Consider the following 72,089-nt stretch of genomic DNA (forward strand, 5'->3'; position numbering starts at 1 on the left):
ATTTGGACATTTCCACTTAGGGGTGTACTCACTTTTATTGCCAACAGTTTAGACATTAATGGCTGTGTGTTGAGTTATTTTGAGGGGACAGCAAATTTGCACTGTTATACCGTCTGTACACTCACTACTTTACATTATAGCAAAGTGTCATTTCTTCAGTGTTGTCACATGAAAAGATATAATAAAATATTTACAAAAATGTGAGGGGTGTACTCACTTTTGTGATATACTGTATATACATATATTGTAAACAAGCTACACACATGCTCAACCCTCTGCAGCCCATTGGCTATTTATTAACCCTATTTAGTAATAAATATTGCTAAAAAATAGGGCTAATAAATAGCCAATGGGCTGCAGCGGGTTGAGCATGTGTGTAGCTTGTTTACAACATATATATATATATATATATATATATATATATATATATATATATATATATATATATATATATATATATATATATAGTTATTTATTACTGTTACCCGTGACGTGTGCAAGGAGGGGGGCTGTGAGTGACGGTGTTGTAAAAGTAATAATACTACAAGGGAGCTTATAATAAATAATGCGCAAAGTCCATTATTGTGCTGCAGATCCCTTTGCACATGCAAACGTTTTTTCTAAGCTCCCTTGCTTGTGACGTCACCTAGCGCCACGTCATTGCTGGAGTAGAAGTGCCTCCAGCGGCTCCTGAGCGCTTGCCAAACGCGGCCTCTGGTACACAAACACACAGTATCCCCAGTACATTATACACAGATATATAATATTATGGAGTAGTTCGCTCTGAGATACTCACACACCATATCCCCCACCAATACATTATACAAAGATATATAATATTAAGGATTAGTTCCCTCTGAGACACACACACCATATCCCCACTACATTATACACAGATTTATCATATTATGGAGTAGTTCCCTGTGATACATACACACTGGATCCCAAGTAGATTATACACAGATATATATATGGAGTAGTTCCCTCTGAGACACACATACAGTCATACACCATATCCCCGGTACATTATAGACAGATATAGTTCCCTCTGAGACACACACACACCATATCCCCAGTACATAATACACAAATATTTAATATTATGGAGTAGTTCCCTCTGGCACACACACACCATATCCCCGGTAGATTATACACAAATATATATTATATAGACAGTGCATTATATAAAGATATATATCGCTACACATAGCCTCTTTCCCAGCACATTACATACAGACATAAGCTATTACAGCTATTATTCACAAAATGATAAGGACACTGTATATAGCCAGTCACCTCCGTAAAATCCACCATTTTTATGTGAGACGGTAAAAGCTAGTTCCACTTCTTCTGTAAGACCCATGATGTCACAGCAGTCACATGACCACAGAAATCAAATGGTAATTAGAGCTACCTTTTAGTCTTCCGCCGCGCTATTTCCTTCCGTAATTTTTGTGACTTCAAAGGTTCTTTAGCTGGATGGGAACTAGCTGCGATCACTCTAAAGTGCAACGTGGCGGGAAGGTATCTCTTAGTAACAACTTCTTTGTATTGTGTTATATATCTGTATATACTGTATGGAGGTTGAACTGTGTGTGTAATGGAGAGAATGCGGTATGCGTTACTGAGGGAACCTTTATTTTATATGCAGGTGCTCTGTGTGTGAGAGAGGCAGAAGAAGCTGCTGCCTCTATAATATTAAGTATCTGTATATAAGGTACTGCTAGATGTTGTGCGCGGGTATTAGGCACCGGGAATTTCTCTGTTATATTAAATATCTGTTTATATATATCTTTATATTAGGCGCTGGGGAGGAATGTGTGTGCTTGTGTGTCAGGGCCCATGGAATCCTCTCTATAATATTATATCTGTATATGTTACTGTGTGTGTCTCAGAGGGAACTTCTCTATATTGTTATATTTTTGCACATAAGGTATGTTTGCCTTTGTATTTTAGTGATAACCTGAATGTAAGTAAACTTCTCACCAGACAATCAGTATATATAGCTATATAGTCTCAGAGCTTACAGTGTGTGGTGAGCATTGGGGTACAAATGTAACCACCAGAATACTTTGCTATTAATGGGGTTAGGACCTGGCCTCACCCTGTCATTCATTCATTACTGTGATAAATGTCTGGGTGTAGCAGGTTTGTGTGAGGGCTAGGGTTGCCAACTCTTTTTGAAGTAAACAAGGGAGATTTTTTTTTATCGACAAATTTATACAGATAATTTTTTGTAGACAAAATGTCATGCTTACAAAAAGTAAAATAAAAACAAACTGAATTCGTTAATAAAACATTCTTTATTCAATATTTTATGTTTTGCTACATAATGTTCCACATTTATAAGTTCAACTATCTAAAATGGCATTAGCCAGAAAAAAAAATCAAGGGACAGTATACACTCATTTTCATATAACTGCATGTAATAGACACTACTATAAAGAATAAGATGCACAGATACTGATATAAAAATCCAGTATAAAACTGTTTAAAAACTTACTTAGAAGCTTTCAGTTTAGCTCTGTTGAAAAGGTAGCTGGAAAGCCCACTGCAAGTGGCAAATAAGACACTCCCCCCCCCTTCTTTTGCATATGAAAAGACCCTTTACACAAACAGGAGCAAGCTGGAGAAGGTAGCTGACGGTATTCAAATAAAACTTTGGGGCTTGGTTAGGAGTCTGAAAATCAAAGCAATGTTATTTAAAAATAAGCAAAATTATACATTTAAAAAAAAACAAAAAAAACTTTATGGGCTTTATAAATAGATCATCTACAAAACATTTATGCAAAGAAAAAATTAGTGTATAATGGCCCTTTAAACAACAATCATTAACGTTTTATATAGTTTAAAGGGACATTGTACACTAGATTTTTATTTGAATACATGTTTTGTACATAATCCATTTTTAAAGCCCATCTGGTAGTATTTTTATTAAAATGTATAGTTTTGTTTATTTTTTAAGAACATTGTGCTGATTTATTTTAGACCCCTAACCAAGCTCCACAGTGACAGACGTATACACATGTTTACAGACTCCTGCAGGCTCCCCTTTATGTTATGCTTTTTCATATGCAGGGGAGGTGGGGAGTGTCTGCTCTTTTTGTTTACCCAGCCCCTTTCAGTGGGTGTCCCAGACTACCTCATCAACAGTGCTAAACTGGGAGCTTCTAAGTAATATTTAAAAGGTTTTATACTGGATTTTTAGATCAGCATCTGTGCATATTCTTCTTTGTAGCAGTGTATATTATATGCAGTTATATGAAAATTGGTAGAGAGAAGACTGCACTTCAGAGGTTCAAAAAAATGTTTTTTTATTGTTTTTGGTTAAAAAAGCACATACACACATGTAGCATATCAGCTTCCAGACGCGTTTCGCGTCTCCTAGTAGCGCTTACTCATAGACTGTATACGAGTAAAATGCATCAGACAGCTGATATGCTCCATGTGTTTATGTGCTTTTTTAACCAGATACAATTAAGCATTTTTGTTTTATTTTTGAACCTCTGAAGTGCAGTCTTATCTTCTCTCTACGTGTATTGAGATAGCAGAGTGGTTTGCTGTTTTTTTGGGGGGGGCTAGCACCCTGCTGAACATACAGACTATTCTAAAACTATAGGATGTTACGTCCATCCATGTACATCCATGTTTGCCCAGCGTCTGAGACGGAACCACGGGCTTGAGCAGCTTTCTTCTACCTATTTGAAAATTGGTATATGCTGTCCCTTTAATACATATCACATGTTGCCAGGACAGGTTTACATTGAAAAATGTGTTGGATATGCTACTATTAGTGTTCTAACAATTTAAATAGGCCATAGTAGCCCAAAAAAACAAAAAATAGGTGCAGGTGCAACAAGTTAAACACATTCCAGTTCACTACAGTAAACATCAATGTTTTCTACAAATATTTTAATATCTGATTATGAATATCTGCTTAGAAACATTTTAAAAGGTTTAAAGGGAATACATGTGGCACAGATTTGCCCCTTCTAGAGTTCCAACAATTAAATAGGCCATAGTAGTAAAAAAAAAAAAAAAAATTTGAAAGGTTTAAAGGGACAGTCAACGCCAAAATTGTTATTGTTTAAAAAGATAGATAACACTTTTACTACCCATTCCCCAGCTTTGCACAACCAACATTGTTATATTAATATAATTTATAACATATAAACCTCTAAATGTCTGCCTTATCACATGTTTTATATTAGCTTTTCACAACAGGAGAGTGCTAGTTCATGTGAGCCATATAGATAACATTGTGATTACACCTGGAGTTATGCACAACACAGCATTAATTGGCTAAAAGTCAAGTCAATAGATAATAAACAGTCATGTGATCAGGGGGCTGTCAAAAGAGGCTTAAATACAAGATAATCACAGAGGTAAAAAGTGTATTTATATAACCATGTTGGCTGTGCAAAACTGGGGAATGGGTAAGAAAGGGATTATCTATCTTTCTAAACAATACCATTTTTGGAGTTGACTGTCCCTTTAAAGGGAATAACAGATTTGCTACTTTTAGACTTCAAACAATTTTAAATAGGCCATAGTAGGCCAAAAACCAGGTGCAGCAAGTTACAAACATGTCAGCTCTCAACAGTATTATCTGAATCTCTGCAGTCTAGTAAAAAAAAGGACTTAGTAGCCAGAAAGTAAGTAATCAAAAATTGGTTTAAAGATATATGAAACACAATTTTTTTTCTTTCATGATTCAGATAGAGCATGCAATTTTATAATTTACTCCTTTTATCAATTTTTCTTTATTCTATTGTATCTTTATTTAAATAAGCAGGAATGTAAGCTTAGGAGCCGACCCATTTTTTTGGTTCAGCACCTTGGTAAAGCTTGCTGATTGGTGGCTAAATGTCCCAGGGTGCTGACCCAAAATGTTTCATTGCTATCATTCGCGGAGATTACAAGTCGCGCGCTGACCGAAGCACAATATGTTTTTTCTTTAGACTCTCTTGAGAGTCTTCAGCCTCTCTAGCCTCACCAATCTTTATGTTATTAAATAATATTTAATAACATAAGGACTGGCGAGGCTAGCGAGTCTAAAGACTCTCGAGGGAGCCTAAAGAAAAAACATATTGCGCACGTGCTCCAGTCAGCAGACGACTTGTAATCTAGCCGATTTAGCAGTTTCATAACAGATTTTTTTTGCCTGTTCAATAAAATCCAGCAATTTGTTTTGAATTCCATTGAAGTGGTCAATGGATCTTACAACTATTTTAAACATGTTTCTGTGGTTGGAAGCAGCTGTTGCTAAAGGGAAGTATACATTTTTAAGGGGGTTACTTAAAATACCAACAACATTTTTTACACTCCTTGGTGCCAAAACATTCTTTACTATCATTTCTGCCTTTGTTCACTCACAAGACATCTTCTTAGAAGCATCAGAGTCACTAAACATATCCTTTGAAAGTTTGATGCCACCATCCATGCTGTTATAGCTAAAGTTGTGTTTCACAGAATGGTAAACAAATGTAAGCTCACCAGATACTACCACCCTCCTTTCTATGATATTTATACTAAAGTTTGGAGAATGGAAAAAAAAACATGAGATCTTAACTGAATTTTTGGTGTCCTTCTCTTTGGCCTTGTAACCTTCAACAAATCAAAGAGATGATTAAAGGGATGTGAAACCCAATTTTTTTCTTTAATGATTAAGACAGAGCACAATTTTAAGCAACTTTCTAATTTACTCCTATTATAAAGTTTTCTTTGTTCTCTTGGTATGTTTATTTGAAAAGCAGGTATGTAAGCTTAGGAGCTAGCCCATTTTTAGTTCAGCGCCTGGGTAGCGCTTGCTGATTGGTGGCTAAATGTAAAAAAAAAGTATGTGTGACACATATCTGTACATTAATATGTATTATTTACATCCTCCTCTCTAGTTATAGGTCAGTGTTACTGTGTACATGTTACTCAGTGTCACATCACTAAATTATCAGAACCAGTTATTGGAGTATTGGGGCTGATTCACGTGTGACTAACAAGAAGACGACTGAGAAGAACCAAACCTCCGAGATCTACATGGTGACTGGGAAGGTGAGGATGATTAGTCATATTGTCACTTATCTGTGTGTGTCTTTTATATTGTATTGTACTGTACTTTTATCTTTGTACCCATGGACAGCGCTGCGAAATCTGTTGGCGCTTAATAAATAAATAATAATAATAATAATCTGTTGTGTGTGATGCCTGGTGCTTAATGGCCTTTATACAACACACACAGCACAACCCTAAGGGGAGTGAGCACACTGACCATATGGACTGTTTATGGTCACTGGCTGAGCTCTGGGTTTGTTCATGGTCATCAGAGTCAATTTGCTTTGTGTGATTTATTCTTTACAAGTTAAATCCTGTTTTTATGTGTTATTTTTTTATTTTAAGGAACAAATGGAGTTTGATGAAGTTGCAGTTTATTTCTCGGAGGAGGAGTGGGGCTGTTTAACTGAAGAACAAAAAGAGCTTTATAAGGATGTGATGATGGAGAATTATCAGACCCTCAGGTCTCTAGGTAATAATTTATATAACTCTACAGGGAATGGGACAAAGAGGAAAACACATACAAGTGACACATAATCTGGGCTTGTATTAAACTGGTATAAAATCTGTGTGTTGGTTATTACAGATATTTGTTACTTAAAATTATTCATGAGATATTCAGCCCTGTGTACCTTGCACTGCTCCCTGCTTGCTCATTTAGCTGAGTTGCCACCACCATTTATACATCGCCCATAGTGATTCTGTCATAGATGTGTGTGATGTCATAACACACAGTGAGAGCCCAGAGTCTTCATAGTTCTGGGTGCAGGAAGCAGCAGCTCTAGTGGGGCTCAGTATCTGGCTACTATCATCATTTAGAGGGGCCAATGACCCTTAATTTCATGCAGGGTTTCATGTCACTGTAAGCTGCAAGTGATATCCTTAGAAACCAGCACCCCCTGCAGCACTATACATCAGTGTTTAGTGACAAGCCTCATATCCTTATCATCCCTATGCTAATAAAGTAAAATCATATATAACTGTCAGAATATGGATTTTGTGTATTTTAAATACAAACCTCTTACATTAAAATAGGGGTTCTAGCAATATGAGAATGGGTTTTATATATATATATATATATATATATATATAATACACTGCATTACAGTCTATATTTCATTAGAAGAATTGTACAATATACTTTATAATTGCAAATGTGTTTTTATCTTTTGCTATAAAATGTTTTACTCAAAAAAATATTTGCGATTAAGTTAAAATAATTTTCAGCACCAGGACCTCTTCTTTTTACGGAGTAATTATTTATTTGTGGCACCATATAGTGTTTTTATTCCCCACATAACCTGTGATTTATATCCATACAGGATATGTGCCTGAGAAACCTGTACTTGTTACAAAGATTGAGCATAGAGAGAAGCCGTTCGTGTGCAGTTTACCAACTACCAAAGGTGAGCAATAAGTAACTTTTCTTGTTTAGTAAATTGATCTTGGCTCACCCTAATAGCACTCACCAACAATGAGTTGTTCCCTTTTAAGGAGGATGGACCTCTCCTGATTCCTGATACCTTATTCTTGTTTTTTTTCCCCTCTCCTAATTAAGGGCTTGTTTCCATTGAGGTGGTAAAGTTTGGAAACTGGTGGTAAAAACATTTTATCTCCATTAAAGCCTATGGAGAATTATTTTCATGTTACTTCCAGTTTCCAAACTTTACCACCTCAATGGAAACTAGCCCCAAGATGGGTAGTCAGGGCTTGCTTCTTTTGTTATCCTTTGCTAAAAGGTTTATCTAGCTAAGCTCAGGAGCAGCAAATAACATAGGTTCTAGCTGCTACTTGGTGGCTGCATATATATATATATATATATATATATATGTCAGAAAAATTGCGGAGCCGAAAAAGTGACCCTCTGCCATATGTGTTCCGGATAATGTGTGTCAGATACATGTAGATGACATCCGGGCTATAAATAATGTTATAACCTAAAGATAGAGCCCACATAGACAGAACGGAGTAAACACAGAAGTATAGCAACGAACAAGTTAAGACAGAACTTTGATCTATTGATTGATGTAAAGAAGTTCCAACGACAACTTACATTGAAAGAGAAATTTGCAGGTATTGACTCCATACAAAAACAATTTAATAAAAAGTCAACCTACTCTCCTCAATTTACTAATGCCAGCATCTACACCTTCTCCAGACTCATGCTTGATGATCTGAATGATACGGTTCAACAACATCAATTTGACACCTATAATAATTTCTCTAGGATGGAATGGAAGACCATGAAAACGCTTGCAGACAATAAAACCATTATTATCTGCGAAGCGGATAAGGGAGGAGCGATCGTCCTTTTAAATTACTATGACTATAGGGACAAGATACTGTCCCAGTTATCAGACAACAGGACATATAGAACATTACAACATGATTCGACCACAGTGTACAAACAACAGATTGACCAATATATCACATTGATATATGAGGAAGGCTTTATTGATAAAGATGCACATGCTTTTTTGAACACTAGTTATCCCCGGACGCCGGTGTTCTATACGTTACCAAAAATACACAAACTATTAAATAATCCACCGGGTAGACCTATAGTTTCGGCTATAGGATCCCTGCAACAGCCTCTAGCGATCTTTGTCGATGCCGTCCTACAACCACTGGTCCAACATATGACATCTTATCTAAAAGATTCTGCAACACTATTGACTATTGGCAGAGATGGGGCCATTGGATGAGAATGTACTGCTTGTGACCTTAGATGTAACAAGCTTGTACACTGTGATCCCCCATGCTGAGGGATTAAGAGCAATCAAGTTTCATCTATCCAGGTTCCTCTATATAGGTCCACCGCTTGAAATTCTACTCGATCTACTCGGGGTTTGCCTGACTACCAACTATATCAGGTTTGAACACCTGTTTTATCTGCAACTAACAGGGACGGCGATGGGGTCCAGTGTGGCCCCATCGTGCGCCAATCTATTTATGGCGTGGTTTGAGGAATTCGAAACCGAACTGTTTCGACATGAAAAAATTCTCTTTTTTAAGAGATATATAGACTACCTGCTTCTATTCTGGTCAGGGTCATCTAAGGAGTGGGATGAATGGTTTGAACAACTCAACAGGGTCAATAACGCACTGCAATTCAAGATGCATTATGACAACGCGCAAGTGGATTTTCTGGATATTCGATTATACAAAAAACATGGCAAGGTACATTCCACATTGTTTCGCAAAAGTACTGACAGGAACTCGTTATTACATTTTACGAGTTGCCATCCACCTGCAACCAAGAGATCTCTGCCAAAGTCACAACTACTAAGGGTAGTAAGGAATAACACTGAAGAAGAAAATAAAGAAAAACAACTGGATGAGATGACTCAAAGATTTCGGATGAGAGACTATCCTCAAGATTTACTAACTAGACATAGATGCACTTCAGCCGAGACTGATAGGTTGACAATAGAAGGCACTGATCAGCATATGACATTTGTTACAACATTCACTGGCGACAAAAACACCTTTTCGGAAGTATTTAAGAAACATTGGAACATCATCACCTCTGATAAATCTCTCCCTCTCACTCAGGTTGCAGTACCAAGAATAGGCTTTCGTAGATCAAGATCTCTGAGAGATTTCCTTGTTAAAACTGATCCGATTGATTCCTATAAACATTCTACCTGGCTGGATAATTTAAAAAAACAGGTGTATTCCACTGTCTGGGCTGCGTTACCTGTAGTGGATTGATTACGGGGCCATCTTTTACGCACCCTCACAGACGTCAGGTGTACAAACACAAACATCGCCTTACATGTACCACAACCTACATTGTGTACTTGTTACACTGCATTTGTGGTCTTTACTATGTGGGCAAGACCTCTGACGATCTCAGGACGAGCATGGCGAACCACCGTTCGGCCATACGGACCGCTCTTAAACATGTGAGCTCTGAACAACTGGTAGCACGGCATTTCGTGGACTGCCAACATAAGGTCTCCGACCTAAAATACTCTGTTCTGTCTATGTGGGCTCTATCTTTAGGTTATAACATGATTTATAGCCCGGATGTCATCTACATGTATCTGACACACATTGGCCCCTATTTAACAAAGGTCTTGCGGACCTGATCCGACAGTGCGGATCAGGTCCGCAAGACCTCGCTGAATGTGGAGAGCAATACGCTCTCCGTATTCAGCATTGCACCAGCAGCTCACAAGAGCTGCTGGTGCAACGCCGCCCCCTGCACCGCCAGCAGGGAGGTGTCAATCAACTCAATCGGGTTGAATTGTGGCGATTCCTGTCCGCCTGCTCAGAGCAGGCGGACAGGTTTATGGAGTAGCGGTCTTTGTGACCGCTGCTTCATAACTGCTGTTTCTGGCGAGTCTCAAGACTCGCCAGAAACACAGGCCATCAAGCTCCTTTTGGAGCTTGATAGATAGGCCCCATTATCCGGAACACATATGGCAGATGCTCACTTTTTCGGCTCCGCAATTTTTCTGACAGCGGTTTTGTTGACAGTTTCTATGGTTACTGTGTAGCGTACGGACTGGCAACAATTTATCATAAGTATTGTGAATGCCCTACATATTTGTCTCCGCTGGTGTTTGTTTACTGTACAGTTGTACTATCTGCATTTTAGTTGATAAAAAAAGTTATATATCACTGTTTTAGGTGTTTTTGTTATGTAGAGTTACGTTGTCACGGCTGACTACTCCCACTTCTGGGAGGGTCTACCGTGTAGAGCGTGACGCTCAGGTGTGCTGTGTATAAAGTTATGGTGGCGGTAAGTGTAACTGTTCAATTTCTGTCTGTCTGAGGACGAGCTGCTAAGGCTCGAAAACGTTAACACATTAAAGTGGAAGTTATATTAAGACCTTTTGGAGTGTGCTTTTTCTTCAGGATTGTGTATTTTATTTGCTGCACCCAAGGCTCTAGCAGTGAAGTTTGGAGTGCACCTTGTCCCTTTTGTGTGTGTATGTGTATGTATATGTATGTATATATATATATATATATATATATATATATATATATATATATATATATATATATATATATATATATATATATATATATATATATATATATATATATATATTTATATATGTATTTCTACTTTAAAGGCCTTTGCATGCCTGAGACAGTCACCTCATATCTTTGAGCCCTTATGACTTTTTTTGTGCAATATTCTTTTAATAATAATTGATGTGTTTGTGACAGTTTTTTTTTTTTTTTTTGTCTCGCGTAATAGTTAAATGGATACTGAACCCAAATTATTTTCTTTCATAATTCAGATAGAGCATGCAATTTCAATCAACTTTCTAATTTACTCCTATTATCAATTTTTCTTCATACTCTTTATTTGAAAAAGCAGGAATTTAAGCCTAGGTAGTGCTTGCTGATTGGTGGTTACATTTTAGCCACCAATCAGCAAGCTCTACCCAGGTGCTGAACCAAAGATGGGCAAGCTCCTAAGCTTACAGTCTTGCTTTTTCAAATAAAAAATATAAAGAGAATGAAGAAAAATTGACAATAGGAGTAAATTAGAAAGTTGCTTACAATTGCATGCTCTGTCTTAATCACGAAAGAATACAATTGGGTTCAGTATCCCTTTAACCAAAGCTCTGAGGTCACAGCAATCATTCTAGGGTAAATCGCGATTGCACATTTATTTCAACTTTTAATAGAACAATCCTTCCTATGTGCGCAAACAGCCACAATAAACCTTATATCACTGGTACAAAACAGCAAGCCACTTGTTATGTGGCCCATTATGTTGGATGCATTATATAGTAACATATTTATGTATTCACTAGTGCCTCTGTGCACTTTATTTATGTGTTACTTGTAGTAACTGTAGTTGCTGCTTTTTGTTATATGCAACCTTAGATTGTGTTTTTTTTTTACTACTGCCATTAATATCCACATTCATCAGACAATGTTTATTTTGTTTTTGGCCTATATGTATGAGTGTTTATTGGGAAGGTAGATGTATATTGTTAATTGTATGTATTACAACCCTTAGAAAGCCAAGTGCCTTAAAGGGACAGTCTACAGCTTAGTCATCTTAAAGTCTTACCTTAGATTTAACTGTAAATAGCCTCTAGCACCTTTTCTATATCATGCAGCAGGAACAGTAAAACAGTTATTTTGAAATGAATATTGTTCCTGGCCAGTTTGAAATGGCTGCCAAGCTCCACCCACCAATGACATGACGATTTGGGCTGCATATTGCTTCCAATCCAAAAGGCTCACTAGTTGGATTCAACAGACTGTCAATGCTATTCAGCAGAGTGCCTAGATGCAGCCCAGATTGTGATGTCATCAGTGGGTGGAGCTTGGCAGCCATTTTAAACTGGCCAGAAACAATATTAATTTTAAAATAACTGTTTTACCATTCCTGCTGCATGGTATAGAAAGGGGTGCATGAGACTATGTGCAGCTTAATCTAAGGTTGGAGTTTAAGATGACTAAGGTGTAGACTGTCCCTTTTAATCACTAAAGATCCTTGTTCCATATGTTCTTTATGCACTAGAGAGGCCTAGAGAGACAGGTGTTACTGTAGTTCTACTAATAACTCTTTGAGATAATTTGTCCCTATGTTCAACCTGCTTCTGTCTAAATGTAAGAAGCTTAGTTACCTCCCTTATTACCTGACGAGGAGGCATTTGATCCTGAAGATAGTAACATTTTAGCAGTAAGGTGCGCGCGCACACACACAGTACAATATAATAGAATAGCGAGCTTGTGTGTGTGTGTGTGCACCTTACGGCTAGAATGTTACTGACCTATTAGATTGTACTGTGTGTGCACCTTACTGCTAGATTGTTACTGACCTATTAGATTGTACTGTGTGTGCACCTTACTGCTAGATTGTTACTGACCTATTAGATTGTACTGTGTGTGCACCTTACTGCTAGTTTGTTACTGGCCTATTAGATTGTACTGTGTGTGCACCTTACTGCTATAATGTTACTGACATTTTGCCTGAACTGTCACTATTCTGTTAGATTATACTATGTGTCTGTATCTGTGTGTGTGTGTGCTCCTTACTGCTAGATTGTTACTCATCTTTTGCTTGAACTTTCACTTTTCTATTAGATTGTGTTGTCTGTGCACCTTACTGCTAGAATGTTACTGACCTTCTGCCTGAACGTAAACACACACAGTACAATATAATAGAATAGTCAAATTTCAGGCAAAAGGTCAGTAACATTCTTTTTTTTTTTTTTTTTTTTATTTCTTTATTAACATACAAAAAGAAAAACAAAACATACACACAAAGCAATATCGTCAAAACATAGAAGACAAAATGTCTCCAGATGATAAAACTTCCAGGTCAGAAATATAAGATTGATCCTTTTCATATCCTTTGTCCCCCTCTTTCCCCTTTCCCTCTTCTGTACAGACTAACTGTCTGATTAGTTCCAAAAAAAAAAGGAAACTCTCTCCCCTCCCCCCCACCTCCTTATATAAATCTACCTAATTTCTCTCTCCTATCCTCTCCCCCTCAGGTCAGCTTTAAGTTAATAATTTGTTCTATATAGAGTACAACATCTTCACTTTGACAACAGACAAAATCCCTCCAGGTCTTAAGAAAGCAATTTCCTCTTGCCCCATTTAACTTAGACTCAAAAGCTGCCTTAATCACTGAATCTAACAAAGGTTTTTTAACTTCCGTAATAGAAGGTAATATGAAGGTAATCCAGTTTTTAAAAATAAGTGTCCTAACAATTATTATTACTGTGAGTATAAAATTAGTTTTTTCCCCCCAAGAATTATGGCCTACCAAAAAAAGAATAGAATCCCTTTCCAATTGTACCTTCCCTTTAACTATCGTGGAAAGGTAGTATTCCATTTTTGCCCATAGCTGTTTAAGCTTGGGACAATCCCACAGCAAATGGCCCAGATTGGGATCTTGGAAAGAATATTTAGGGCAAACATTGGTTTCTCTTTTGTTCCATTTAGCGACTCTGCGTGGAGTTAGATAGTCCCTGTGAACTACTCTAAATTGTGTTTCTCTATAATATGAGGTAGAGAAAAGTCTTTGAGTTGTTTTAAGACTGTTCGTTAGTACCTTATCTAGTTCCTCTAAATCTATTATTTTTGTCCAGTGCGCAACTAATTCCTGTATTGAATCCTTTCTATGGACAGAAGGAATCTGTAGATAACCGACAGTAGCCTTTTCCCCGAGAGTTTAGCATCGATAAGAGGATGGTCTATCCATAATTGAGGGAAAATCTTAGTTAGGCTGAGAATATAACTTCTTACTTGTAAAAAACAAAAAATATGTTTTCTTTGTATTGCTGGATTTTTTTTTTGAAGGTTATCAAATGTATATAGTTTATCAAGTTTGTAGTCATAGAAATCTCTCACGATCAATGGTGACCATTTCTCATAAATATCTGACATATTACCCAACGGAAAATGCCCATTTCCCTTTATCGGTAACCATTTAGAAATGTTTTGCGCTAGTCCTAGACGTTTAAATAAATTTCTCCAAATCCATAGTATATCTCTATATAAAGGGTGCTCGGAGATAATCCTACCCAGCTCTCTATTAGAAGCAAATAGAACAAACCTGTTTTTCTAAAAGCTCATCTGAGTATATAAAGGACCGATTTAGCCAATCCACCGGGAAGCACAGAATAGAGGCATGATTATACCATTCTAAATTCGATAAAGCTAACCCTCCTTTACAATAAGGTTGGTATAGTTTAGCAAGCTTAATTCTTGCTTTCCTCCCACTCCAAAGATGATACCTCAATGCTTGATTGAAGCGCCAGAGATCAATCTTCTTGATAAAAAACGGAAGCATCCTCAACGTATAGAGGATTTTTGGAACAATAAACATCTTAAACAAGGCCACTTTGCCTGTTAGAGAAACTGGGAGTGACGCCCAAGTTTTCATTTTATCTCCAGTGTCTCTCAAAACCGTTTGGATATTGTCCCTGTACCAATTCACCATGTTAGCAGAGATTTTCAACCCCAGATAACTCAGAGTTTTAGTTTCTATAAATTGATAGGGCCAAGACTCCTCCAGGTTATGTTTTAACCAGAGAATTTTAGACTTTGCAAGGTTAATCTTGTAGCCCGAGATTATACTGTACTGATCCAAAAGATTCACAATCTCTTCAATATGATTTCTTGGATTAGCAACAAATAACAAAAGATTGTCTGCAAATAAAGCAGTTTTAAATATCTCCTTCCCTATGCTGATTCCAGTCAGCAATTTTCTCAATCTAATAGCTAGGGGCTCAATTATCAAATCAAACAACAAAGGGGACATGGGACACCCTTGTCGGGTTCCTCTTGTCAAGCAAAAGGCATCTGAAATACCATTATTGATCAATATGGAGGCTTTAATGTCTGAATTGATATTTATAACAAAATCCCTAAATTGCCCCGCAATCCCAAATTTCCCTAAAACCTGTAGCAAGAAGGGCCACTCCACTCTGTCGAAGGCCTTCTCTGCATCCAAGGATAGCAGGAAGGCCTCAGGCAGGGCAGAGCAGACCCCCCCCCCATAGTGACAAATTACATGAAGAATTTTCCTTATGTTAAACTCTGAAGCCCTACCCATAATAAATCCCGCCTGGTCCTGATGAATTACCTTAGGAAGTATTGGCTTCAGTCAGGTCAGTAACATTCTATCTGTAAGGTGTGTATATGTTGCGGGTAAAGTCAAAGATTGGGTAATCCTAGCATTACCCAATTACTGCGTAAAAGTCAGAAGTAAAATCATAAATCTACTTAGTGCTGTGGGTAAAGCCTGAAGTAACATAATAAATCTACTCAGAGTAGTCACTGCATCAACACACACACATATATACCTGTGTGTGTGTATATGTGTATATATATATATATATATATATATATATATATATATATATACAATGCACTGTAATTACAACATCTTCTATATATTTGTTTTACATTTTTTAATTAAATGTGTGCCTTACTGCTATAATGTTACTGACCTGTGCTGTGTGTGTGTGCACCTTAATGTTAGAATGTTACTGAGCTTTTGTCTGAACTTACACACACACTACAATCTAATAGAATAGTGACAGTTCAGACAAAAGGCCAGTAACATTATACACACACAGTACAATTTAATAGAATAGTGCTGTGTGTGTTACTGACCTACCAGATTGTACTGTGTGTGCTTCTTACTGCTAGATTGTTACTGACCTTTTGCCTGAACTTACACACACAGTACAATCTAATAGAATAGTTAACGTTCAGGCAAAAGGCCAGTGACATTATAGAAGTTCCTGGCCTTTTGCAGTACAAATTGATAGAAGAGTGAGTGAGTGTGTGTGTGTGTGTGTGTGTGTGTATCTTATTGCTAGAATATTACTGACCTTTTGCCTAAACTTTCATTATTCTATCAGATTGTACTGTGTGTGTGTATGTGTTTGTACTGTGTGTGTGCACCTTAATGCTAGATTGTTACTGACCTATTAGATTGAACTGTGTGTGTGCACTTTAATGCTAAATTGTCACTGACCTATTAGATTGCTCTGTGTGTGTGTGCACCTTAATGCTAGATTGTTACTGACCTATTAGATTGTACTGTGTGTGTGCACCTTACTGCTAGATTGTTACTGACCTTTGCCTGAACTTACACACACAGTACAATCTAATAGAATAGTGAACATCCAGGCAAAAGGCCAGTGACATTATAGCAGTTACTGGCCTTTTGCAGTACAAATTAATAGAATAGTGAGTGTGTGTGTACCTTATTGCTAGAATATTACTGACCTTTTGCCTGAACGTTCATTATTCTATCAGAATGTACTGTGTGTGTGCACCTTACTACTAGATTGTCACTGACCTATTAGATTGTGCTGTGTGTGTGTGTGTGCACCTTACTGCTAGATTGTTACTAACCTATTAGATTGTACTGTGTGTGTGCACCTTACTGCTAGATTGTTACTGACCTATTAGATTGTACTGTGTGTGTGCACCTTACTGCTAGATTGTTACTGGCCTATTATATTGTACTGTGTGTGTGTGCACCTTACTGCTAGATTGTTACTGACCTTATCTAATAGAATAGTGAACATTCAGGCAAAAGGCCAGTGAAATGATAGCAGTTACTGGCCTTTTGCAGTACAAATTAATAGAATACTGAGTGTGTGTGTGTACCTTATTGCTAGAATATTACTGACATTTTGCCTGAACTTTCATTATTCTATCAGAATGTACTGTGTGTGCACCTTACTGCTAGATTGTTACTGACCTATTAGATTATACTGTGTGTGTGTGTGTGTGTGCACCTTACTGCTAGATTGTTACTGACCTATTAGATTGTACTGTGTTTGTGCACCTTACTGTTAGATTGTTACTGGCCTATTATATTGTACTGTGTGTGTGTGTGCACCTTACTGCTAGATTGTTACTGACCTTTTGCCTGAACTTACACACACAGTACAATCTAATAGAATAGCACCTTACTGCTAGATTGTTACTGGCCTATTATATTGTACTGTGTGTGTGTGTGCACCTTACTGCTAGAATATTACTGACCTTTTGCCTGAACTTTCATTATTCTATCAGAATGTACTTTGTGTGCACCTTACTGCTAGATTGTTACTGACCTATTAGATTGCACTGTGTGTGTGCACCTTACTGCTAGTTTGTTATTGACCTATTAGATTGTACTGTGTGTGTGCACCTTACTGCTAGATTGTTATTGGCCTATTATATTGTACTGTGTGTGTGTGTGTGTGTGTGTGTGTGTGCACCTTACTGCTAGATTGTTACTGACCTTTTGCCTGAACTTACACACACAGTCCAATCTAATAGAATAGCACCTTACTGCTAGATTGTTACTGGCCTATTATATTGTACTGTGTGTGTGTGTGTGCACCTTACTGCTAGAATATTACTGACCTTTTGCCTGAACTTTCATTATTCTATCAGAATGTACTTTGTGTGCACCTTACTGCTAGATTGTTACTGACCTATTAGATTGCACTGTGTGTGCACCTTACTGCTAGTTTGTTATTGACCTATTAGATTGTACTGTGTGTGCACCTTACTGCTAGATTGTTACTGACCTATTAGATTGTACTGTGTGTGTGCACCATACTGCTAGAATGTTACTTACCTATTAGGTTGTGCTGTGTGTGCACCTTAATGCTAGATTGTTTCTTACCTTTTGCCTGAATTTACACACACAGTACAATATAAAAATAGTGACAGTTCAGGCCAAAGGTCAGTAAAATTATAGCAGTAAAGGTACACACACAGAGTATAATATAATAGTGACTAGTGAGTATGTGTGTGTGTGTGAACCTTACTGCTAGAGTGTTACTGACCTATTAGATTGTACTGTGTGTGAACCTTACTGCTAGAGTGTTACTGACCTATTAGATTGTACTGTGTGTGCACCTTACTGCTAGATTGTTACTGACCTATTAGATTGCACTGTGTGTGTGCACCTTACTGCTAGTTTGTTACTGACCTATTAGATTGTACTGTGTGTGTACCTTACTGCTAGATTGTTACTGAGCTTTTTGCCTGAACTTTCACTATTCTTTTGGGACGGTACTTTTTACCTGGCTACTAGAACACTGCCAACCTGTGCCTTACTGTGTTGTCTTTAATCCCTCAGTGTTTGAATCAGTGTTTTCCTGAAACATTTTCTCCAGAGTCATCTGTTCTCCTTCCTCTGTCATCCTTATACCCAAATTACACCCCTGATTCTTCAACTGATCTGTTATCCCTATACCCACATCGGGCCCTTGATCCTGCAAATACTCTCATCCTTGTACCCACATTACATTCCTGAACCTGCAACTGCCCTGTCATCCTTGTTCCCACATTACACCTCTGTCCCTGCAATTGCTCTATGACCCCCATACTCATATCACACTCCTGACCCTGCAACTGATTTCATCCCCCTGACCTACAACACACTCCTGACCCTGCAGATTCTCTTTAATCCTTGTACCCACATCACTCTGGACGATATTCTGATCCAGGCGTTGTCTTACCAACTGACAAAATCTCATACTGACATGGTTCTGTCCTTTCTGAGGACTCACGGGTGGAAGGTGAATCTAGAAAAGAGTTCACTAATTCCACAGACAAGGGTTCCTTTCTTGGGAACTCTAAGTCAGAAAGTTAAAGATTCTGAATACATGCCGAGCCCTTCAGTCCAATCCTCGACCATCAGTGGCTCAGTGCATGGAGGTGATTGGATTGATGGTAGCGGCAATGGACATCATTCCGTTTGCTCCGTTTGCTCGCTTTCATCTCAGACCACTACAACTGTGCATGCTCAGGCAGTGGAATAGAGGTTATGCAAATTTGTCTCCTCAGATAAAGCTGGATCAGGAGACAAGAGACTCTTCTTTGGTGGTTGTCGCCGGATCATCTGTCCCAAGGGACGTGCTTCCACAGACCCTCTTGGGTGATAGTGACAACGGACGCCAGTCTACTAGGCTGGGGTGCGGTCTGGAATTCCCTGAAGGCTCAGGGGGTGTGGACTTGGTCGGAGTCTCTACTTCCAATCAATATTCTGGAATTGAGAGCAATATTCAATGCGCTTCAGGCATGGCCTCCGTTGGCTTCGGCCAAATTCATCCGATTTCAGTCGGACAACGTCACGACTGTGGCTTACATCAATCATCAGGGAGGAACAAGGAGTTTCTTAGCGATGACAGAAGTGTCCAAGATAATTCGGTGGGCTGAAGCTCACTCTTGTTATCTGTCAGCAATCTACATCCCAGGAGTGGACAACTGGGAAGCAGACTTTGTGTCCTAATCCTTCTTCTAAGAAGAAGCGTCTGTTACATAACTTGGATGTGGTCCGTGCCCGGAAGTTTTACTTGCAGACGACTAAAGAATTTCGTCAATCATCTTCATTATTTATTGTTTTTTCTGGAAAACGTAGGGGCCAGAAAGCTACGGCTACCTCTCTTTCTTTTTGGCTGAAGAGTATCATCCGTCTGGCATATGAGACTGCTGGACAGCAGCCTCCTGAAATAATTATGGGTCATTCCACTAGGGCTGTGGCTTCTTCATGGGCATTTAAAAACAATGCTTCTGTTGAACAGATTTGCAAGGCTGCAACTTGGTCGTCTCTTCACACTTTTTCCAAATTTTACAAATTTGATACTTTTGCTTCATCTAAGGCTGGTTTTGGGAGAAAGGTTCTTCAAGCAGTGGTGCCTTCCGTTTAGGTTCCTGTCTTGTCCCTCCCTTTCATCCGTGTCCTATAGCTTTGGTATTGTATCCCATAAGTAAGGATGAAATCCGTGGACTCGTCATATCTTGTAAAAGAAAAGGAAATTTATGCTTACCTGATAAATGTATTTCTTTTACGATATGACGAGTCCACGGCCCACCCTGTCATTTCTAAGACAGGTATTTACTTATTTTTGTTAAACTTCAGTCACCTCTGCACCTTTGGCTTTTCCTTTCTCTTCCTAACTTCGGTCGAATGACTGGAGTGGGAGGGAAGGGAAGAGCTATATATACAGCTCTGCTGTGGTGCTCTTTGCCTCCTCCTGCTGACCAGGAGGCGTAATCCCATAAGTAAGGATTAAATCTGTGGACTCGTCATATCGTAAAAGAAATACATTTATCAGGTATGCATAAATTTCCTTTTTGAATCTGATTCTTTAGCTGAACAAATTTGTGAAAGCTACATTCATACCAATTTCAAGAACAAATCTAATTTTGTACCACAATTGACTAGTAATGCACACATAGAAATCTTCAAGCAGCTAGTAGGTGAGGAATTTGAATGCATTCCTAAAAATAATATATTTGTTAGAAATAATTTATATCGCAATAAGAAAAGAGATTTAACTAGCCTTATAAATGACAAGTCTCTTGTCATTAGACAAGCAGATAAGGGTGGTGGGATAGTATTACAAAATCTGGAAGATTATCTTTCAGAGGCTAGAAAGATATTGTTGGATGTATCCTATTGTACTCGCCTTAAAGATCTAGTCGACTATGCTTATAAGGAAGGTATAATCCTCAAAAAAGAAAAAGAATTTCTAGTTCCTAATGTGGCCTTTTTATTATCACCTTCCGAAGCTCAACAAAAATCCCATCTGTCCCCCTGGTCGCCCGATTATAGCAGGTATAGGTAGCCTCACAGATAATGTGTCCTCCTATGTCGACCATTTTCTACAAAAATATGTGTTAGGACTGTAATTTTATATCTGTGATTCATCGGATTTACTAATGAAACTTGAGCATTTGGCCATCACGCCTGATCTTATCTGGATCACATGTGATGTACAAGCTCTCTACTCTAACATTCCTCATAATTTGGGCCTTCTAGCAGTATCTCACTATCTAAAACAAGACCCTTATCTCCCAACAAGTCAATGTGAATTTTTTGTCCCTTATATCTCTTATTTTGAGACACAATTATTTTTTGTTTCAGGACGAATTTTAATTGCAATAAAGGGAACCGCAATGGGTACCAGGTGCGCCCCCAGTTATGTTAACTTATATATGGGGTCATTTGAAGAAAAATGTATATGTGACCCAGCATATGGGGCGAACCTGGTACTCTACGGTCGTTATATTGATGATCTGATTTTTGTATGGAGAGGTGATATTGTTTCTGCCAATCTTTTTGCAGAACATTTGAACCGAAATAATAGGGGTCTTGTTTATACAAGTACTATAGATTCTAAAATTGTAACTTTTCTCGACCTTAACCTTGAATTTAACAATGGGAAAGTTACTAGCATGACCCATTTTAAATCGGTAGATTGTAATAGGTATCTCGATTTCACTAGCAATCACTATCTTCTTTGGAAACAAAATGTACCCTACGGTCAATTCAAGGGAGTACGCAGTAATTGTAGCACACTAGCAGACCACGAAATACAAAGCTTGATCCTTAAGGAACGTTTCTCTGAAAAGAAATTTCTCTTACATGGTGTATCCAGTCCACGGATTCATCCTTACTTGTGGGATATTCTCAATCCCTACAGGAAGTGGCAAAGAGAGCACACAGCAAAGCTGTCCATATAGCTCCCCTCAGGCTCCGCCCCCCCCCAGTCATTCTCTTTGCTGCTCTAACAAGTAGCATCTCCATGGGAGGGTAAAGAGTATGTGGTGTTAGATTTGTAGCTTTTTTTTATTTCTTCAATCAAGAGTTTGTTATTTTAAAATAGTGCCGGTTTGTACTATTTACTCTGAGGCAGAAAGTGATGAAGATTTCTGCTGAGAGGAAAAAGATTTTAGCATGTTGTAACTAAAATCCATTGCTGTTCCCACGCAGGACTGTTGAGTACCGGAGAACTTCAGTTGGGGGGAACAGTTTGCAGGCTTAACTGCTTAAGGTATGCTCAGTCATTTTGTTCTAACAAGACCTGGTAATGCTAGAAGACTGATAGAAATCCCCATGTGGGAAGGTAAGCCATTTTCTGAGACGAAGTATAGAAGGATGGCTTCTGTGAAGGGCTTAAATACTGGTAGACACTGTGATGGGCTAAGTCGATTACTTTATTAGGGTAATCTTACATTTATCAAGTGTTTTTAGACGTTGGAACACTTTTGGGGTTTCTTATTACGCCTGGCATATTGTAGGACACCTAATCTGACTCAGGAAGGCCCCATAACTCCGGAATCAAGAGGGAGGGGGCCTCATTTTCGCGCCTCAGTTGCGCAGTTGTTTTGCAAGGCAGCTTCATGCAGCTTTACGTGTAGAGTCCTGAGAGTACAGGAGAACTTCAAGGAGGCTTATTTTCTTCTGCAAATAACCCAAAAGGAAGGTAGGGCCACAGCAAAGACTGTGGCACCGTGCTGTAGTGTGTTAAACCGGTAGTTTACTTAAATTTGCTCCGGTTTGGGCAATAAGGGGTTAATTGATTTGAAAATTTGTGTGCAATTGTTTCAAAGCATTGGGATCATGTGGTGAAAATTTCATAAGGATCGGATGTTTTTTGGTGATTTGGTAAAAAAGTGTGTGCTTTTTATTATTTAAAGACACGGTAACGTTTTTTCAAAAAGTGACTTTTACTGTATTGTAGTGCTGTCTAAGTCTGTCAAACATGTCTGAGCCTTCAGATAGACCTTGTTCTTTATGTTTAAAAGCCATGGCGGTACCCCCATTGCATTTGTGTTTAAAGTGTGCTAAAACATCTAAGCATTTTAAAGACCATGCAGTGACACTTAAAAATGTAGCCCAAGATGATTCTTTAACGGAAGGTAATGAGGATAGTCCTTCTTCCTCTCCCCATGTGTCGACACGAGTTACGCCCGCGCAAGCGATGCCTAGTACCTCTAGCGCATTGGCCCCTATTACTTTACAACAATTAGCAGCAGTAATGGATAATTCCCTTGCAGCATTTTTATCCAAACTGCCAGTTTTTCCAAGAAAGCGCGATAGCTCAGTTTTAAATACAGAGGATGAGCAATCAGAAGCTTTAGATGATTTATCTGTAGTACCCTCACAACACTCAGAGGTAGCAGTGAGGGACGATCTGTCTGAGGGAGAAATTTCTGACACAGGAAAAGTTTCTCAGCGGGCAGAGTCAGATTCCTTAGCGTTTAAATTTAAGCTGGAACACCTCCGCATCCTGCTTAAGGAGGTTTTAGCTACGCTGGATGATTGTGACCCCATGGTGGTCCCAGAAAAACTGTGTAAAATGGACAGGTTTTTAGAGGTCCCTGTATACACTGAGGCATTTCCGATCCGAAAGAGGGTGGCGGATATTGTGACTAGGGAGTGGGAGAGACCAGGTGTACCCTTTGTTCCCCCCCCCCCTATCTTTAAGAAAATGTTCCCCATAAACGACCCCAGGCGGGACGCGTGGCAGACGGTCCCTAAGGTAGAGGGAGCTGTTTCAACACTTGCTAAGCGTACAACTATACCAATAGAGGACAGTTGTGCTTTCAAAGATCCTATGGATAAAAAATTGGAAGGATTGCTGAAGAAAATATTTGTTCAGCAAGGCTTTCTTCTTCAACCAATTGCCTGCATTATTCCGGTAACTACTGCAGCGGCATTTTGGTTTGAGGCTCTGGAGGAGTCGCTCCAGAGGGAGACTTCATACGACAAGGTCATGGATAGAATTCATGCTCTAAAGCTGGCTAATTCTTTTATCACTGATGCCGCTTTGCAATTAGCTAAGTTAGCGGCGAAAAACTCAGGTTTTGCCATCATGGCGCGAAGAGAGCTTTGGTTCAAATCGTGGTCGGCTTCAAGGGGAAAACCCTGTTTGGCCCAGAGCTGAAAGAAATTATTTCGGATATCACTGGGGGAAAGGGCCATGCCCTTCCACAAGATAGGCCGTTTAAGGCCAAAAACAAGGCTAATTTTCGCTCCTTTCGCAACTTCAGGAGCGGACCTGCTGCAACCTCTGCTGCCGCAAAGCAGGATAACGCTTCACAGCCCAAAGCAACCTGGAAACCCTTGCAGGGCTGGAATAAGGGTAAACAGGCCAAGAAGCCTGCTCCTGCTACCAAGACAGCATGAAGGGGTAGCCCCCGATCCGGGACCGGATCTAGTAGGGGGCAGACTTTCTCTCTTTGCTCAGGCTTGGGCAAGAGATGTTCCAGATCCCTGGGCATTAGAAATAGTTGCTCAGGGGTACCTTCTAGAATTAAAGGATTCTCCCCCAAGGGGAAGGTTCCACATTTCTCGTTTGTCTTCAGACCAAACAAAGAAACGGGCGTTCTTACGCTGTGTAGAAGATCTACTAAAAATGGGAGTGATACACCCAGTTCCAATTGCAGAACAAGGACTGGGCTTTTACTCAAACCTGTTCGTAGTTCCCAAAAAGGAAGGAATTTTCAGGCCAATCCTGGATCGAAAAATTCTAAACAAATTCCTCAGAGTTCTGTCTTTCAAGATGGAAACCATTCGGACAATCTTGCCGATGATCCAGGAAGGTCAATATATGACTACCGTGGATCTAAAGGATGCGTATCTACATATCCCTATCCACAAAGATCACCATTAGTTCCTAAGGTTCGCCTTTCTGGACAAACATTACCAGTTCGTGGCCCTTCCTTTCGGGTTGGCCACCGCTCCCAGAATTTTCACAAAGGTGCTAGGGTCCCTTCTAGCGGTACTAAGACCGCGGGGCATTGCAGTAGCACCTTACCTAGACGACATCTTAATACAGGCGTCGTCTTTTCACAGAGCCAAGGCTCATACAGACATTGTTCTGGCCTTTCTAAGGTCTCACGGGTGGAAGGTGAACGTAGAAAACAGTTCTCTGTCCCCGCTCACAAGGGTTCCCTTCCTGGGAACACTAATAGACTCGGTAGAAATGAAAATCTTTCTGACAGAAGTCAGGAAGTCAAAACTTTTGAATACTTGCCGAGTTCTTCATTCCATTCTTCGGCCTTCCGTGGCTCAGTGCATGGAGGTAATCGGTCTAATGGTTGCGGCAATGGACGTAGTCCCTTTTGCCCGAATTCATCTCAGACCACTGCAACTGTGCATGCTCAATCAGTGGAATGGGGATTATGCAGATTTGTCTCCTCAAATACAAATGGACCAGAAAACCAGAGACTCTCTTCTCTGGTGGTTGTCTCAGGATCACCTGTCTCAGGTAATGAGTTTCCGCAGGCCGGAGTGGATCATTGTTACGACCGATGCCAGTCTGTTAGGCTGGGGTGCGGTCTGGGACTCCCTGAAAGCTAAGGGTCTATGGTCTCGGGAAGAATCTCTTCTCCCGATAAACATTTTGGAGCTGAGAGCGATATTCAATACGCTCCAGGCGTGGCCTCAACTAGCGGAGGCCAAATTCATCAGATTTCAGTCGGACAACATCACGACTGTAGCGTACATCAATCATCAGGGAGGAACAAAGAGTTCCCTAGCGATGAAGGAAGTATCCAAGATCATCAAATGGGCGGAGGATCACTCCTGCCATCTATCTGCAATTCACATCCCAGGGGTAGACAACTGGGAGGCGGATTTTCTAAGTCGTCAGACTTTCCATCCGGGGGAGTGGGAACTCCACCCGGAGGTTTTTGCTCAGCTGACCCAGCTATGGGGCACTCCAGAATTGGATTTGATAGCGTCCCGTCAGAACGCCAAACTTCCCCTTTACGGATCCAGATCCAGGGATCCCAAGGCGGCATTGATAGATGCATTAATAGCGCCTTGGTCATTCAGTCTAGCTTATGTCTTTCCACCGTTTCCTCTTCTTCCTCGGCTAGTAGCCAGAATCAAACAGGAGAAGGCTTCGGTAATTTTGATAGCACCTGCGTGGCCACGCAGGACTTGGTATGCAGACCTAATGGACATGACATCGGTCCCACCATGGAAACTGCCATCGAGGCAGGATCTTCTAATTCAAGGTCCTTTCAAGCATCCAAATCTAGTTTCTCTGCAACTGACTGCTTGGAGATTGAACGCTTAATTCTAGCTAAGCGTGGTTTCTCTGAATCAGTTAGATACTCTGATACAGGCCAGAAAGCCTGTCACCAGGAAAATTTACCATAAGATATGGTGGAAATATCTTTGTTGGTGTGAATCCAAGGGTTACTCGTGGAGTAAGGGTAGGATTCCAAGGATATTGTCTTTTCTCCAAGAAGGTTTGGAGAAAGGTCTGTCAGCTAGTTCCTTAAAGGGACAGATATCTGCTCTGTCTATCCTATTACACAAGCGTCTGGCAGCTGTACCAGACGTTCAGGCGTTTGCACAGGCCCTAGATAGAATCAAGCCTGTCTACAGACCTGTGGCTCCTCCATGGAGTCTAAATTTAGTTCTTTCAGTTCTTCAAGGGGTTCCGTTTGAACCTTTGCATTCCATAGATATTAAGTTATTATCTTGGAAAGTTTTGTTTTTAGTAGCTATTTCTTCTGCTCGAAGAGTTTCTGAATTGTCTTCTTTGCAGTGTAATTCACCCTATCTGGTGTTCCATGCAGATAAGGTTGTTTTGCGTACCAAACCTGGTTTCCTTCCAAAGGTGGTTTCTAATAAGAATATTAACCAGGAAATCATTGTTCCTTCTCTGTGCCCTAATCCAGTTGCACAATCTTGATGTGGTTCGTGCTTTAAAATTCTATTTAAAAGCAACTAAAGATTTCAGACAAACATTATCCTTGTTTGTTGTGTATTCTGGTAAGAGGAGAGGTCAGAAAGCGACTGCTACCTCTCTTTCCTTCTGGCTGAAAAGCATCATCCGATTGGCTTATGAGACTGCTGGAAAGCAGCCTCCTGAACGAATTACAGCTCATTCCACCAGAGCTGTGGCTTCCACATGGGCTTTCAAGAATGAGGCTTCTGTTGAACAGATTTGTAAGGCAGCGACTTGGTCTTCACTGCATACATTTGCCAAATTTTACAAATTCTATACTTTTGCTTCTTTGGAGGCTATTTTTGGGAGAAAGGTTTTGCAAGCAGTGGTGCCTTCCGTTTAGGTTACCTGACTTGTTCCCTCCCTTCATCCGTGTCCTAAAGCTTTGGTATTGGTATCCCACAAGTAAGGATGAATCCGTGGACTGGATACACCATGTAAGAGAAAACAGAATTTATGCTTACCTGATAAATTACTTTCTCTTACGGTGTATCCAGTCCACGGCCCGCCCTGGCAATTAAGTCAGGTTTAAATTTATTTTAGTAAACTACAGTCACCACTGCACCCTATAGTTTCTCCTTTTTTTCCTAACCGTCGGTCGAATGACTGGGGGGGCGGAGCCTAAGGGGAGCTATATGGACAGATTTGCTGTATGCTCTCTTTGCCACTTCCTGTAGGGATTGAGAATATCCCACAAGTAAGGATGAATCCGTGGACTGGATACACCGTAAGAGAAAGTAATTTATAAGGTAAGCATAAATTCTGTTATCCTCCACATATCATTGATAGTGGCTATATTAGAGCTAAATGTGACGATAGGGATAATTATTTTTTGAATCCTAAAAATAAAAAATAAAAACTGAGCCCAATATGTTAGAAAAACATCCCCTTTTCATTACCCAATACAACAGTAATCATCATATGATAAAAAATATCATCACTAAATATTGGGGTATCCTTACTAAAGACCCTATTTTGGGCAATCTAATAGGAACTAAACCAAAGATTGTTTATAAAAGAGTTCCTACTCTTAAAACTATTCTAGCTCCCAGCAAGATCTTCAGAAACAAAAAGAATCTGGCTTCCACTAGCCTTAGGGTTTCCTTATCTTCCCATGGCTCTTTTAGATGTAGAGTCAGGAGATGTAAACTATGTGATCATATTACACGTAATAAAAAAATGTTTAAGTCCGTCACGGATCGAAATTATCCTATTATAAGCCATACATCTTGTGCTTCTCAATATGTTGTATACCTCCTATCTTGTATTTGTGGGGTACAATATATTGGTCGCACCTGCAGAAGACTCAGCATTAGATGGTCTGAACACCAACGTAATATGAAAAATAATTACAAAAATCACAGTGTACCCAGACACTGTAACCTCAAACTCAATGACAATACCAACTGTTTTTTTATTACCCCTATAGAATTCATTCCAAAATCACACTTAAATAATATTTTTTTTCAGGTTGAGACAGAGAGAGACCTACTGGATCCATGTGCTAAAGAGTATGCATCCTGCTGGTCTAAATCTTAACCTTGACCTGGCAGCTTTCCAATAATCCCACTCTTACGGCACCTCTGGATCTAGGTTGATCTCCCTCTCTAATATATGCATTTATTTCTTCATCCGTATGACTTCGGCCATTCTCTTCAGTTATCTCTATACCCCATACCTTGGTTTACTTGTTACTAATATCAGTTTTCGACCATCTGGGGTTTTTGACCCTTTGGGGTTCATCACTACTATTATTATTATTATTATTATTGTTTTTATGTTTAATACAGACCTTCCACACCAATTGTTAGTTGCGTGCTCTGTCTCCCTGGAGATCACTCGTACTTCTTTAATATTAATAATATTTCTAGTTAACGGGCCTTTCCTCCTCGGTTCTGTTTTTTTGTAATGCCATTCTATCGATCTTTATGTCGTACCTTTACTACTAGTAGAGTGGCATATAGGGTTAGGACTAATGGGTGGCTAGGGTCTGTGATTCTGATGTGTCCTACCATAGAGATACCTCTTTACTATTTGTATTTTGCTATGACCCAAGTCCTATTATATGACGGTGTCTAGGCCAATTGTTTATAGTTGACTATGGGTCTCTACATAAGTTGATAGGATTTACAGTTGTGCTCATAAGTTTACAAATCCTGGCAGAATTTATGATTTCTTGGCCATTTTTCAGAGAATATGAATGATAACACAAAAACTTTTCTTTCATGGTTAGTGTTTGGCTTAAGCCATTTATTATCAATCAACTGTGTTTACGCTTTTTAAATCATAATGACAACAGAAACTACCCAAATGACCCTGATCAAAAGTTTACATACCCTGGTGATTTTGACCTGATAACATGCACACATGTTGACACAAAGGTGTTTGAATGGCTATTAAAGGTAACCATCCTCACCTGTGATCTGTTTGCTTGTAATTAGTGTGCGTGTATAAAAGGTCAATGAGTTTCTGGACTCCTGACAGACCCTTGCATCTTTCATCCAGTGCTGCACTGATGATTCTGGATTCTGAGTCATGGGGAAAGCAAAAGAATTGTCAAAGGATCTGCGGGAAAAGGTAGTTGAACTGTATAAAACAGGAAAGGGATATAAAAAGATATCCAAGGAATTGAGAATGCAAATCAGCAGTGTTCAAACTCTAATAAAGAAGTGGAAAATGAGGGGTTCTGTTGAAACCAATCCACAGTCAGGTAGACCAACTAAAATTTCAGCCACAACTGCCAGGAAAATTGTTTGGGATGCAAAGACATACCCACAAATAACTTCAGGTGAAATACAGGACACGTGGTGTGGCTGTTTCAAGATGCACAATAAGGAGGCACTTGAAGAAAGATGGGCTGCATGGTCGAGTCGCCAGAAGAAAGCCATTACTACGCAAATGCCACAAAGTATCCTGCTTACAATACGCCAAACAGCACAGGGACAAGCCTCAAACCTTCTGGCGCAAAGTCATTTGGAGTGATGAGACCAAAATTGTAGCTTTTTGGCCACAATTATAAACACTACATTTAGAGAGAAGTCAACAAGGCCTATGATGAAAGGTACGCCATTCCTACTGTGAAACACGGAGGTGGATCCCTGATGTTTTGGGGATGTGTGAGCAACAAAGGCACAGGAAATTTGGTCAGAATTGATGGCAAGATGAATGCAGTATGTTATCAAACAGAATGCCTCATTTTCCACTTCTTGATTAGAGTTTGAACACTGCTGATTTGCATTCTCATTTCCTTGGATATCTTTTTATATCCCTTTCCTGTTTTATACAGTTCAACTACCTTTTTCCCGCAGATCCTTTGACAATTCTTTTTCTTTCCCCATGACTCAGATGCCAGAAACATCAGTACAGCACTGGATGAAAGATGCAAGGGTCTTTTAAGGGTTCAAGAATCTCATTGACCTTTTATACACAAACACTAATTACAAGCAAACAGATCATAGGTGAGGATGGTAACCTTTAATAGCCATTCAAACTCCTTTTGTGTCAACTTGTGTGCATGTTATTAGGCTAAAATCACCAGGGTATGTAAACTTTTGATCAGGGTAATCTGGGTAGTTTCTGTTGTCATTATGATTTTAAAAAGCTTCAGCCAAACACTAACCATGAGTGAAAGAAAAGTTTTTGAGGCCCATTTATCAAGTTCCAAATGGAGCTTGAGGGCCTGTGTATTTGGCGGTCTAAAGACCGCTGCTCCATAACCCTGTCCGCCAGCTCTGAGCAGGCGGACAGAGATCGCCACAATTCAACCCGATCGAATACGATCGGGTTGATTGTCACCCCCTGATGGCGGCGATTTTGCAGGGGGCGGCGTTGCACCAGCAGCTCACAAGAGCTGCTGGTGCAATGCTAAATACGGAGAGCATATTGCTCTCCGCATTCAGCGAGGTCTGTCGGACCTGATCCGCACTGTCGATCAGGTCTGACAGACCTTTAATAAATAGACCTCTTTGTGTTATCATTCATATTCTCTGAAAATGGCCAAGAAATCATAAATTCTGCCAGGGTATGTAAACTTATGAACACAACTGTACCTACCAGTTTTTTAGCTAATTAATTTTTACTCGTTCACTGGTGCCAAGTAATGGTTACATTCCTATACCAAGTTCCATCGTAGTCACTAACCTTATGACACATAATGACAGAGATTACCTTAGGATGCCTAGTACTTATACATTTTGTCAGTAGATGCTGTCCCAGACCTGTGACTTATTTTTAATTTATTATAGTATCTGTCACCTTTAGATTTTATTGGTTATCTTTTATCTGCATTTTTTAGTATTTGGCATTATATGCTCCCTGCCATCTGGCAATCTAATTTTAGATGTTCTATATGATATATATTATATACCATAAATATGGCTAACGTATTCAATCGTTCTCCATTTTGCAGAAGGATGTGTCCAGATTTTATTTATATTGTTTAATGTTTATTATATTATTTTTTGTCTTTGGTTTTATAGCTGATTTTATGATCAAATGTTATTATTTGTTTGTATTATTGAATGTTATCATTCGTTTGTAATATTACTACAACATCTAGTTGTTAAGATATATTTCATGCTATTGATATATGTATTTTTGATCTGTTATATTGTATGAATATTTTGATGTTATTTTATAATTTTTACCTATGTGTTTAATGCTTCCTCTCTCATGGTCGTTGTCTAACCACATCTGACTTATTATAGTCTTTCCCTGTTAGAGGCGTATGTATTATTCTGACGCTGGAAGGTGTGTTTCGACACTGATCTCTGATTGGCTAGCATTTCTGAATTTATAGAGCAAGTAGTTGTTAACTTTTATACAGCCTGATGAAACGGCATATGTGTTGCTGAGAAACGCGTTGCTGTGTTAGTGTTGTATTCAATAAAGTCTACACACTTTTTAATCTACTTGCTCGAACTTTTATTATACGGATGATTGTTATATGTATATATGATCTCCTGGCTCTTCTGTGATGCCCCCTCTGCTGCCATCCTTCTGATCTCCGGTGACTGGATATTTACTGTCTGCTTCTTTTCCTTGGGATTGGCACTCCTCCTCACATGACCTGACGCACGACATTCCGGTATCCTCTGTGAGTCTTACGGGCAACTCTGTTGGTCCCATACTGCCTAGCTAGGCACTTCGGTTGTGCCGTTACGCTTGTGAGTACCCACCCGCAAGGGGTTAACTAACACACCTATGTACTGTCTAGTCAGCAATAGATTACTGCTCATTCTACGAAATCAGTGGCCACTTCATGGGCCTTTAAGAATGAGGCTTCAGTTGACCAAATTTCATTTTCTTTGCAATTTTACAAAATTTTACCATTTTTATGTTTTTGATTCTTCTGAGTCAGCTTTTGGGTGAAAGGTGCTTCAGTCAGTTGTCTCAGTTTGATTTTCTGCCTGTTTAATTTAATTTATTTTTGCATTTAAAAAACAAAAAACAAACTAATTACTTATGGTGTTGTGTATTTAGTTTCCCTTATGGACTTGGGTATTCGTTCACCTGTATGAAAGAAAACATAATTTATGCTTACATAAAGAAAACATAATTTATACCTAATAAATTAATTTCTTTCATGGTGGTTAGAGTCCACAAGACCCACCCTATATTTTTTTATGGTTTATTTCTTTTTTTGAGCACAATTTTTTTTCCTGCTCCTTTTTTATGGCTCTTTTTCCTACCTCACTTTGCCTAGCTATATGTTAGACTGAGTTACGTGTAAGGTGGCAGATGTTTTATAGGTCTCTTGGGGTTTGGGAATCTTTGTCTCCTCTTTGTGGCAGAAAAGAGTAATTCCTAGGAGTAATGGATCATGGACTCTCACCACCACAAAGAAAAAATTGTTGTCAGGTAAGCATAAAGGCCCCTATTTAAGAAGGTCTGGCGGACCTGATCCGACAGTGCGGATCAGGTCCGCCAGACCTCGCTGAATACGGCGAGCAATACGCTCGTCGTATTCAGCATTGCACCAGCAGCTCACAAGAGCTGCTGGTGCAACGCCGCCCCCTGCAGACACGCGGCCAATGGGCCCGCCAGCAGGGGGGTGTCAATCAACCCGATCATACTCGATCGGGTTGATTTCCGGCGATGTCTGTCCGCCTGCTCAGAGCAGGCGGACAGGTTATGGAGCAGCGGTCTTTGCGACCGCTGCTTCATAACTGCTGTTTCTGGTGAGCCTGCAGGCTCGCCAGAAACACGGGGCATCAAGCTCCATTCGGAGCTTGATAGATAGGCCCCAAAGTATGTAAGTTTTTTTTTAAACTTATATATTTTTTGTTGACCCGTTAGCGCTTTTAGGCCTTGCTATTCTTTAATAGGCCTGCATTTGGAAGGAATAAGTTTTCCTGTGCTTTTAGAGGTTTTTTTTACATGTATATCTTAAACTCCTTTTTTTAGGGGGGGGGGGATATATCTTAATATTTGATAATCTTTTTTCTTTTGATTTTCAATTACTATGGAACCTTCTGTGTCTGTCCCTAAAAACCTATTTAGAGGCTATTTTCTCTGAACATTCTTTATCTTTGAAGTGTGTATATTATAAACAGACTGCTGTGTTGCATTCAGCTCAGAGGTGCAATTGCTATGTATATAATATGTTGCATTATAACTAATACAGTTTTTTGCTTCTAAAGGGATCTGCCCTCCTCCTGTCTGTTCTGCAACAGAGAACTCATCAGGATTTAAATGCTCATCTATATCAGAAACCCCGGCAGCCAAGGCCCCCTCAAGAAAGCACAAAAGGTCAGTTTATGATTTTCCTTTAAGTTTTAATCCTGTATCTATTGCTTTGTCTATTCCTACTCCAGCTAATTCATTTTCTGAGGGTGAGTTACTGTCTGATGATCAGGATTTTGTTTCTGATCAATAGTTTATTTTATCCGCTTTTTAGTTTATGTGCATTGTATTAGTTCCCTTTTATAAGAAGTAGTCTCTTTGTGTATTCAGGACTCTAAAGGGTCTGAGTAGCAGGCTATTGTAGCTCAACGGAGCTGTGAGTTTAAATCCAGTTTCAGGCATTAGTCCTTCATGTAGCATCCTCTTCTATAAAGGAACAGTCTACTCCAGAATGTTTAACCCCTTAACGACCGAGGACGTGCAGGGTACGTCCTCTAAAGGATGTCAGTTAACGACCAAGGACGTACCCTGCACGTCCTCAGTCTGGAAAGCAGCTGGAAGCGATCCTGCTCGCTTCCAGCTGCTTTCCGGTTATTGCAGTGATGCCTCGATATCGAGGCATCCTGCAATAACACTTTCTGGCCATCCGATGCAGAGAGAGCCACTCTGTGGCCCTTTCTGCACCGGACATCGATGGTATCGTTGGTGGGTGGGAGCCGACTTGGGAGGCGGGTGGGCGGCCATCGGTGAGCTCTGTAAGGTGGAGGGGGGCGGAGCCTTCAGGGGTACGCACGGGGGCGCGCGCGTGCACGGGGGATGGCGAGCGGGCGCGTGCACGGGGCGGGAGCGGGTGGGAACCGCTACACTACAGAAAAAAAAGTTATAAGTAAAGTGTAAAAATAAAAGAAATAAACTTTTTTTTTAAAAAGCATCTAAGGGATCTGGAAGGGGTGGGGGGTTGGTCTTGGGGGGGGGGGGTGCTACACTACAGAAAAGGGACATTTTTTAATAAAAAAGCATATTTTTTCACTAAAATGGGTACTGGCAGACAGCTGCTAGTACCCAAGATGGCGCACATTAAGTCAGAGGGGGAGGGTTAGAGAGCTGTTTGGTGGGGGATCAGTGAGGTTGGGGGCTAAGGGGGATCCTACACAGAAGCATATGTAAATATTTTCCTTTTATTTTAGTACTGGCAGAGTTTCTGCCAGTACTTAAGATGGCGGGGACATTTGTAGGGGAGGGAAGAGAGATGTTTGGGAGGGATCAGGGGGTCTGATGTTTCAGGTGGGAGGCTGATCTCTACACTAAAGCTAAAATTAACCCTGCAAGCTCCCTACAAGCTACCTAATTAACCCCTTCACTGCTAGCCATAATACACGTGTGATGCGCAGCGCCATTTAGCAGCATTCTAATTACCAAAAAGCAACGCCAAAGTCATATATGTCTGCTATTTCTGAACAAAGGGGATCCCAGAGAAGCATTTACAACCATTTGTGCCATAATTGCACAAGCTGTTTGTAAATGATTTCAGTGAGAAACCTGAAATTGTGAAAAATTTAACGTTTTTTTTAATTTTATCGCATTTGACGGTGAAATAGTGGCATGAAATATACCAAAATGGGCCTAGATCAATACTTGGGGTTGTCTACCACACTACACTAAAGCTAAAAATACCCCAAAAAGCTCCTTACATGCTCCCTAATTAACCCCTTCACTGCTGGGCATAATACACGTGTGGTGCGCAGTGGCATTTAGCGGCCTTCTAATTACCAAAAAGCAATGCCAAAGCCATATATATCTGCTATTTCTGAACAAAGGGGATCCCAGAGAAGAATTTACAACCATTTATGCCATAATTGCACAAGCAGTTTGTAAATAATTTCAGTGAGAAACTGAAAGTTTGTGAAAAAATTTGTGAAAAAGTGAACGATTTTTTGTATTTGATCGCATTTGGCGGTGAAATGGTGGCATGAAATATACCAAAATGGGCCTAGATCAATACTTTGGGATGTCTTCTAAAAAAAAATATATACATGTCAATGGATATTCAGGGATTCCTGAAAGATATTAGTGTTCGAATGTAACTAGCGTTAATTTTGAAAAAAAAAATGGTTTGAAAATAGCAAAGTGCTACTTGTATTTATGGCCCTATAAGTTACAAAAAAGCAAAGAAGATGTAAACATTGGGTATTTCTAAACTCAGGACAAAATTTATAAACTATTTAGCATGGGTGTTTTTTGGTGGTTGTAGATGTGTAACAGATTTTGGGGTTCAAAGTTAGAAAAAGTGTGTTTTTTTCCATTTTTCCTCATATTTTATCATTTTTTTTTATAGTAAATGATGATATGATGAAAATAATGGTATTTTTAGAAAGTCCATTTAATGGCGAGAAAAACGGTATATAATATGTGGGGGTACAGTAAATGAGTAAGAGGAAAATTTCAGCTAAACACAAACACCTCAGAAATGTAAAAATAGCCTTGGTCCCAAACGGACAGAAAATGGAAAAGTGCTCTGGACACTAAGGGGTTAAAAAGAAAGATAATCCCTTTATTACCCAGTCCCCAGTTTTGCATAACTTTTACCTCTGTGATTACCTTGTATCTAAGCCTCTGCAGATTGCCACCTTATTTCAGTTCTTTTGACAGACTTGCAATTTAGCTAATCAGTGCCTTCTCATAAATAACTCCAAGGTCATGAGCGCAATGTTATCAGTATGACACACATGAACTAATGCCCCCTAGCTGTGGAAACCTGTCAAATGCATTCAGATTACTAGTAGAAGAGTGTCTGTTGGTAGGTATCATATATTTATTTATATGACACTCTGTAGCCTAGCTTGGGCATTTTTTAATGATATATTTATTTGATATATATAGCCTTGGGACATTATATTTATTTTTAATCTCCTTTAAATAGTTTGAGTTTTTATTTTTTACTGCACATTGGCCTTTGGGTCTACGTGCATTGGGATAGCGCACTTGAGCCCTCGGGATCGCCCATGTCTGTGTTTTATCGCACACTTAGTTAGTGCACATGTGCCTCTAGTATGCGCACGTTGGGTGTTCGTGTGCTAATCTCCCTTTTAATAGCTTAGTTTTCAGTCTGCCCTTCTATTGTGCTAAGCTTTGTCCATGCTTTGGGTGTGGAATCTACTTGTCTCCTGCTTTTATTTTTGTTTCAACTTAGCTTAGAACCCTAAGTGTTATTAAGCTTCTTCTGGAGGTAGTAAGTTTACCATTTGTCAAGAGCTTTTTTTTTTAAAGGGACAGTATAGTCAAGGTTAAACTTTCATGATTTTAGGCAACTTTCCAATTTGCTTTTATCATCAAATTTGCTTTTTTTTCTTCTGGTATTCTTTGTTGAAAGCTAAACCTTGGTAGGATCCTATGCAAATTTCTAAGCCCTTGAAGGTCCCTCTTATCTCAGTGCATTTGGACATTGTTTACAGCTAGACAGCGCTAGTTCATGTGTGCCAAATAGATAACATTGTGCTCACAAGCACTCACTGGACTTGATACAGGTGAAATAAAAAGTGTTTTATTCCATATAAACAAGTGACGTTTCGGGGTGTTCACCCCTTCATCAGACCAACGGAAACATCACTTGTTTATATGGAATAAAACACTTTTTATTTCACCTGTATCAAGTCCAGTGAGTGTTTGTGTTATAACTTGTGTGTGTGTATATGTGTATATATATATATATATATATATATATATATATATATATATATATATATATATTGTGCATATATGTATGTATATGTATGTGTGTGTGTGCAAATATAGATACAAATATAAATATATATATATATATATATAGTGTGTGTGTGTGTATATATGTATGTATATGTATGTGTGTGTGCAAATATATATATATATATATATATATATATATATATATATATATATATATATATATATATAGATATATATAATGTGTGCGTGTGTGTATATATGTATGTATATGTATGTGTGTGTGCAAATATAGATATATATATATATATATATATATATATATATATATATATATATATATATATATATATATATATATATATATATAATGTGTGTGTGTATATATGTATGTATATGTATGTGTGTGTGCAAATATAGAGATATACAGGGAGTGCAGAATTATTTGGCAAATGAGTATTTTGACCACATCATCCTCTTTATGCATGTTGTCTTACTCCAAGCTGTATAGGCTCGAAAGCCTACTACCAATTAAGCATATTAGGTGATGTGCATCTCTGTAATGAGAAGGGGTGTGGTCTAATGACATCAACACCCTATATCAGGTGTGCATAATTATTAGGCAACTTCCTTTCCTTTGGCAAAATGGGTCAAAAGAAGGACTTGACAGGCTCAGAAAAGTCAAAAATAGTGAGATATCTTGCAGAGGGATGCAGCACTCTTAAAATTGCAAAGCTTCTGAAGCGTGATCATCGAACAATCAAGCGTTTCATTCAAAATAGTCAACAGGGTCGCAAGAAGCGTGTGGAAAAACCAAGGCGCAAAGTAACTGCCCATGAACTGAGAAAAGTCAAGCGTGCAGCTGCGAAGATGCCACTTGCCACCAGTTTGGCCATATTTCAGAGCTGCAACATCACTGGAGTGCCCAAAAGCACAAGGTGTGCAATACTCAGAGACATGGCCAAGGTAAGAAAGGCTGAAAGACGACCACCACTGAACAAGACACACAAGCTGAAACGTCAAGACTGGGCCAAGAAATATCTCAAGACTGATTTTTCTAAGGTTTTATGGACTGATGAAATGAGAGTGAGTCTTCATGGGCCAGATATAGATGGCTGGATTGGTAAAGGGCAGAGAGCTCCAGTCCGACTCAGACGCCAGCATGGTGGAGGTGGAGTACTGGTTTGGGCTGGTATCATCAAAGATGAGCTTGTGGGGCCTTTTCGGGTTGAGGATGGAGTCAAGCTCAACTCCCAGTCCTACTGCCAGTTTCTGGAAGACACCTTCTTCAAGCAGTGGTTCATGAAGAAGTCTGCATCCTTCAAGAAAAACATGATTTTCATGCAGGACAATGCTCCATCACACGCGTCCAAGTACTCCACAGCGTGGCTGGCAAGAAAGGGTATAAAAGAAGAAAATCTAATGACATGGCCTCCTTGTTCACCTGATCTGAACCCCATTGAGAACCTGTGGTCCATCATCAAATGTGAGATTTACAAGGAGGGAAAACAGTACACCTCTCTGAACAGTGTCTGGGAGGCTGTGGTTGCTGCTGCACGCAATGTTGATGGTGAACAGATCAAAACACTGACAGAATCCATGGATGGCAGGCTTTTGAGTGTCCTTGCAAAGAAAGGTGGCTATATTGGTCACTGATTTGTTTTTGTTTTGTTTTTGAATGTCAGAAATGTATATTTGTGAATGTTGAGATGTTATATTGGTTTCACTGGTAAAAATAAATAATTGAAATGGGTATATATTTGTTTTTTGTTAAGTTGCCTAATAATTATGCACAGTAATACAGTGAGTGCAGAATTATTAGGCAAATGAGTATTTTGACCACATCATCCTCTTTATGCATGTTGTCTTACTCCAAGCTGTATAGGCTCGAAATCCTACTACCAATTAAGCATATTAGGTGATGTGCATCTCTGTAATGAGAAGGGGTGTGGTCTAATGACATCAACACCCTATATCAGGTGTGCATAATTATTAGGCAACTTCCTTTCCTTTGGCAAAATGGGTCAAAAGAAGGACTTGACAGGCTCAGAAAAGTCAAAAATAGTGAGATATCTTGCAGAGCGATGCAGCACTCTTAAAATTGCAAAGCTTCTGAAGCGTGATCATCGAACAATCAAGCGTTTCATTCAAAATAGTCAACAGGGTCGCAAGAAGCGTGTGGAAAAACCAAGGCGCAAAATAACTGCCCATGAACTGAGAAAAGTCAAGCGTGCAGCTGCCAAGATGCCAATTGCCACCAGTTTGGCCATATTTCAGAGCTGCAACATCACTGGAGTGCCCAAAAGCACAAGGTGTCCAATACTCAGAGACATGGCCAAGGTAAGAAAGGCTGAAAGACGACCACCACTGAACAAGACACACAAGCTAAAACGTCAAGACTGGGCCAAGAAATATCTCAAGACTGATTTTTCTAAGGTTTTATGGACTGATGAAATGAGAGTGAGTCTTGATGGGCCAGATGGATGGGCCCGTGGCTGGATTGGTAAAGGGCAGAGAGCTCCAGTCCGACTCAGACGCCAGCAAGGTGGAGGTGGAGTACTGGTTTGGGCTGGTATCATCAAAGATGAGCTTTTGGGGCCTTTTCGGGTTGAGGATGGAGTCAAGCTCAACTCCCAGTCCTACTGCCAGTTTCTGGAAGACACCTTCTTCAAGCAGTGGTACAGGAAGAAGTCTGCATCCTTCAGGACAATGCTCCATCACATGCGTCCAAGTACACAAGTGTATATATGTATGTATATGTATGTATGTGTGCAAATATATATATATATATATATATATATATATATATATATATATATATATATATATATATATATATATATATATATATATATATATATATATATATATATGTTATGGTTTAGAAAAGGGAGAAATGACTAGGAGTGTAATCCTAGTTATAAAAAGACAGGGATTTCAGCACTCTATACGAGGTATACCGAAAGGGCAATTTCTACGACTTCGTAGAAATTGCTCGACAAAAGAAAGATTCCTGAAGCATGGCACAGACATGCAAAAAAGGTTCTTGGACAGAGGGTATTCCAAGCGAAATGTAAAAAAGGCATTTAATAATGCTGCACATACAAACAGAAATACACTTCTTGTACAAAAAGAAAAAACAATAGATTCAAAAATAAGGCTGGTCACAGACTACAACTGTCATTGGAATGCCTTAAAGGAGATTCTGGCCAAGAATTGGAAAATTCTTGTAAGTGATGTGGGAGTATCAAAAGAAGTTGGGGACTATCCAAACATCACAGCTAGACAAGCTTCCAATCTGAAGGACAAGCTCGTAAGAAGCCAATATAGGTCTGAACAAAAACAGACAAACTGGCTCACAAGACATAGGTCATCTGGTAACCACCCTTGTGGTCGATGTGTGGCATGTAAATTCATGGTCAAAACGAAAGATTTTGGCACCCTTACAGGGAAAAGATACAAGTTAAAACATTTTACTAACTGCAACACAGAAGGAGTAATTTACCTACTCTCCTGCAGCTGCCCACGTTTCTATGTGGGAAAAACGAGGAGAGCCATAAAAGACCGAATCACAGAACATCGTGATGATGTAAAAAACAAAAACCAGAAGAGTAATGTTGCAAAACACTATGAACTGGTACACGACTGCAATCCTGACTCTCTAAAATTCATTTGTATAGATAGAGGAATTACCAATGGCAGAGGAGGTGACAACGACAAGGTCCTCCTGCAGAAAGAATGCAGGTGGATCTTTGAGTTGGGGACTCAACTGCCGGAGGGTTTAAATGACAAACTTGACATGGCCTGTTTTCTATAGGACAGCAAAATTTCTAGAAAGCCCATTTCAAAAACACTTTTTCCTGGACATTGATATATATGAATTGCGTTTTGAATAAAACTACATAATAACTATAGGTGTGAGAAAACCTTATATGTATCCAGATAAGCTATTCAGGTATAGGAATATCTATCTAGAGTTACACTGCACTTAAAAACAGAGGTTATCTGCAAAATGATTTATTTTCCCCTTCTTGTTTAATTAGAATATTCTATGTATAAGTATGCAACATATATTCACCTCCAGCAGGGGCGCTATTACAAAATGCTATAAAAAGGGACTAGGTAGTCCTTTCAATATACCGCCCTGACGAAGCCCGGTCTGTCTATCAGCCCTGCGGGTGAAACGCGCGTCGGCATTGGCTAAGCCGACTGGCCTACGTGGTGCACGCTACTAACACAGCCTCCAGACCGCATGGTTGATGGTACCTGCGGTGAATACAGAAGCGCAACAAATGTAACTTGAGGATCAGATGAGTAACGAGGACGCATCTTGCCACAGCGATATGTCTGAATGAAATAGCAAGGTCGTATATGTTATATCATGGTTCACTAATATGGACTGTATCACGGTCACATACAATTACGGATACAATTGCCCTTTACCTGTGAAAACTTGCATGTTTAAGTTGATCAGTGAGCAATATATTTACAAAGAAAGTTCTGGGTACTGCTATAACATTTGCCGAGGATAGCAACATTGTTACCTATATGCTACGCTGGCCTCATAGTAACAACATTGTGAACTGCTTTTCTTCTTGCTTGCTACAAATCTTCTTTGCATGCAGCCTCACTTGTCAGCATTTCAGGATCCCAGCAATACTGAGGAAATATCACCTACTGTGCTTTATGCTATAACCCTCTACTTTTGCTTACTTTTTCCTACTGCAAGCTTTGCATGAAGAGCTAACAAAAAAAGCACTAAAATGGCACACACTGTCTGTTATTATTGCCTATAAATGTCGTTCTACATGCATATTGTTTAATTCAAGAAAGCCTAACTTAGAGACCACTTAGATCCTGGTAACAATTACCATTTTATGTACTGCCCGGTATTATACTCTCCTTGTTTGGAGTACTGTGAGCAGTTGGGTGTAGTGAGTCTAAAAATAAGGCTTTATTTTCTTGATTATATATAAAAATACGCTATTCATTGTATACTATATTGTGACTGTGACAATAAGTTGTGACTTGCTTCTGTCTATGATACCCCTATCTGACCTCTTGGATCCCACTTTCTCATACCTGCCCAGGATATACCTCTTCATAAGGGGTTCTGTGTGCAGCAGGGTGTAGAGGTCCTATAAAGGTATCACATACCAATCCTACTAAGCTTTGGCTGCCTTTCTTCTCTGTACAAGCTGTGTACCCCTGACCGGTCAGGTTTTGAATACAAACTCTAGTATGTATATAAGTAACTTTTGTTTTCTTTTTAACTTCCTATAAACGAATGTGATACAGTGTTTTGTATCTTTCTCATCTGGGGAGTGGTGTACTTACAGTTGGAGGATTTCCCTGTTCACAATTGGATTAAAAATTTACTGTTTAAAAACGTACTTTGGTCTAATGAGCTTTATTTTTTTAAAAAAGAGTGCTGAAATCCCTGTCTTTTTATAACTAGGATTACACTCCTAGTCATTTCTCCCTTTTCTAAACCATAACAAATAATTTTAAGGGTCTGCACCACCACAATTATTATACTGACAAAACTAGGAAAGTTATTGTCAGCTTGGAACTTCATATAGTAGCTCTTAAACAGCAATTGCGTTCCCTCTGATAAATTTTTTGTATATATATATATATATATATATATATATATATATATATAGATATATATATAGATATGCTCAAAGAAAAGAAAGGACTAATGATAATGATTCAAAAGTCAAAAAATGGCAAGGCCACACCAATGCAAATCTGTAAACCAATCTTGTATTTATTGTGAGAACAAAAGTAACACTTTCCACCATTTATTAAGACCAAATAGATGCTAAGTATCACATCACATATAATATAATAAAGGTATAAACTCAAACAGATAGCTACAGTGTAAGAAGCACTTAGTGCATATAGCACGCTTCCAAACAAGCTTAAACTGATGAACTCATTTAGCAGTGAAAATAGGAGCACTTAGTGCAACTGCACGCTCCAAAAGTTAGTAACAAAGGTATGATTTTTAATACTTCGGTGCAATTGTATAAATTGTGGATCAATCCCAAAGGAATTTTACTTGTATGCAGCGGTTGATGCAATAATGTAACCCTGGTTGCAAAAGTACCTTATGACTTGTGATCCGTCCACCGGTATGAGGAAAGCTGTTATCGACACCAATTAGTACTTTTGTAATGTTCCTTGAAATTTGAACAGAAAAGTTCTGTAATAAAGCTATGCAAGGTGTGTGTGTGTGTGTGTATGTGTGTGTGTGTATATATATATATATATATATATATATATATATATATATATATATATATATAATATATACACAAAACACGGAAGGGGACTGCACTCACAGACTGGACTGGGTACACATCCCATGACCCTGCAGTATGTTCAGCCCTGGGTGCTCAATAGCACTCTCAGGAAGCTGTGCTATCCCGAGAGTCATAGGCAATTAACCCCAGACAAGTCTGGGTGCAAGGCCCATAGGGGAAATTACAAAATAAATTAATAGAACACACAGAGAAAGTTCAGCACTCACTTTTAATTTATTTTGTAATTTTCCCTATGGGCCTTGTGATATAAGTTTTTAATTTTTTTTTTTTTTTGGCACAAAAAAAGTGATAACATTGGTAATTTTCATAACCGGAGATTCATAAATCCACCAGACTACAATTGGGAATCAAAATGTAGTGACTTTTTGCACAAACGTAATAGACAATGGAGCCTATTTATTAATTGGCGAGGGGATATGATCAGATATTGCGGATCATGTCCGCCGCACATTGATAAATGCCGATAGTATACGCTGTCTGCATTTATCATTGCACCAGCAGTTCTTGTGAACTGCTGGAGCAACCCTGCCCCCTGCAGATTCACAGCCAATCGGCCACAAGCAGGGGGTGTCAATCAACCCAATCGTATTAGATTGGGTTGGCTCATCAGAAACACGGGCATCAAGTTCCATATGGAGCTTAATAAATATGCCCCTATGAGTTCAAAGTAGCATGGTTTTATGAGTAATAATGAAAAGTATATATATATGGATACTAGGAGCTAAACACCTTTATAAGGAAATGTCTCAAATGAAATCCCACACCATATCTCTGATAATATTCTCAGAGCGTCAGAGGCATTAAATGTGTGGGGGCTACCAAATGTTTACGAGATAAATAATAGAGAGTAAAAAAAAAAAAAACACTGTATGACACTCACAATATTAACTGTATCCATGTTGAGGGAACAGAAAATAAAACTTAACTTTTAGTAACTTAAAGGGACATTCCAGTCAAAATATAAACATACATAGATTAATTACATCTTTGAATAGAAACATATTTGCAATATACATGTAATAGCAAAAATGCTTCTAGTAAAAGTTATCACTGTTTTAGTGTTAAAATATTTCTCTGCACGTGCATGTTAAACATATCTAGATATTTTTACTGCACCCACATTTTAAATATTGCAACTGCTCAGATCATCAGTGGGGCTTGTATCATGTCAGCAAGTAACAAATTGAGGCATTGCCAGATGGTACAAGCACCTTAGGCTCTCTGATTAAGTGCTGTGTTTAAAATGCTGGTGCACGGTGCATACTTAAATACACTTTTGTAACAGCTATAGCTTTTATTAGAAGCATTTTCTCTTGTAAGGTGTATCCAGTCCACGGATCATCCATTACTTGTGGGATATTCTCATTCCCAACAGGAAGTTGCAAGAGGACACCCACAGCAGAGTCTATGTAGCTCCTCCCCTAACTGCCATATCCAGTCATTCTCTTGCAACTCTCAACAAACATGGAGGTAGTAAGAGAGAAGTGGTGAAATGTATCTCGGGTCCATCTGTCCAAAGGTATGACCTTTCGCAGCCCAGATTGGACAATTGTAACGACAGATGCCTGCCTTCTAGGTTGGGGTGCAGTCTGGAACTCCCTGAAGGCTCAGGGATCGTGGACTCGATATTCAATGCTCTTCAGGCTTGGCCTCATCTAGCGACAATGAGGTTCATCAGATTTCAGTCGGACAACATCACGACTGTGGCTTACATCAACCATCAAGGGGGAACAAGGAGTTCCCTAGCGATGTTAGAAGTCTCAAAGATAATTCGCTGGGCAGAGATTCACTCTTGCCACCTATCAGCTATCCATATCCCAGGTGTAGAGAACTGGGAGGCGGATTTTCTAAGTCGACAGACTTTTCATCCGGGGGAGTGGGAACTCCATCCGGAGGTGTTTGCACAATTGGTTCATCGTTAGGGCAAACCAGAACTGGATCTCATGGCGTCTCGCCAGAATGCCAAGCTTCCTTGTTACGGATCCAGGTCCAGGGACCCCAAGGCAACGCTGATAGATGCTCTAGCAGCGCCTTGGTCCTTCAACCTGGCTTATGTGTTTCCACCGTTTCCTCTGCTCCCTCGTCTGATTGCCAAAATCAAGCAGGAGAGAGCATCGGTGATCTTGATAGCGCCTGCGTGGCCACGCAGGACTTGGTATGCAGATCTGGTGGACATGTCATCTTTTCCACCATGGACTCTGCCGCTGAGACAGGACCTTCTACTTCAGGGTCCTTTCAGCCATCCAAATCTAATTTCTCTGAGGCTGACTGCCGAGAGCTTGAACGCTTGATTTTATCAAAGCGTGGTTTCTCCGAGTCAGTCATTGATACCTTAATTCAGGCACGAAAGCCTGTCACCAGGAAGATCTATCATAAGATATGGTGTAAATATCTTTATTGGTGTGAATCCAAGGGCTATTCATGGAGTAAGGTCAGGATTCCCAGGATATTATCTTTTCTCCAAGAAGGATTGGAGAAAGGATTGTCAGCTAGTTCCTTAAAGGGACAGATTTCTGCGCTATCTATTCTTTTGCACAAGCGTCTGGCGGATGTCCCAGATGTTCAGGCATTTTGTCAGGCTTTAGTTAGAATCAAGCCTGTGTTTAAACCTGTTGCTCCACCTTGGAGCTTAAATTTGGTTCTTAAAGTTCTTCAGGGGGTTCCGTTTGAACCTCTTCATTCCATAGATATCAAACTTTTATCTTGGAAAGTTCTTTTTTTGGTAGCTATTTCCTCGGCTCGTAGAGTATCAGAGTTATCTGTCTTACAATGTGATTCTCCTTATCTGATCTTCCATGCAGATAAGGTAGTTCTGCGTACCAAACCTGGGTTTTTACCTAAGGTGGTATCTAATAAGAATATCAATCAAGAGATTGTTGTTCCGTCTTTGTGTCCTAATCCTTCTTCAAAGAAGGAACGTCTATTACACAATCTGGACGTGGTTCGTGCTTTAAAGTTTTACTTACAAGCTACTAAAGATTTTCGTCAAACATCTGCTTTGTTTGTTGTCTACTCTGGACAGAGGAGAGGTCAAAAGGCTTCGGCAACCTCTCTTTCTTTTTGGCTAAGAAGCATAATCCGCTTAGCCTATGAGACTGCTGGCCAGCAGCCTCCAGAAAGGATTACAGCTCATTCTACTAGAGCTGTGACTTCCACATGGGCCTTTAAAAATGAGGCTTCTGTTGAACAGATTTGCAAGGCGGCGACTTGGTCTTCGCTTCATACTTTTTCGAAATTCTACAAATTTGATACTTTTGCTTCTTCGGAGGCTATTTTTGGGAGAGAGGTTTTACAGGCAGTGGTACCTTCCGTTTAAGTACCTGCCTTGTCCCTCCCTTCATCCGTGTACTTTTAGCTTTGGTATTGGTATCCCACAAGTAATGGATGATCCATGGACTGGATATACCTTACAAGAGAACACATAATTTATGCTTACCTGATAAATTTATTTCTCTTGTGGTGTATCCAGTCCACGGCCCGCCCTGTCATTTTAAGGCAGGTATTTTTTAATTTTAAACTACTGTCACCACTGCACCCTATGGTTTCTCCTTTCTCTGTTTGTTTTCGGTCGAATGACTGGATATGGCAGTTAGGGGAGGAGCTATATAGACAGCTCTGCTGTGGGTGTCCTCTTGCAACTTCCTGTTGGGAATGAGAATATCCCACAAGTAATGGATGATCCGTGGACTGGATACACCACAAGAGAAATAAATTTATCAGGTAAGCATAAATTATGTTTTTGCTAATGCATGTATATTACAAAATGGCTTATTTTCAATACCGAAATGCACCCATGTGGTTTACAATTTTGGCTGGAATATCCCTTTAATTCAAACACAGTATCAAAGTACTGTGACATAAAATCACTTAAAAGAAACTTAACTATACTCACTGCAGGGAAACACACAGTATTTTTTTATAAAGTATGCAATCCAAGTATATCAATCCATTAAATGTATAATAAGGTGCAATATCTACAGAGTATATACTATTAGACTGTGAAGCCCATTGTGGTACAGCCTTTGAGGTTAAAAAGATCCCTTACTTAATTGACTGGTTTTGTGAAGTCCACAAATGAATTCAGTTGGGCTTATCCTGCCTGCGGAGAAACCTCATTACTGCATAATATTCTGAATAAGATGGTTTAATTTGCTTTTGTGTGTGTGCTGGAAACAGAATATGTCTGTGCCCTAGACCTTTTTGACAATATAATTGTAGTATCTCATCTCTTGAGAGATGAGGATAAGCCCACCTGAATTTCCACATTTGTTGACCACATTAAAAAATAGTCTAGTAAGAGATATTTTTTAACTTGAAAGCTGTACTTGGATTGCTTACGTAGATTGCATAATTTTATGTCACAGTACTTTGGTAGTGTGTTTCAATTAAGTTATTAAAACTTAAAGGGACACTCAAGTTACAATTAAACTTTCATGATTCGGATAGAGCAGTTCATTTTAAACTAACTTTTAAATTTACTTCCATTACCAAAATGTCCACTGTCTTTTTATATTTAAAATTTTTCCGTCACCAGCTCCTATTGAGCATGTGCAAAAATTCACAGAATATATGTATATGCATTTGTGATTGGTTGATGGTTGTCATATGATACGGGGGGGGGTGGAAAAAAACATAACTTTGAAATTAAACAACAAAAAACAACTACTCATCTGAAGTTTAGACTAAGTGCTATTGCATTGTCTTTTTGTCATGCATTTGTTGATTATTTAAATGTACTGTATTTATTGGCACTTTAAGTTTTATGTTACATTCCCTTTACATGGATACAATTAGTATTGTGAGTATTTGTGTGCCATACAGTTGATATTGTTGATTCTCTAATTAGTATTTATAAGTAGTAGATCATATGAAACAAACCTAATTAGATTCTATGTAGAAGTAAGTAAAAATATAGATAAAAGTGAATCCGTTGATAAAGTTAATACACTTGGATTTTGCAAAGGCTTTTGATACAATGCCACCTGAGGGACTGGGAATAGCTGGAAATATTAGCTCATGGATAAATAGCTGGATAAAAGACAGGGAGCAACGAGTAGTAGTAAATGATTCATACTCAGATTGCACAATTAGTATGGTCTGCCAAGGGTCAGTAATGGGTCCTGTTATTTTTTTTAAATGTACACAAATTAATTTGGAGTAAGGATTAAATAGCAACATCTCTATTTTTGCAGACCATACAAATATGTGTAAGGTGATTAGGTCAGTGCAGGATGTAATTGCTTTGCAAGGGGATTTACAAACATCAGAGACATGGGCTGGTAAATGGCAAATGAGATTTAATATTGATAAAGGTAAGGTTCAACATTTTGTATGTAAAAATATGCAGGTTATTTCTCTAGACTTAGCAAAACAAAGGAGGTAAAGGACTTACTTATAGTTAAAAAGCTAAAAACGTGTGCGAAGCAAGGCACTGGCTTCTAAGGCTAATAAGATAATAGCATGTGTTAAAAAAGGCAAAGTTGCATGGGAAGAAAGCATCATTATGTCACTAGATAAATCCCTGGTAAGACCTCAACTTGAGTATGAAATGCAGTTCTGGGGACCAATTTTAAAAAGGGACATTTTAGAATTAGAAAATGTTCAGAGAAGGGCCTCAAAACTAATAAGGGGAATGTAAGATTTAAACAACGAAGAGAGGCTAGCCAAATTGGGTCTGTTTACTCTAGAAAAAATGGTGCTTGAGAGTTTATATAAATCTATTAAAGGCTCATATACAGAGGTGGTAGAATCACTGTTTATTCCAAGGCAGTTGTTTGTGACATGAGGTCACAATTTAAAGGGGCAGTGTACTGTTTTTTTTGTTTGTTTGTTTTATTACCTTTCAATGTGTTTCCAATGACTTGTTATACCTGCTGCAGAGTATAAAACGTATGAGAAATGTATTATTTAGGTTTAGTTTTTCTACTTGAAATAACTGTTTTTGTTATTTGAAACCACAATACATCAAAATGGTTTGAGCTTGCAGGGAACTCAGATATTCATATTATATCACATTCTGTAAACCCACATACTTCTTTATAGTATCTCTGTTGCTAAACCAAAGCCCAATACTTAGGCCTGAGATTCAAAACATCGACAGACCAGATGAGAAACTGCCTTTACCCTCCTCGCAACCTGCACTTTGCTGATTCAAACATATTGCACTGGTGGCGATATATCCAAAGAAAATAAATCCTACTCCCCCTAGCACACCCTATTAACTTCCCCACTGAATGCCTATATCTATGTCACATCTAAGCTAAACTCCCCCTGCTCCACCTTGTTACCGCCTGCCAATACCTACGTCACGCCACACCTACACCCCCCTGGAATGCCCAACTAAGTCCCTGATACCACCTACATCACACCAACATTTCCCAGGAATGCCCTAACTAACTCCCAAATACTGCCTATTGTCTGCAAACTAACTGACTATAATAAAGTACACTAAATAGAAAACCTCCCCATTATAAATATAGGAGCTATGTCACTAAAATTATAAACAAAGTTTAAATGATGTGTCACATAGATTAACTAATGCCGGCTGCTGACCACCAGAGGGCCAACAAAACCTGGAACTGAGCACCGGACCAGAATTAAAAGGGGTGTCTATCAAGCAGAGTGCAGGGGATTAAAAGTTGCTCTTTTAATAAGTGGTATCCCCATGTGCCTCATCAAATTGCCGACAACATGTTTGAGGGTGCTAATCTGGGACACTTCAATTCCTGTCCGGCGCATCTGAAACTGCCCCCATTCCTCCCAGGGTCCAGGTCTTTGGATTCCTGGAGGGAGATTCCTGATGTATATCACCCTTTATGCACTCGCAGTGTGTATCTGAAAGGATTTATAACAGATCTGCTGATTCCATGTTGTAGCAATACACAATAACATACACATTTGTAAACCCGAAGAGGCCTTAGTGCTTGTAAACAATGGAGATGGAAGTTAGCAGGGGTTTTTTTTCCACTGAGGAATAACCACACACGCACATAGCAACGTAGGACAAACGCACACAGAAACATATACATAAAGAAACACAGTAACACCAACATACACTTAGACAAACACACAGTAACATAGGCACAGACATACACACAGCAATATATACATAGACACACACACACTGCAATATACAAACCCACCTACAGTACACACACCGCAACATAGACACAGACACACATTAAAATAAGAGACTTAGATCCACAGATGTGAAAGTACATAGCACTTTATTAGTGTTTAGCCTTGAAAAAAGCAATAGTAAAGTAAACTAATATGGAGTGTGTAGTTAACATATTACAGTGATTGTGGATGTTGTATTCACTAATTTCTTACACATTCTAACAGCGCCACTGTCAGCCTAAGTGCAGTACTTCACACTTACTGTATACTTTTTTTGTTCAATTCCATATTTCTGCTTCCTAGAATACCAAAATGACTGTATTCTTTTCTCTTTTTCTCTCCCCCCCCCTTCCCCTTCCTCTAATTTACCATATTTACTTCACTTCTGTCTTTTTCTCTCTTGCCAGGTGTCCAGTATTCAACTCTCCAGCGGCTGTAGAAATAAAAAACACTATATCTAACCTTAGAAAATTCTCAAAATTGGACTTTCAATCAAAACAGGAAGTGATAAATAATGGAAGACCAATGCCTGAGCTTAAGAACCTATTTCAAACGGAGGCACAAAAGAATAGTACACGGCAGTTTCACATAGAGTGGTACCAGCGAAAAAACTGGCTTTGTGGCTGTGCTATGAAGAATCGTCTTTACTGCTTTCCCTGCCTATTGTTCTCTGCCACTGACAACATTTGGACTAAAGCAGGATTTTGTGACTTAAAAAATCTATCAAGGGGCCTCAACAAACATGAGATATCAGCAACTCACATTCACTGCCAAATCACTTTAAAAACCTTTAGAACTTTGACGATAGATCTGGCTATGAATGAACAGAGGAGATTAAATATCAGCATCCACAATGCTAAAGTAAAAGAAAACCGTGATGTTTTAAAAGACCTTATCAATGCAACCTGCTTCCTAGCCGAACAGGAATTAGCATTTAGTAGTAACGAGGAGGGTGCAAGCTCTTCTTATCATGACAACTATATGGCACTTTTATATGTTTTGGCTGAGAAAGATGAAAAGTTAGCTACACATTTGACATCCACTGTGTTTTCTGGCTCATCAAACAGAATAAAGAATGATTTAATTGAAGCAGTCGCTGATGTAATTAGAAATGATATCAAAAAGGAGATTAATGCAGCCCCATTTGTTGCAGTTGAAGTAGACGAGACAACGGATGTCACAGACAAAGCCCAGATCTCTGTAATTTTACGTTATGTGGCTAAAAGTGAGCTAAAGGAGGCGTTCTTAGAATTCAATGAAGTGAGTGACAGACGAGCACCAGCTATTGCTAATTATGTTTTGGGAGTGTTGAGTAAATACAATTGTGTTGAAAAGCTGGTAGCTCAGACTTACGTCGGAGCCTCTGCGATGGGATCAGATCTTAATGTGGTGCAGGCCAAGATTAAAGAAAAGGTACCTGAAGCTACGTTTATCCTTTGTTATGCACATACATTGAACCTGGTGCTCTCACATTCGGCAAAATGTATGCCTGAGTGTAAAAAATTTTTTGAAACAATTGAGGGACTTGCAATGTTTTTCAGTAAGTCGACCAAGCTCACCCAGCTACTGGATAATATTGTGAAGCGACGTTTACCAAAAGCAGCGCCCTTGAGATGGAGCTCAAATTCTAGACTAGTGCAGATGATCAGCATGTACCAATCTGATCTACGTGCTATGTTCCGGATTATGAGTAAAACTCCAGATGGTTGGGAGACTAACATACTGATTATGGCTGCCGGATATGATCTCTGGCTATCCAAAGCATCAACCTGCTTCTTCATAATGGCATATGATGGCATTTTCACTGAAACAGACACACTCTGTAGTGTGCTGCAGAGTAAAGTACTGGATGTTGGATTCTGCTGTGGCAAAATTCGGGACACATTGAGATTTGTGGAACGCCAGAGACAAGAGTTTGACAGTTTCTATGAGCGATTTGAGCAGAAAAGCGCTACACTTGGCCTGACATACAAGGAAAGAAGTAAACAGCCTATCAGAGATGAGAGCAAAAAAATGTATTATAAGATTCTGGACAATGTCGGTGTTCAAATAAAAGCTCTGTTTAATCATTTTGGTGACCTAGGATTCTTTAGTTTGGTAGATTGCACAAAACTTTATGAAATATCACAACATTTGGATGACACCCGACTGAAGAGCCTATCAAAATATTCAAGGTACTTTGATTTGGTTAGACTAAAGGCTGATCTTATTGGATTGTATAGTTCAGAAATGGTAAGGAACAAATGCAAATCACCCGGACAGCTCCTCAGCTTTTTGGCCCGCAGTGATCTGATGCAGACGGTTCCCGAGGCAACAAAGTTACTCCAGCTGGTGCTAACTATACCAGTTACATCAGCGTCTGTTAAAAGGTCCTCTGCTTTAAAACGAATCAAAACACACATTCAGAATCAGACTGATAAAGGGCGACTTTCATCTCTGGCAATCATCTCTAAAGAGACAGATAGACTTTTAAAACTAAAAAAAAATAAAGAGGACTTCTACAACAAAGTCATTGACATCTTTGTCCAGAAGAATAGGCAAATGGACTTCATTTACAAGTAAAGGTAAACCCCAGGGCAGAACTTGCTGTGATCTGAGAGGTTATAGCAGAAAATGCAACATGTCTGCAGAAAGAATGGGACACATGCAGGAACTGTTGGTGCTTTCTATTTGTAGGACTGCTGCTCATCAGCTTGTTCTCTTCACACAGCGCTGTGGTCTGGCTGCACTGGGTAAGTTTTACTTAACACAGTGCAGCAAGAGGGAAGAGCTGTTATAAGAAAACAGTCAAATACAACAGCAGTTTCTATGAGTGATTTGAGCAGAAATGCGTTACACTTGGCCTGACATACAAGGAAAGAAGTAAACAGCCAATCAGAGATGATTGATGACTGTCATTAAGGGATTTTTTTTCAACCCTATCCTTTAGCCTTTCCTAGTTTGCAAAGTTGTGACTCCTGTAAGAAGATCTTGTGTTGTGAGCAATGCTTCTTTGTTATTACTACATGTTTACCTTATTATCTGATGATAGACCACGAGCAAAGGAAACATATTTATTAAAGATAAGTTTTAAAAACAAAATTACTTTTTTTTTTTTTCTCTGCAGCTAATTTGCAATACAATTTTAAGCTGCTGCAATATATTATAAAACTTTCAAAATTGCTTTATTCTCCAGTAAATTAACATATTCACAGCTGGTGCTTTAATTTAACTGCATAATTTTACAACTTAATTTAATTTCCAAACGACCAGCAGAATTTTTTTCAATCTCATTGAAAGAAAGTGAAAAAAGTTCTGCCTCTGGGAAGTTAAGACCATGCACTATATATTTTCATTTGTGTTGAATGAGTATAAATAGTGGAACTGCATTTGCCTATATAACGATAATTTAATAAGTTACTTACCTGTATGTGTGTGTTGCAAAGAATGCTAATATGAAATCTGAAACAAAGTTGCATAACCAATAGCCATTGTGCAATCTGCCAACTGATTGATTTTAAAGCTACCTCTATTGGGTTCATATGTGTATTTATCTGGCTTTGATACTAACCAGTGCCTCACCAGTCACTGGCCTCACCGTACAACACTGCTGTAGGCAGTTTTCTATTAATGAAATAACAGGTTTTATTTTTGGTTCTGGTAAAAGCTTTATACATTTCAATTTAAACAACATATTAATACCTTCTTGGACATAGAAGTAATCATTATATAAAAAGATAGTGTGACAATATGCTATAGGGCAGTACTTCTTAACTGCGGTCCTCAAGTACCCCCAAAAGGCCAGGTTTTAATTAAAGCTGAGCTAGTGCACAGGTAAAATAATCAGCTCGCGGGTGAGTGCAGGTTAGTAACCATGGTTCCTGATCATTTGATTGTTTCATGTGTGCTCTAGTTTAGCTATAAAGAAAACATGGCCTGTTGGGGGTACTTGAGGACCGTGGTTGAAAAACACTGCTATAGGGCCAGTTTCAACTGATAGGAAGAAATCATTCTTGGATTGAAAACTTTGAAATTCAGATTTGAAAAAGTGCTTTTTGCTAGAACAAGAAAACTTTTATAAGAGGGTTTTAAATTTGGATACAATGAGGCATATTTAAAAAAATATCTTGCGGACCTTATCCGACAGTGCGGATCAGGTCCGCAAGACACAGCTGAATGCGGAGAGCAATACTCTCTCCGCATTTAACATTGCACCAGCAGCTCACAAGAGCTGCTGGTGGCAACACCGCCCCCTGCAGACTTGCGGCCAATGGGCCGCCAGCAGGGGGTGTCAATCAACCCGGGTTGAATTGTTGCGATTACTGTCCGCCTGCTTAGAGCAGGCGGACAGGGTTATGGAGCAGCAGTCTTTGTGACCGCTGCTTCATAACTGCTGTTTCTGGCGAGTCTGAAGACCCGCCAGAAACACGGGCCATCAAGCTCCTTTCGGAGCTTATAGATAGGCGCCATTAGACGTGTCACATGTAATTCAGTTGTCTGCAGCTTTTACACATTTTACTGGTGTAACAGCAATTTACTGGTGTAACAAATATGAAGGATTAAAGGAATAGAAAGGTCAAAAATAAAATGTACATAGGTGCATTTCTTTTAACTAAAAGCATTTTTGCATTATACTTCCCCTAGTTGGTAAGCCTGCCCAGAGGGCAGTCTATGTGTTGTTAATGGAAAAAAAAAATTGAACTACAGAAAAAAATAAACAAATTATCAAAAAAAAAAAAAAATTAAACCTAAGTAATCCCTATGAAAATTAAAAAGATCCCCCCAAAATAAAAACGCCCCCTAATCTAATGCTAATCTAACGCCCCCCCCCCCCCCTAACGGCAAAACCCACCAAACCCTGCAAAATAAATAAACCTAATATTAAAAATACCTAAACTATTCATTGCCCTGAAATGGGTATTTGTATGGACATTGCCCTTAAAAGGGCATTCAGCTCTTTTGCTGCCCATCCCTAATCTAAAACAAAAACAAAAAAGTCCTAAATCTAAAACCCCCCAAAAAATAATACCTAATCCCTATGAAAATAAAAAAGCTCCCCAAAATAAAAACACCCCCTAATCTTAATGCTTAACTACCCATATCCCTTAAAAGGGCCTTTTGTAGTAGGGCATTGCCCTAGGTTTAACAGCTCTTTTAAGAGTTAAAAATACTAAGATCCCCTAACAGTAAAACCCCAAACCACCAAACCCCCCAAAATAAAAAAAACTAACACTAAAAAACCTAAACTATCCATTGCCCTGAAAAGGGCATTTGTATGGGCATTGCCCTTAAAATGGCATTCAGCTCTTTTGCTGCCCATCCCTAATCTAATAAAACAAAAACAATTTTCTTTTACAAGATATGACGAGTCCATGGATTTCATCCTTACTTGTGGGATATCACCTCCTGGTCAGTAGGAGGAGACAAAAAGCTCCACAGCAGAGCTGCATAAATAGCTCCTCCCTTCCCCCCCAACCCAGTCATTCTCTTTGCCTGCGTTAATGATAGGAAGAGGTAAAGTGAGGTGTTAGTTAGATTCTTCAATCAAAAGTTTTTTTATTTTAAATGGTGCCAAAGTGTGCTATTTTATTACAGAGCAGCTTCTGGATAGCTTTTTTAGGCTATGGGAACTGGTAGATTTTTGTCTCCACTGCGCCTCCCATGATTGTGCTGCCTTTCTGTGTATGGTCTTAGAGGTTGTAACTAAGACCCTTCTGTTTTTCGCAGGACCTCAGGAGAAAGAGTGGACCTCTTGACACTGTGAAATTGTCATGCTGTTCCTCAGCATGGAGGTAAGTGCAGTTTTTTATTCTGGGGCGGCAGCATATCTCAGAATAACTACTTGAACTGTTATATTGGGGGCTAGCGACCTGAGTGGAAGCACTTCCCTTTAACAGATGGTGTAATATCCAGACATTCTGGCATTTTAATAGCCTAGAAGCGCTGGGATATATAGAGAAAACCAACATAGTTTATTTATCCAGACACTCTGGCATTGTACTATTTAGCCTAGAAGCGCTGGGAAATATTGTGTGGGTATGCACTATAACGGGCATTGCTTTATTACAGTTGGCTGATGCTGGGGACAGTTCCGGAGGGGATATGTTTTTACTAAAAGCTCCGGTACATGGCAGTATTTTCATGTGTTGACTGGTTGTTTCCACCCACGAAGGGCGGGCCTTAGTGTTTTGCGCGCTTTGCAGTGCAGTTACTATTTGAGTTCCGGTTGGCAGCATCTCTTCTCGGCTCCTAAGTCCGCTTGTGGTGATATTTTATAAGCGACTTTAGGTGCGCCATGCTTGCGGAGTTAAGATTGGGCGTGGAGGCAGGTAGGAGCCGCAGTGGAGCTGCGGCGAGGTGACTGAGTAATTTTTCAAAGTATTCTCCATTTTAGCACATAGAGCCTTATGGTTAAAATCTTGGTCTGCGGATGTGTCCTCTAAATCCAAGCTTTTGGCGATTCCCTTCAAGGGAAAGACCCTGTTCGGGCCTGACTTGAAGGAGATAATTTCTGACATTACGGGAGGTAAGGGTCATCTCCTCCCTCAAGATAAAACATCTAAGCAAAGGGAACGACAAAGTAATTTTCGTTCCTTTCGAAATTTCAAGGGAATCCCATCTTCCTCTGCCGTTAAACAGGAAGGGAATTTTTCTCAAGCCAAATCCACCTAGAGGCCCAACCAGGTTTGGAACAAGGGTAAGCAACCCAAGAAGCCTGCCGCTGCTACCAAGACAGCATGTAGAGGCGGCCCCCAATCCGGGACCGGATCCAGTAGGGGACAGACTTTCTCTCTTTGTCCAAGCTTGGGTAAGAGACATTCAGGATCCATGAACACTAGAAATTGTGTCTCAAGGGTATCAGTTGGAGTTTAAAAATTCCTTCCCTTCCTTTCACAATTGTCTGTCGACCAGATAAAAAGAGAGGCGTTCTTACGCTGTGTAAGAGATCTATCCTTCATGGGAGTAATTCACCCCATTCCAATTCAGGAACAGGGGCAGGGGTTTTACTCAAATCTCTTTGTAGTTCCCAAAAAAAGAGGGAACGTTTCAATCCATTTTAGACCTCAAAAGTCTAAACAAGTTTCTCAGAGTTCCATCCTTCAAGATGGAAACTATTCGGACCATTCTCCCATTGATCCCATTGGTCAATATATGACTACCGTGGATCTCAAGGATGCATATCTTCATATTTCTATCCACAGAGATCATCACAAATTCCTGAGGTTTGCATTTCTGGACATACATTTTCAGTTTGTGGCTCTGCCTTTCAGTCTGGCCACGGCGCCCAGAATTTTAACAAAGGTTCTGGGGTCTCTACTGGCTGTTCTAAGACCGCGGGGCATTGCTGTGGCGCCTTATCTGGACGATATTCTGATCCAGGCGTCGTCTTATCAACTAGCAAAGTCCCATACCAACAGTGTTCTAAGGACTCACGGGTGGAAGGTGAATCTCGAGAAAAGTTCACAAATTCCACAGACAAGGGTTCCCTTCCTGGGAACTATAATCGACTCTCTATCCATGAAAATCTTTTTGACGGAAGTCAGAAAGTTAAAAATTCTGAATACATGCCGAGCCCTTCAGTCCAATCCTCTACCGTCAGTGGCTCAGTGCATGGAGGTAATTGGATTGATGGTGGCAGCAATGGACATCATTCCGTTTGCTCGTTTTCATCTCAGACCTCTACAACTGAGCATGCTCAGACAGTGGAATGGAGATTATGCAAATTTGTCTCCTCAAATAGATCTAGATCAGGAGACAAGGAACTCTCTTCTGTGGTGGTTGTCACTGGATCATCTATCCCAGGGGACATGCCTTCGCAGACCCTCATGGGAGATAGTGACAACGGATGCCAGTCTGATAGGATGGGGAGCAGTCTGGAATTCCTTGAGAGCTCAGGCTGTATGGACTCGATCGGAGTCTCTACTTCTCATCAACATTCTGGAGTTGAGGGCAATATTCAATGCACTTCAGGCCTGGCCTTAGTTGGCTTTGAACAAATACGTCAGATTCCAGTTGGACAACATCACGACTGTAGCTTACATCAATCATCAGGGAGGAACCAGGAGTTCCTTAGCGATGACAGAAGTAGCCAGGATAATTCAGTGGGCGGAGACTCACTCTTGTTGTCTGTCAGCAATCCACATGCCAGGAGTGGACAATTGGGAGGCGGATTTTTTTGAGCAGACAGACGTTTCATCCGGGGGAATGGGAACTCCATCCGGAAGTATTTGCCAGCCTGCTCCTCAGATGGGGCAGGCCGGAGCTGGATCTTATGGCGTCTCGTCAGAATGCAAAACTCCTGAGATACGGATCCAGGTCCAGTGATCCTCAGGCCGAACTGATAGATGCCTTGGCAGTGCCTTGGTCGTTCAACCTAGCTTATGTGTTCCCTCCGTTTGCTTTCCTTCCTCGGGTAATTGCTCGAGTCAAACAGGAGAGAGCTTCAGTGATCCTCATCGCTCCTGCGTGGCCTCGCAGGACTTGGTATGCCGATCTGGTGGACATGTCATCTCTACCACCGTGGAAGCTTCCATTGCGGCAGGACCTTCTCATTCAGGGACCCTTCCATCATCCGAATCTAATTTCTCTGCAGCTGACTGCTTGGAGATTGAACGCTTGATTTTATCTAAGCGAGGGTTCTCTGATTCGGTCATTAATACTTTTTTTGTTGTTTAAAAAGATAGATAATCCCTTTATTACCCATTCCCCAGTTTTGCATAACCAACATAGTTATAGAAATACACTTTTCCTCTTTCTTTCTTTTTTTTTTTTTTTTTTAATTTTTATTGAGTTAATTGAATCAGGCATACAATATGTAAAGAAAATTACAATATAGTACCGCATATATAACATATTCCATAAGTGAAAATAATAAGAACAATATATAGTAAATATGCTTAACAAGTTAAGTAAACAGTATTGAAACCTATTGCCTGTGGAATGCGAAACCTTCCAAACCAAAGTCAGGCCACTCATGGACCCCAAATACACAAAGGTGGGTATGGATAGAAGAAGGTAAACTGAAATCAGGAGACCTCTCTTGGATCTCAATTGGGATACCTCAGGTTTTTATGTTTTTCTGGGGGGGGGGGGGGTTATGACTTAATGGAGCATAAGTAGTAAGGGATGGGAGAGGAACGTTTTATATTGTTGAATACTTGTCGTAAAGGGGGAAAAGGAAACTTTTTTTTAAACTGGGTCTACTAGAGGAGTGTAGAGTATGTGGGTAGGACTAAATTTATCTTGTGGTAAGCAGTTCACCATTGCCAACATTATAAGGATCTCTACATATGTCTAGGAAAAGACAAAGCTGGGGTCATGCATATATATTCAATAGTTGCCTGGATCCAGATATTAGTCAGAGGTTCACCTAATATGTACCAAATGTAGTGAAAGCTATAGGTTTTTCGGAGAGAGGCACTCAGCTGGTGCGAATATATAGTATATAACCTATATTACTAATCCTATGGAGTAAGTTATCTCATCCTCCAAGTTAGTTTTAATGGTGGACAGGCCACCTCAGATATAGGTGCATTTTCAGGATACCTTTATATATAGCACTGGTGCCGGGGGCCCGCCATCCCGGCCGCAGATAGCGGGACCCCCATTCACCACAACATCAAGAAATAGGTGTTAAGTACAATTCAACACAACTAAAAAAACATTAAGATAAGGCAACATGGGAATAACATTGCTGTTTCTAAGTAGATGAGACTATAAATGGTTGTTACGGAAATATATATGCTTGGGGCACTTATAATAATCTAAAGGGCAGCATGCAGATATAGAAAAAAGTGTTAGCAATAAGTAAGAGCCATATTTCACTGCTGTAGTAAACCATTACCTAGTAAAAGTGATGGGATTTTATAACCAAGCATTATCATAATCATGTATTACCTGACAGAAATACTACTATTTAACTTATAATTTTGAATGCATAATAGTGTGTCCTGGCCACATTTAGTTCATAAATGAGAGGTCAAAAGGACCATGTATACAAAGTGCAAAACTGGACTTCTTGTCTCTTCAGCTCTTGTAGCAGGCAAAAAACTAGCAAAGATGTGTATAATGATCCAAAAACGGAGTTATATACATGAGAAATCTATAGGTCTCTGCTGAAGTCACTATAACAAACCGTTACTCTGCAAAAAACAAGGAGACTTTATAACTAAGCAATATCATGTTCATGTGTTGTCCAATAAAAAGAAAAGAAGAAAAACCCCCACCACTCATCTTATAATTCTGAGCAAGTAATATTTGTGAGTCCAGGCGTTTGCGTATATAGAGTCATGAGGATTTTACCAAGCTGCTTACTAACCTATACCGGTCTTCAACACAACGCAGCGGGACTTGGGATATAGACCTCCACAGAAGTCCAAGCAAGCTTGACCGTATCTCTGAAAGAGTCTCCTCGTGGTAAGCAGGTTGTACTCAAAACAATGCAGGACCACCGCTATTTCGTTCATCTCGGTAAACATTCGCCATTCTGCCCCTGATGTCATTGTAACAAACTGTAGGACCGGGATGACTGTAAATAAGGGATTATGTTGGACCTCTTGGATTTTCTGAGTATCTCGGCTCGCCGTTCTCATAGGGGTTGAATGTGAAGCAGGGAGGGAGTGGGTTGCAGCGACAGAGTGAGTCCCGGTCTGTACAAGATACACAGCGCTATCTAGTGCTAGATGGCACTTATCCGTTTGTGATGTCTCACTCCGTCCTTTCACTAAAAGGCTCTCCTCCTTGAAAGGCTCCAAGCTGGGCGCTACCACGTTTACTGTGTCCATATTTTGTTGCGGGACTGCTCCTCCGCCATTTCCCCATGCTGTAACTATGGCACTTGTGAGCCGTGCAAAATGTGCATCAAGGATATAAGCGATCTGTTCTAGTAAAATAGCTTCTTCGGGCTCCATCTGGTATGCTTGACAGGTTACCCCACTATAATTGGATAGGATCAGTACTCTCAAGGTACTTCTTAACGACAGAAGCCCAAAAGCGCTCCGCCTGGGGGTTAGTTGGGAGGCCTCAACCTCAAAAAAGTCTCCGGTTAACTGTAGCTGGCTCTGATCGGAATAATAATTGGCTCTAATTGAAGGGCTTCTTCAACTGAGTCTCTTAGGCTGTGTAGAAATGAGCGATGGTAAGTTTAAAAGTGGATTTTAGTTAGATTGGTACAGAAACCTTTAGCAGCTAACAATTAAGCAGCCTGTCATGGCCGCCGCCCGGAAGCCCCCCCCCCGGTCATTGATACTTTGATTCAGGCCCGTAAACCTGTTATTAGAAGAATTTACCATAAGATATGGCGTAAATATCTTTATTGGTGCGAATCCAAGGGCTACTCATGGAGTAGGGTTAGGATTCCTAGGATTTTATCTTTTCTCCAAGAAGGATTGGAGAAAGGGTTGTCTGCAAGTTCCTTAAAGGGACACATTTCTGCTTTATCCATTTTGCTACACAAGTGTCTGGCAGATGTTCCAGATGTTCAATCTTTTTGTCAGGCTCTGACTAGAATCATGCCTGTGTTTAGACCAATTGCTCCTCCTTGGAGTTTGAATTTAGTTCTTAATGTGCTTCAAGGGGTTCTGTTTGAACCTATGCATTCCATAGATATTAAGTTATTATCTTGGAAAGTTTTATTTTTGGTTGCTATTTCTTCTGCTCGCAGAGTTTCTGAGCTTTTGGCATTACAGTGTGATTCTCCTTATCTTATTTTTCATTCAGATAAGGTAGTGTTGCGTACCAAACCTGGTTTTCTTCCTAAGGTTGTTTCCAACAAAAATATTAATCAGGAAATTGTTGTTCCCTCTTTGTGTCCTAATCCTTCTTCTAAGAAGGAGCGTCTGTTACATAATCTGGATGTAGTCCGTGCCTTGAAATTCTACTTACAATCGACTAAGGATTTTCGTCAATCATCTTCATTATTTGTTGTTTTTTCTGGGAAACGTAGGGGTCAGAAAGCTACGGCTGCCTCTCTTTCTTTTTGGCTGAAGAGTATCATCCGTTTTGCATATGAGACTGCTGGACAGCAGCCTCCTGAATGAATTACGGCTCATTCCACTAGGGCTGTGGCTTCCTGACATGGGCATTTAAAAATTATGCTTCTGTTGAACAGATTAGCAAGGCCGCAACTTGGTCGTCTCTTCACACTTTTTCCAAATTTTTCAAATTTGATACTTTTGCCTCGTCCGAGGCTGTTTTTGGGAGAAAGGTTCTTCAAGCAGTGATGCCTTCTGTTTAGGTTCCTGTCTTGTCCCTCCCTTTCATCCGTGTCCTATTGCTTTGGTATTGTATCCTACAAGTAAGGATGAAATCCGTGGACTCGTCATATCTTGTAAAAGAAAAGGAAATTTATGCTTACCTGATAAATTTATTTCTTTTACGATATGACGAGTCCACGGCCCACCCTGTCATTTTCTAAGGCAGGTTTTTATTTTTTGTTAAACGTCAGTCACCTCTACTCCTTGGCTTTTCCTTTCTCTTCCTAACTTCGGTCGAATGACTGGGTTGGGGGGGAAGGGTGGAGCTATTTATGCAGCTCTGCTGTGGAGCTCTTTGCCTCCTCCTGCTGACCAGGAGGATGAAATCCGTGGACTTGTCATATCGTAAAATAAATAAATTTATCAGGTAAGCATAAATTTCCTTTTTAAAAAAAAAAACCTGACACTAAAGCCCCAAATAGATACTCACGGCTCCTGAAGTCTGACAGAGAAGGTCCTCTTCCATGCGGTGAAGTCTTTCAAATGGCCGACGGCGGAACTGAAGACCGGCAACCATGGAGCGTGGAGGATCCTCTTCCGATCGCCGCCGTACACTGAATAGTGAATTCAAGGTACACGATTAAAGCTGGCGTCCCTTGAATTCCTATTTCATTCTTCAAATTCAAATCAACCAATAGGATGAGAGCTACTGAAATCCTATTGGCTGTTTAAATCAGGCAATGATTTCCCCCCACCCAGGGAAGTCATTGCCTGAGGCCATGCCGTAATTGGATGAAGCCGGATTAGTCATTGCCGACATGTGAAGAGAGGATCTCCGAGTGGGGGGAAGCTGCTCTGGCTGTGAAAAGAAGAAAGGTACGTTTTTAAACAAAACGGCTGCTTTCTAAACTTTGATGAATGAAAGTGCCCCTGTTTTTAATAGTATTTTTAAAAACCATGCTTTCATTCATCAAAGTTTACCTTCACTTTAAGTGTCACTCCCCTACCCATAATCCCCAGTCAGTCTCTTTGCCTCTGTCAATGGAGGAGGTGAAGTTTTGATGTCTGAAGAAAATTTGATTTCCTTTTGCTACAAGCAAGATTTTTGGGTATAATGGTTGTCCACGTCAATCTCTGCAGTAGAGTAGTGGTGGCTTTAAAGCAGTTAGAAAGTTGTGAGGTAGTCCTTGCTCTGTTTTCTAACATATTTGCTGCCCATGATATAGAAAGGCACAGTTGGTGACATTGTTATTTCTTTTTCTACAGGTCTCTGTAAGGAGTATGTGTCCTTTCACGCCTGGTGAGCTGTCTACCTGCCGAACAGCGGATTTTGCAGGTAAGTGCTTTTGTCTTCTAGGTTGAGAGACTTGCACTTAGGAAATTCCCAGCATCATATAAATTGGGACATAATACATCCGTGGTGAGGATTTGATTTAGGCAAGGGACAGGCACTTATTATGTATGTGTTTGGAGACTGATGGGTTAACACTCGTTATTGCGGAAGGGCAGGTAGGCACCTCAGTCAAGTCTGAGGTGTAGAGGTTTATTCTGAGGGGTTATTTTGAGTGCATCCTTGCTCTGCAAGTCTTAAAGTTTAAAGTGCCAGCAGCATCTATATTGTTGGACAACATCTCTTAAGCTGAGGTCTGACAGAAATTACAAAATTTAAAGCGGTATTATACATTTATAAGATTCTTTTTTATTTGTTTATTTTTCTTGCATCATGGAGCAGGAATCTGTTCCAATGGACAAATGTCTGCTGTGCCCAGAGAACCAAATTATATTGCCTACACAATTTTCTTCTTCATGTCAAGATAGAATTTTAAAATGCAAAGATAGGATTTTTGTTTCTGAGCGTAATGTCTCTCAGGATGATGCTGTTTAGGCAATGCCACAGCTTTCTCCTCAAAAGTCCCTAGCCTCTATGGCGTCTCTCCCCTTCTCAGACTCCTGGGGGAATTTATTTGCCTGCAGAAATTGCTGCTTAGGTATCTTCTGCGGTATCTGCGGCATTATCGGCTTTACCTATGCTAAAGGGAAAACGCAAGAGGAAAATTAGAGATTTAGATAACAAGGTTTCTGTTCCACCCACTGCTACTCAGGTTGCCCTCCCTCATAAGACTGATGAGGAGGATATGTCGGTAGCCTCTGAGGGTGAAATCTCAGATTCGGACAGTATAATTCCTTTATCTGATACTGATGATACTAATTGACCCCCAAATCTATGTATATTTTTAAAGTAGACAACAAAATGTATTGCTCTAGTCCCATCCTATAATATAAAAGGCAAAGTGTGTTTGTCCGAAGCGTTCATGTGCAGTAGAGACAGCATAGGACAAACACACCTGGCCTTATGTCGTGAACTCCTCAGTTCCACCTTAACTGATGTTACTACATCTCACATACCACCTTAAGAATCAATTATCTGGCTCTCTTTTCCTTTAAAAGCTTTCCATTTCCCATACACCTTTGCTGGTTTATTGAAGGTTGATACCCACTCACTCTCCAGCCTTTCTTGTTACTTGTCTAAAACAGAGTATCACTTGTTCTGTGATTAGCTCTGTCTCCTTCAACTGAAGCTACTTCTCATCTAAAGCAGAAGTCACCTGTTGCAACTGCAGCACGCACGCCGCTCTAACAACTTCCAGCTTAACAGACACAGGCCGCAATCTGCAGAGAGGATCAGAGAAGCTGCACGCACACAGCTGCTAGAGCCAGGTTCCGTATACAAGTGTTAGCATTGCCGTTAAGACTGTGAACTTATCTTTACCGTATGGTGTAATGTTTAACAGCACAGCAAGCTGATACAGTATTCTTAACACTGTTTACAAATCTTTACTGCAAGGTGTATTATTTAAAGGCCCAGCAAGCTGAAACAGTAAACTTAACACTGTGAACTTATCTTTACCACAAGGTGTATTATTTAAAGGGCCAGCAAGCTGAAACATTATACTCCACACTGTGAACTTATCTTTACCGCAAGGTGTATTATTTAAAGGCACAGTATTACCTTAAAGGGGACCTCACTTATCTGTCACAAACCTATATAAACTGCTACTTATTATCTAAAAGTTTACATAGTACAAACTTATCTCTGGACCCAGATATAATTCACCTGATCTTACTACTTATAATTTTGAGGTGAATATTCCGGGCTACATTAATCCAGGTGATTAAGACTCTGTCTCCTCACTAGCAGACAGACTTAATCACATGATACATACAAACTATTTACCAGAGAATACTCATAATCAGACTAAAGAAACAGCAATCGAATTGCTGATCATTACACCTTACCTGACATGCTGTTTGCGGCGGGGGGCCAAAGTGGGCGTTGCCGGGTGGGAACGTGGGCGTGACTAGACGTGGGCGTGGCTGGGGCGTGGTCGAGCCCGGTTGGCGCGACAGAGAGGGGAGAGAAATGGAAAGAGAGGGGGAGAGACAATAAGAGATAGGAAAGATTTAAAGAGAGAGGAAAGAGCAGAAGAGGGGGGAGAGAGAGCAGAATAGAGGGAAAAGAACAAAAGAGAGGGGAAAGAGCAAAAGAGAGGGAAGAGAGCAACAGAGAGGGGGAGAGAGAGAGCAAACGAGAGGGGAGAGAGCAAAAGAGAGGGGGGAGAGAGAGCAAAACAAGAGAGGGGGAGAGAGAGCAATAGAGAGGGGAAGAGAGAGAGAGCAAAAGAGAGGGATGGAGAGAGAGCAACAGAGGGGGGAGAGAGAGCAAAGGAGAGGGATGGAGAGAGAGAGCAAAAGAGAGGGGAGAGAGACAGCGCAAAAGAGAGGGAGAGAGCAAAAGAGGGGGGAGAGAGCAAAAGAGATGGATGGATAGAAAGAGCAAAAGAGAGGGATGGAGAGAGAGCAAAAAAAGGAGAGAGACAGAGCAAAAGAGAGGAGAGAGAGAGCGCAAAAGAGAGGGGGGACAGAGAGAGCACAAAAGAGAGGTGGGGACAGAGAGTGCAAAAGAGAGGGGGAGAGAGAGAGCACAATAGAGAGGGGGAGAGAGCACGCAAAAGGGGGAGAGAGAGTGAAAAAGAGGGGGGAGAGAGCGCAAAAGAGGGGGGAGAGAGCGCAAAAGAGGGGGGAGAGAGAGCGCAAAAGAGAGAACGCAAAAGAGGGGGAGAGAGCATAAAAGAGGGGGAGAGAGAGCAAAAGAGAGGGGGGAGAGAGAGCAAAAGAGAGGGGGAGAGAAAGCAAGAGATGGAGAAAGAGGGAGCAAAAGAGAGGAGAGAGAGAGCAAAAGAGAGGTGGAGCGAGAGAGAGCGCAAAAGAGGGGGGGAGAGCATAAAAGAGAGAGGGAGAGAGAGAGCAAAAGAGGGGGGAGAGAGAGAGCAAAACAGGGGGGGAGAGAGCGAGCAAAAGAGGGGGGAAGAGAGAGAGCAAAAGAGAAGGGGGAGAGAGAGCAAAAGAGGTGGAGCGAGAGAGAGAGCAAAACGGGGGGGGGGGGGGGAGAGAGAGCAAAACAGGGGGGGAGAGAGAGCAAAAGAGAGGGGGAGAGAGAGAGCAAAAGAGGGGGGGAAGAGAGAGAGCAAAAGAGGGGGGGAAGAGAGAGAGAAAAAGAGAAGGGGGAGAGAGCAAAAGAGATGGATGGATAGAAAGAGCAAAAGAGATAGAGAAAGAGGGAGCAAAAAAAGGAGAGAGACAGAGCAAAAGAGAGGAGAGAGAGAGAGAGCGCAAAAGAGAGGGGGACACAGAGAGCACAAAAGAGAGGTGGGGACAGAGAGTGCAAAAGAGAGGGGGAGAGAGAGAGCACAATAGAGAGGGGGAGAGAGCACGCAAAAGGGGGAGAGAGAGTGAAAAAGAGGGGGGAGAGAGAGCGCAAAAGAGAAGGGGGAGAGAGAGCAAAAGAGGTGGAGCGAGAGAGAGAGCAAAACAGGGGGGGGAGAGAGAGAGCAAAACAGGGGGGGAGAGAGAGAGCAAAAGAGGGGGGGAAGAGAGAGAGCAAAAGAGAAGGGGGAGAGAGAGCAAAAGAGGTGGAGCGAGAGAGAGAGCAAAACAGGGGGGGGGGGGAGAGAGAGAACAAAACAGGGGGGAGAGAGAGCAAAAGAGAGGGGGAGAGAGAGAGAGCAAAAGAGGGGGGGGGAGAGAGCAAAAGAGATGGATGGATAGAAAGAGCAAAAGAGATGGAGAAAGAGGGAGCAAAAAAAGGAGAGAGACAGAGCAAAAGAGAGGAGAGAGAGAGAGAGAGCGCAAAAGAGAGGGGGGACAGAGAGCACAAAAGAGAGGTGGGGACAGAGAGTGCAAAAGAGAGGGGGAGAGAGAGAGCACAATAGAGAGGGGGAGAGAGCACGCAAAAGGGGGAGAGAGAGTGAAAAAGAGGGGGGAGAGAGAGCGCAAAAGAGGGGGAGAGAGCGCAAAAGAGGGGGGAGAGCGCAAAAGAGGGGGGAGAGAGAGCGCAAAAGAGAGAACGCAAAAGAGGGGGAGAGAGCATAAAAGAGGGGGAGAGAGCGCAAAAGAGGGGGAGAGAGCATAAAAGAGGGAGAGAGAGCGCAAAAGAGGGGGAGAGAGCGCAAAAGAGGGGGAGAGAGAGCAAAAGAGAGGGGGGAGAGAAAGCAAGAGATGGAGAAAGAGGGAGCAAAAGAGAGGAGAGAGCAAAAGAGAGGTGGAGCGAGAGAGAGCGCAAAAGAGGGGGGGAGAGCATAAAAGAGAGAGGGAGAGAGAGAGCAAAAGAGGGGGGAGAGAGAGAGCAAAAGAGGGGGGGAAGAGAGAGAGCAAAAGAGAAGGGGGAGAGAGAGCAAAAGAGGTGGAGCGAGAGAGAGAGCAAAACAGGGGGGGGAGAGAGAGAGCAAAACAGGGGGGGAGAGAGAGAGAGCAAAAGAGAGGGGGAGAGAGAGAGCAAAAGAGGGGGGGAAGAGAGAGAGCAAAAGAGGTGGAGCGAGAGAGAGCGCAAAAGAGAGGGGGAGAGAGTGCAAAAGAGAGGGGGAGAGCAAGGGGTGGGACATGTAAACGGGCTTTAGGACTAGTTTTAGTATATTTCATGAAACCGACTGTTAGTCAGATGTATGCAAAATATATCATTAACTTTTTCACAAACTTTGTCACTAAAATTATTTACACATTGGGCCAGATTACGAGTTGACCATATACCAAAATCAAGACGTGGTGGTGACAGAGCTAAAACACTGTTAAGGCTTGAGTCAAAATGGATTTACTCCTTGGATACAGTGGCACCCAATGGCTTGAATACAGTTGTGGGCTATAGTTGCTTTTATAAATAAACATATAGGTTATTCCACTCCTCTTATGTGAAGTTACCATGTCCTTGAGATACGATGGTAATACATGTTGCAAATTAGTATATACTAGTGTTAAAGCCTGTGTACATGGGCCAAAATGTTTAAAGGATTACTTTCTGTTATAATTTTTAAGCTAAACAACTAATATATTAAAGTTAATAAACATTAATTAAAACCTACTGACCTATATTTTCTCCAAAAGGAAGTTTCATAACGTTCTAAAAGTTATATCTTTTATTCGCCGATGATGTCACGTTATCCTTCCCACTATTTTCAGCACTGCGTGTTCAAAATACTTAAACCAATAATTTTGTGTTTAAAGCGCCATTTTGAAACCTAGGTATTGTAAATGGTACAGAGCAAAGGATACCCACGGAGTGGGTTTGGAAAACAATTAAATTTGCAGACAAGATGTGACAAAACCAATCTCGCCACTGTACATTGGAGGGCCTGTTATGGAACATTCTTTGGGCTGGAGGTACATGGGCTTAAGGATACCCAGAGACTGCATGGAAATATGGAATTTTATATGCTGGACACCCCATGTACTTTCATAACTCTGTCTTATGTCTATGTCACCCTGTATCCATAAATACAGGATGGGTACAGGGTGTGAGTGCCCCTTGTGGGAGCAATTGTGACTCTATAAGCCAAGTGGGCATAAAAGACTTTATAGCTAATAAGAACTGTTCCTATATTCAGTAATAAGATGTATTCTATGTATGTTTCAGATCTGATTGTGTCTCAGGAGTCTGTCTGGGTAAACTGATTGTGTCCTTGTGTGATTATGTTAACTAGACTGCCCAACATCAGATTGTCTGAGTAAACGTTCTTCCCTAGTTAATTAACTTAATATGTTAATCTGTTTTACCTGTGAATAGACAATTGTTAGAGGTTTGATGCATTGTTCATATGTTTGCTTTACTGTTAAACCAATGCCCTTTGTAACCTGAAGCCAGGGTGTATAAATCTGTGTGCTGCCTTCAAATAAAGGAGACATTCTGTTTTAAACCTGAAACTGGCTGGGTTGTGAATTGCTGATTCCCTATGCAGGACATTATTCATCTGGTATTAACCCTTGGTACACTGTTGGTACTGTAACATTGGTGGCAGCGACGGAATGAACCTTATCGCCCAGAAGAGCAACTACACAAGCCAGTAACCTCAGGAAGAGGGGGATTATTACAATACTGACTAAGATGGAAAAGAGAAAAGTAAATTTTGCAGCTTTTAAAAACTTCCTGGAAACAGAAGGAGAGATTGATGGGTACCTTGCGGATTTTGAGAGGCAATGTGCACTACACAAGGTACCCGCAGAGGACTGGGTCACGATATTATCTGGAAAATTATCCGGCCGGGCCAGAGAGGCTTTTCGGGCCATTCCAGATGAGGAAGTCAGGGATTATAACACTGTAAAAGAGGCTCTGCTCTCCAGGTATGCGGTTACACCGGAGGCATACCGGAGGCGGTTCAGAGACACTGTTAAATTAGCTGGAGATTCCTACCTTGAGTGGGCATGTAAGGTGCACCGCACAGCAGCTCACTGGATAGCGGGGTGCCAAGCCATATCTGGGGAAGAGGTGCTGCAGCTATTCCTGTTGGAACATTGCTTCGACAAGTTACCCGCAGGAGTTCGAGAGTGGGTTCGGGACCGTAAACCCTCCACCCTGCAGGAAGCGGCTCGCTTGGCAGATGAGTATACGGATGCCCGCAAACTGGACACTGCTACCACTAAGCCCCCTGCTAGAGTGGAGTACAGACCCCCAGTCACCCCAGCAGCTGCCAGTTACCAAACCCCGGCGCACCGCTATACCACACGGCCTCCGGCCACGAACTACCCTCAGAGAGCCCTGTTCAATTTGCGGTGCTACTCACAACCTATTCGGTGCTTTAGATGTAAGCAACTAGGGCACAAAAGACCAGAGTGTCCCCTAAATGCAGCGAACCAAGCGCAGTCCTGGAGAAGACCCGCCGGCGGAATCCCACGTAATCCTCAGCCTACGGCCCGCTACGTAGAGGCGCAAGAATGCTGGAGCATCCTACATGAGGCAGACCTTGTGCAAGCTGCCCATCGGAATAACCGGCAACTGGTTAAAGTGAATGGGAAGAAGGTCAGTGGTCTACGGGATACTGGTGCTACCATGACCTTGCTTCAAAAGAACTTGGTGTCTGAGAAACAGTACACGGGAGACACTGTGGCTGTGAGGTTAGCAGGGGGCGATGTGTTCAGCCTACCTGTTGCCAGGGTACATTTGGATTGGGGAGTGGGCGCTAGACCTGTGAATGTGGGGGTCAAGAAGGACTTACCTGCTGATGTTCTTCTTGGAAATGACTTGGCCCCCCTTGTTTCTGCCTACGCTCCTATGGGTCCCGCTGATGTTAACTCTGTGACTACCCGTGCCCAGATCCATGCAGCAGAGACTGACCCACCTGCTGCTAAGCCCCAGGACGATGAGCTCAGTAAATCTCTATCCGCTATTGATATGTGGAGGTCCCGTTACAATGCGCTGATGAAGGAGAAGAGGAGCGCAGAGGAAAAAGCACGTTTAGAACGTGAATCTCTGCTAGACAAGCTGCACCGACAGACTGCAGAAAACACCAGCTTGAGAGTGGGACATGAAACCTTAAAGACAAACTTAGCGACACTTGAGGAGAAGCTGACGCTGGCTCATAGTGAGGTGCAGCAACTCAAGGGCACCCTATGTCAGTATGAAGGGATTGTGGATACCTATAAAGAGCAGGTACAGAAAACTCGTAAAGAAGCTGATGGGATTTTGAAGGACTGTTTGGCCCTGGTCTGGGCACTGAGGAATTTGAACCCTTGTTTGTATGGACAGGAATTCTCTCTCATAACGGGAATCCAGATGGATT

The 72,089-nt window shown here is 40.4% G+C and overlaps 1 protein-coding gene across 1 annotated transcript; it reads left to right on the forward strand.

The window, feature by feature from the left end:
* Positions 1–1,436: 1,436 nt before the first annotated feature.
* LOC128657311 (zinc finger protein 862-like) lies at positions 1,437–53,893 on the forward strand. Its single transcript, XM_053711603.1, has 6 exons — positions 1,437–1,524; positions 5,895–6,048; positions 6,394–6,520; positions 7,371–7,454; positions 33,680–33,788; positions 51,220–53,893. The coding sequence occupies exons 2-6, from the start codon at positions 6,034–6,036 to the stop codon at positions 53,372–53,374; spliced, it is 2,490 nt and encodes an 829-aa protein (XP_053567578.1). The 5' UTR covers positions 1,437–1,524; positions 5,895–6,033; the 3' UTR covers positions 53,375–53,893.
* Positions 53,894–72,089: the final 18,196 nt, after the last annotated feature.

This window comes from Bombina bombina, chromosome 4 (genome assembly GCF_027579735.1).
Source record: "Bombina bombina isolate aBomBom1 chromosome 4, aBomBom1.pri, whole genome shotgun sequence".
NCBI classification, from domain to species: Eukaryota; Metazoa; Chordata; class Amphibia; order Anura; family Bombinatoridae; genus Bombina; species Bombina bombina.

What these genes read in the sequence shown, in the direction of transcription:
- LOC128657311 (XM_053711603.1), top strand. An exon ending in CAGTTTACCAACTACCAAAG is followed by an intron (nt 7,455 to 33,679) that starts GTGAGCAATAAG and finishes TTGCTTCTAAAG; the next exon opens with GGATCTGCCCTCCTCCTGTC. An exon ending in CCCTCAAGAAAGCACAAAAG is followed by an intron (nt 33,789 to 51,219) that starts GTCAGTTTATGA and finishes CTCTCTTGCCAG; the next exon opens with GTGTCCAGTATTCAACTCTC.